The sequence below is a fragment of the Stomoxys calcitrans genome, chromosome 4, assembly GCF_963082655.1.
Source record: "Stomoxys calcitrans chromosome 4, idStoCalc2.1, whole genome shotgun sequence".
In the NCBI taxonomy this organism is placed as follows: Eukaryota; Metazoa; Arthropoda; class Insecta; order Diptera; family Muscidae; genus Stomoxys; species Stomoxys calcitrans.
In genome coordinates, this window is record NC_081555.1 from 113,921,338 (window position 1) to 113,993,426 (window position 72,089).

General features: G+C 39.7%; 2 protein-coding genes across 2 annotated transcripts; both read right to left on the minus strand.

The window, feature by feature from the left end:
- Positions 1–9,208: 9,208 nt before the first annotated feature.
- Positions 9,209–20,970, minus strand: LOC106086190 (enhancer of split mgamma protein). The gene is made up of 2 exons (XM_013250756.2): positions 20,576–20,970; positions 9,209–9,946 (listed from the first exon to the last, which is right to left on the minus strand). The coding sequence occupies exons 1-2, from the start codon at positions 20,759–20,761 to the stop codon at positions 9,452–9,454; spliced, it is 681 nt and encodes a 226-aa protein (XP_013106210.2). The 5' UTR covers positions 20,762–20,970; the 3' UTR covers positions 9,209–9,451.
- Positions 20,971–23,220: 2,250 nt separating this feature from the next.
- Positions 23,221–42,495, minus strand: LOC131997007 (uncharacterized). The gene is made up of 2 exons (XM_059367246.1): positions 42,321–42,495; positions 23,221–24,212 (listed from the first exon to the last, which is right to left on the minus strand). The coding sequence occupies exons 1-2, from the start codon at positions 42,493–42,495 to the stop codon at positions 23,221–23,223; spliced, it is 1,167 nt and encodes a 388-aa protein (XP_059223229.1).
- Between the last annotated feature and the right edge of the window lie 29,594 nt (positions 42,496–72,089).

Sequence of the window (72,089 nt, forward strand, 5' to 3'; positions counted from 1 at the left end):
ACTAAAATCGGACGCACATATTTATGCGAGATATATCTAAATCTAAACTGATTTTGACCAAGCTTCTCAGATATTGTGGTAGTCGCCGAGGAAAGCATTGTGACAAACTTTGGCAATATTGGTCAATAAACACGCTTCCAGTGAGCTCAATGATAAAAATCGGGAGATTTATGTAAATGAGAGCTATATCTAAATCTGGACCGATTTCTATAAAACTCCCCAGTTGTGTCGAGAATCATAAGGAAATCTTTCCCCTTGAATTTCTAAAGAATCGGTTAACAAATGACTATTTTATTGCATTATAACTGAAAATTGGAAAGACATATATAGGGGAGCTATATCTTAACCTGAACCGATTTTGAGCAAGCTTCGTAGATAATGTGGTAGTTGTCGAGGAAAGCGTTGAACAAAGTTTTGGAAAGATTTATCAATAAATGCGCTTGAAGTGGCTCTAAAAGTGAAAATCATGCGATAAACATATATGACAGCTATATCAAAGTCTGGACCGATTTCTATGAAATTCATCATTAATGTCAAGAGTTATAAAAAAATCCTTCCTGCCAAATTACCAGAGAATCGGTTAATAAATGAGCTCTTTATTGCAATTTTTCTCAAAATCAAACGAACATCTATATGTGAGAGTTAAATCTTAATCTGAACCGATTTTTTCCAACTTCATTAGGCTTTGTATCTAGGCAGAAAAACATGCCTCTATCAAATTTTAAAACAATCGGCAAAAATTGCGATCTGAACTTCGTACATAAATTAACATGGACAAACGGACAGACGGACAAAGCTAAATCGAATCAGAAAGTGATTCGGATTCGATCGGTATACTTGTCAATTGGACTATACTTCATCCTACTGGATGTTACAATCCAATGCACTGAGTTGTAATATCCTGTACCACAGTAGTGGTGTGTATACAAATTCAAAAAACCAATGTGAGTTTGCTACGCTCAGTTTTGCGAACTTTAAAATTTCTTCGACACCGTTGGATTCGTGAGGAAAATCGCTTGTCGTAGTGGTGCTGTACGAAGCAATACCCTAAAGTTTTGCGTAAAAAACATAGCAAAAACCAAAATTTTTTTTTGAGTGTAGAAATTCAAGGTAATTTTCAAGGCCAAAAACGCTGTAACTTCTTAATTTTTTTGAATTTCGGAAAATTTCCAGCATTCCGCAGTTCGAAATTCGAAGAAGATTCGTACAATAAACAGAATTACTTAAAAATTCACATTTTATTTTTTTGCATTTTTTTAGCATAGGCTAACCCCTTATGAAAATTTGCAATTTTTAACGCGAAAAAAATTTTCGAGTTGAGTATACAGTATCGAAGATTATGGCAAAAGATTCGGATTAGTGCAACTCCTATGATTTTTCTTCAAAAAACAAGCTCAAAATCGCATAATTAATATCCGAAAAATGCAAAAAAATCAAGGAGACTTTGAAATTGCTGTAACATCGGTTAACGAATGGGCATTTTGTTGCAATTTTTCTCAAACTCGAACAAACAAATATATGGGAGCTATATCTAAATCTAAATCGCCTTCGACCAAACACCTCAGATGTTATGATAGTCGTCGAAGAAGGCGTTGTGTAAAATTTTGTCACAATTGGTCAATAAATGCCCTTTCTATGACTCTAGAAGTTAAAATTGGGCGCTATATATATATGAGAGCTATATCTAAATCTGAACCGATTTCCATGAAATTCACTAGTAACATCGAGAGTCAAGAGACAACCCTTCTTGCCGAATTTTGAGAGAATCGGTTAACAAATGACCATTTTATTGCATTATTACTGAAAATCGGACGAACATATGTATGAGAGCTATATCTAAATCTGAACCGATTTTTTCCAATTTCAATAGGCTTCGCCTCTAGGCCGAAAAACATGCCTGTACTAAATTTTAGGACGATCGGATGAAAACTGCGATCTGTACTTTGTACACAATTTAATATGGACAGACGGACAGACAGAGAGACAGACAGATGAACATAGCCAAGCCGAATCAGAAAGTGATTCTGAGTCCATCGTTATTCTTATCAATGGTTCTATCTCTTTTCCTTCTGGGTGTTACAAACAAATGCACTAAATTATAATACCCTGTACCACAGCAGTGGTGAAGGATATAAAAAAATTGCGATGATATTGGAGCTATATCAAGTGAGAGTGCGATTTGGACCATAATCGAATTGAATGCTGAAAACCACAGTAGAAGTCATTGTGTAAAATGTAAGCCAATTCGAATGAGAATCGCGCCTATTAGGGGCTCAAGAAGTAAAATCGTGAAATCGGTTTATATGGGAGCTGTATCAGGCTATAAATACCATATTTGACACGAATGACGAAAGTCATGTGAGAAGACGTTGTCCAGCATTTCAGCCAAATCGGATAATAATGACGCCCTCCGGAGGCTCAAGAAGTCAAGATCCCAGATCGGTTTATATAACAGCTATATCAGGTTATGAACCGATTTGTACCTTATTTGGCACAGTTGTTGAAAGTCATAATAAAATACGTCGTGCATAATTTCATCTGAATCAGATAAGAATTGCGCCCTCTAGTGGCTCAAGAAATCAAGATCCCAGATCGGTGTATATGGCAGCTATATAGGGTTATGGACCGATTTGAACAATACTCAGCACAGTTGTTGGAAATCATAACAAAACTCGTCATGCAAAATTTCAGCCAAATCATAACAAAACACGTCATGTAAAATTTCAGCCAAATCGGATAAGAATTACACCCTCTAAAGGCCCTCGGATATTAATTATGCGATTTTGAGCATGTTTTTTGGAGAAAAAACCTGGGAGTTGCACTAATCCGAATTTTTTGCCATAATCTTCGATTCTGTATACTCAACTCGAAAACTTTTTTTCGCAACAAAAATTGCAAATTTTCATGCTAAAAAATGCGAAAAAAATTAAAATCTTGATTTTTAAGTAATTCTGTTTATTGTGCGAATCTTCTTCGAATTTCGAACTGCGGAATGCAAAAAATTTTTCGAAATTCGAAAAAATTAAAGATTTACAGCGTTTTTGGCCATGAAAACGGCTTTGAATTTTTACGCCTAAAAAAATTTGTTTTTGCTATGTGTCTCACAGAAAACTTTACAGTATCGCTTTTTCTGGCCTAATTGCGGAAAGCGATTTTCCTCACGAATCCAACGGTGTGGGAGAAATTCTAAAGTTTGCAAAACTAAGGAAGTTACAGCAATTGGAAATTCGCGTTGTGTTTTTTAAAATTTTTTGCCAAGAATTATGCGATTTTTAAGCAATACTCTAAAGTTTAAAAGGAAGCAGAAAAAGTATTGCTTCGTCCAGCACCATTACGGAAAGAGATTGTCTTTGAAAATAAAACGATGTCTTCAGAGTATTGAAACTCCCAAAACAAAAGATGTTACAGCAATTTCAAAGCCTCCATGATTTTTTTTTTTGCATTTACGGAGAGTAATTATGCAATTTTGAGCTTGTTTTTTAATGAAAAAACATAGGAGTTGTACTAATCCGAATTTTTCGACATAATCTTCGATACTGTATACTCAACTCGAAAAATTTTTTCGCCTCAAAAATTGCAAATTTTCATAAGGGGTTAGCCCATGCTAAAAAAATGCAAAAAAAATAAAATGTGAATTTTTAAGTAATTCTGTTTATTGTGCGAATCTTCTTCGAATTTTGAACTGCGGAATGCTGGAAAATTTTCGAAATTTGAAAAAATAAAAGAGTTACAGCGTTTTTGGCCTTGAAAACGACCTTGAAGTTTTACGCCCAAAAAAACATGGTTTTTGTTTTGTTTTTTACGGAATCTTAAAAATGCTGCTTCATCCAGCACCTCTACGGAAAGCGATTTTCCTCACGAATTCAACGGTGTCAGAGAAATTCTTAAGTTTGCAAAACAAAGGAAGTTACAGCAATTGAAAATTCACGTTGGTTTTTTTGAATTTTTTGGCTATGAATTATGCGATTTTTAAGCAATACTCTAAGTTTACTAAAATTTTACCATAACGGAGAGGGATTGTCTTTGAGAATAAAATGATGTCTTCAGAGTATTGAAACTCCCAAAACAAAAGATGTTACAGCAATTTCAAAGCCTCCATGATTTTTTTTTTTGCATTTTACGGAGAGTAATTATGCGATTTGGGGCATGTTTTTTAATGAAAAAACATAGGAGTTGTACTAATCCGAATTTTTCGACATAATCTTCATAACTGTATACTCAACTCGAAAAATTTTTTCGCATCAAATTTGCAAATTTTCATAAGGGGTTAGCCCACGCTAAAAAAATGCAAAAAAATAAAATGTGAATTTTTAAGTAATTTTGTTTATTGTACGAATCTTCTTCGAATTTCGAACTGCGGAATGCTGGAAAATTTTCGAAATTCGAAAAAATAAAAGAGTTACAGCGTTTTTGGCCTTGAAAACGACCTTGAAGTTTTACGCCCAAAAAAACATGGTTTTTGCTTTGTTTTTTACGGAAATCTTTGCAATGCTGCTTCATCCAGCACCATTACGGAAAGCGATTTTCCTTACGAATCCAACGGTCTCGGAGAAATTCTAAAGTTTGCAAAACTAAGGAAGTTACAGCAATTGCAAATTCACTTTGGTTTTTTTGAATTTCTTGGCTATGAACTATGCGATTTTGAAGCAATACTCAAAGTTTAAAAGGAAGCAGAAAAAGTATTGCTTCGTCCAGCACCATTACGGAAAGAGATTGTCTTTGGGAATAAAATGATGCTCTCAGAATTTTGAAATTCCCAAAACAAAAGATGTTACAGCAATTTCAAAGTCTCCATGATTTTTTTTTTTTGCATTTTATGGAGAGTAATTACGCGATTTGAGCTTATTTTTTGAAGAAAAAAACGTTGGAGTTTCACTAATTTGAATTTTTTGCCATGATCTTCAATACTGTGTACTCAACTCGAAAAATTTTTGGCATCAAAAATTGCAAATTTTCATAAGGAGTTAGCCCATGCTAAAAAAATGCTAAAAAAATAAAATGTGAATTTTTAAGTAATTTTGTTTATTGTTCGAATCTTCTTGGAATTTCGAACTGCGGAATGCTGGAAAATTTTCGAAATTCGAAAAAATGAGGGAGTTACAGCGATTTTGGCCTTACATACGACCTTGAATTTTTACGCCCAAAAAAACTTGGTTTTTGCGTTGTTTTTTTACAGAATATTTTACAGTATTGCTTCAACCAGCATAACTACGGAAAGAGATTTTCTTTGCGAATCCAACGGTGTAACGGAAGTTACAGCAATTGCGAACTCACATTGTTTTTTTTTTTATTTGTGTTAAATTTTTAAGCATTCCGCAGTTAGAAATTCGAAAAAGATTCGTACCATAAACAGAATTACTTAAAAATTCACATTTTTTTTACCATGGGCCAACCCCTTATGAAAATTAGCAATTTTTGATGCGAAAAAAATTTTTTGAGTTGAGTATACAGTATCGAAGATTATGGCAAAAGATTCGGATTCGTGCAACTCCTATGATTTTTCTTCAAAAAAACAAGCTCAAAATCGCATCATTAATATCCGAAAAATGCTAAAAAATATCAAGGTGAGTTTGAAATTGTTGTAACATATTTTGATTTGGGAATTTCAAAATTCGGAGGACATAGTTTTATTCCCAAAGACAACCTCTTTCCGTATTGGTGCTGGACGAAGCAATGCTCTTTTCTATTTTCTGAAAACTTTAGAGTATTGCTTCAAAATTGCATAATTTATATCCAAAAATTTAAAAAAAAAGACCAATGGGAGTTTGCAATTGCTGTAACTTTCTCAGTTTTGCAAACTTCACAAATTTTCACACCGTTTGATTCGTGAGGAAAATCGCTTGTCGTAGTGGTGCTGTACGAAGCAACACCCTAAAGTTTTGCGTAAAAAACATAGCAAAAACCAATTTTTTTTGGGTGTAAAATTTCAAGTTCGTTTTCAATGCCAAAAACGCTGTAACTCCTTAATTTTTTTGAATTTCGAAGATTTTCCAGCATTCCTCAGTTTGAAATTTTAAGAAGATTCATACAATAAACAAAATTACTTAAAAATTTACATTTTATTTTTTTTGCATTTTTTTAGCATGGGCTATGGGCTATTATGAAAATTTGCAATTTTTGATGTGAAAAAATTTTTGAGTTGAGTATACAGTATTGAAGATTATTGCAAAAGATTCGTTGTTTGTGCAACTCCTATGTTTTTTCTTCAAAAAACAAGCTCAAAATCGCATAGTTAATGTCCGAAAATGCTAAAAAAATCGAAGAGATTTTGAAATTGCTGTAACATCCGTTAACATAGAAGCACTTTATTGCATTATTAGTCCAAATCAGACGAACATATAAATGGGAGCGATATCTAAATCTGAACCGATTTCTAGTAAATTTCTTAGAAATTGTGGTAGCCGTAGGGGAAAGCGCTGTGCACAATTTTGGCAAGATTGGTCAATAAACGTGCTTGCAGTGACCATAGAAGATAAAATCGGGCGATTTATATACATGGCAGCCATAACTAAATCTGGACCGATTTCTATGAAATTCGCCAATAATGTCGAGAGTCATAAGAAAATCTTTTCTGCCGAATTTCTAGCGAATCGGTTAACAAATGAGCATTTAATTGCAATATTTCTCATAATCGGACGAACATATATTTGTGAGCTTTATCTAAATCTGAACCGATTTCTAGCAAATTGTGAAAGTCGACGAGGAAAGCGTTGTATAAATTTTTGGGAAGATTGGCCAATAAATGCCCTTTCATTGGCTCTAGGGGTGGAAATCAGGCGATATATACATATGAGAGCTATATCCAAATCTGAACCGATTTCTCTGAAATTCACCAGTAATGTCAAGAGTCATAAGAAACTTCTTCCTGTCAAATTACGAGAGAATCAGTTAACAAATGACCATTTTATTGCATTATTACTGCAAATCGGACGAACATATATATGGGAGCTATATCTAAATCTGAACCGATTTTTTCCAATTTCAATAGACTTTGTCTCTAGAGCGAATACCATGCCAGCACCAAATTGGAAGACGATCGGATGATAATTGCGACCTGTGGTTTGTACACAAATTAACACGGACAGACAGATAGATGGGCAGACAGACGGACAGACAGACGGCAGACAGATAGATAGACGGACATAGCCAAATCGAATCAGAAAGCGATTCTGAGCCGATCTGGCTGATTTTGCACATAGCGTTCCGTTATGACTTCCAACAACTGTGTCAAATACGGTTCAAATCGTTCTATAACCTGGTATAGTTATCATATAAACCGGTCTCTCAATTATCTTTGTTCAGTTCCTAGAAGCTTTAACTTTTGCTGGTTTGCCAAAGTTTGGTATGTAGAATAAAATTATACCCTTCAACAAAATTTATTTTGTATAAATTTTTAGCAGAATCTATGGAGACGGGTTCCCAAGATTTGTTTTTAAATAAATGTTCATAAAATAAGCTAAACAAGTAATAAATGCTCCTATTACGTTCTTAAGACCCTAAATCGGCATATCGGTCTACATGGCAGCTATATGTAAATACGATCCGATATACACCATATTCGTGTCAGATGTCGGAGCCCCTAGTACAACCCAACATTTCAAATTACCCAATGTAGGGTTTTAGGTCTATAATAGGTGAATTTGTTAACCGATTTTGTTTTAGGCACAATGAGTTGCGTTAGTGATCCAACATTCGTAGCGAGTATGGTCAAGATCGGGCTATATATGGATATAGCCGTCATGTGTACCGATCTCTCGACTTGAGTTCTTGGTACAATAAGACCACGTTTATTATTCGATTTCGCTGAAATTTGACACAGTGGGCTGTGTTAGGCTCCTCTACATTCGTGTTGTATATAATTCAGGTCTATATTTGGAAATGGCTGTCATATACATATACCAATTCCCGTTTTAAGTTCTTAGGCCCATTAAAGGTGCATTTTTGAAACGATGAATCTGGTACAATGAGTTGTGTTAGACCTTACATAGCCTTCTTGAATATGGTACGCATTGGACTATATGTAGATAGAGCTGCTAAATGCAAATTTTGCCCATGAACATTCCACTAAGGAACAGGAGCAAACTTCTCACATATCAATGAGTGCAGTCAGATTCAAGTATAAGTTCAATGATAAGGGGCCTCCTTTTTATAGCAGAGTCCGAACGGCGTGCCGCAGTGCGACACCTCTTTGAAGAGAAGTTTTACATGGCATATTACCTTACATACAGGGTGGCTGATGAATATTGCTACAATGATGAATATTGCTACATTTTTTTTTCGGTGTATGGAATACATTTTTCTTTTATTCATGTTAAATTAAATTATTAAATTAATTATTAAATTATTATTAAATAAATTAATTAATTAATTAATTAAATTAATTATTAAATTATTATTATTAAATAGAAAAAAAGTTATTACATTTTTTTTTGGTAGCGGCTTTCATCAGCCACCCTGTATGTTGCCAGCATTAGGAGGGGAAACCACCGCTAAAATTTTTTTCTGATAGTCCAGGATTCGAACCCAGGCGTTCTGCGTCATAGGCGGATATGCTAACCTCTGCGCTACGGTGGCCTCCAGAGCTGCTATGTGTTCATATATGATGCATTTTTTTCCTGAGGTGGTGGGTATCCAAAGTTCAGCCCAGCCCTTAAAGCCTTTTTGCTTGTTCGATTTCCGAACTGCACAGCTATTGACTGAATTATCGGATGTTGGTGCATACTATAGCAAAGTCATTGTAAATTTTGGCGCCTAATCATGCATCAACATGAAAAATCTGCGAAGAGGCGCCCGGACCACCTAGGGACTTGAAAATTTGCACATAATCTCGATAACACTTCAGCTCGAACGATTTTGAAATTCAAAGAGTTATTGCTATCCGTTCTTAAATGGCATATATTTTTTTTTGCTAGTTTTTTTTTTGATTCTATCCCACTGTGTGACGTGCCGCTTAGCGAAATCATTTGTTAGAGAAGTTTTAACATGACTGGATATCTTGCAAATGTTGGCAGTATTTGAACCAAGGCTTTCGGTGTAATAGGCGGACATGCTAACCTCTGCGCCACGGTGACCTTATCTTTTTTTTCCCACCCTATTTCTCGGTAACTATACTACATTCTGACTTGGAAATTAGTTTTTGTTTTTCAGGAAACCGAAAGCTTCCTACATGTAAAACTTCAAAGCGATTGCTTTAAAAGAAGTAGTAGTAGTCTAAAATGGGTTAAGCCATAAGCCTTTGATTTCCTTAGTAAAATACCACAGCAAACTCCTCAAAATATAAATTATGATTACTTTCATAAAATTTGGCATTTTTCTTAATGATTTTTTTTTGGCACCTATAGCTATGCATGTTATCTTAACACAGTTGCCTCTTATCTAATATCCTTTTCTTCCTTAGGAATAAACCAATATCTTAGACTCCTCTTTAGTTATGAAAAACAAAAACTCCTCATCACCAAGGTCTCCACACCGATCTATCATGATCATCCATAATTTCTCTTTTCACTCTTCGATCCACTTCATATTCGGAAATATCACCAATGTCATCTGACATTTCCTTTTCTGAATGTGTGGTTGGTAATGCTGCTGCTGTTGGCATTGCAGGTTTCTTAGCATAGGGTAATCTTTGATAATTCGCTGTCATTCTATTGGCCAAATAGGCAGATGGAGGCAAATGTGGCGCTGTGGGTGCCACCGGTGTTGCATTAACATTTGGCGCATAGTTGGCAATGTGTTGTATTAAGTCTCCACTTATTTGATGATCGAATTTATTAAGATATTGTGCCACCTCTGCTGCACAATGTTGGAAACCAGCCCAAAATTTTTCCATATTTAAAGTATCATTGTGTCGTACATATAGGGCATTCTTTTCTCTAAGGCGTTGCAGATGACGCACCGTGAGTTCTAGTATGTCTGCCTTCTCAAGTTTGGAGACATTTTCACCATCCTGAAAAAAGACAAACAACATAATCAAGTAAGTTTAGGGAGATATAATTGTAATATATGGGTGTGGCTAAAAGTCTGGCAAACTAGCATTTGGTGACACTACACCACAACTAATGTAATAGCAAATTCGTTTAAACTAATCAGGAAATAAATTTGGCAAAAATGTTACACAAGAACGAAAATATTTTTCACAGGGTTCTAGTTGGAAAATTCTTTAAATATCAAAAATTCAAAATTTTTCAGACTACAATGACGGTAGCCATTCCACAATAGATATATAAGCCCTAGAAGTTTATTCAGAAGATGGACTTATAACAAATAACGATCCATGCGAATCAAATCGGATAAAAATATGACAATTATATTGAAGGAATCCAATACAACTCATTGTAAAAAATTTCGGGGAATTCGGATAGAAAATGAACCTTTTTGGGGGCTTTATTAATCGGAATATGACATCTTTACGTATGGATCCAAATCAAAAACAAAATTGAAAATTTTGCCTCAGAAAAAATTTATTTTGGTGTGGGGAACCCTTCCCCCCCATGCCCCCTGGCTATGTCAGTGTTTGGAGATATCTAACTGCACCGATTTCAACAAAATTCAATTCACATGGTGAAAGTAGTAAAAGAAGACACTGGGTAAAATTTTGCCAAGATCTGTTAGGAAATGTGTTGACAAAAGCGTTGGTCAATACAAAATGTCTGTGCAAAATTTGAAGATGCTCGGATGAAAATTGCGAACTGTACTTTATACACAAATTAAGATGGTTAGATAGGCAGACAGGCAGACATGGCTTAAATGAACCCAAAGTAGATTCTGAATCCATTCGTATACTTATCAATCCGTTAAGCTCTCTTACTTTTGGCTGTTACAAACAATTGCACTAACTTATAATACCTTAAACTAGAGTAGTGGTGTAGGGTAAAATTATCAGTGCCTGTTTAAGCAAAATATATTCATTTTATACCCTACACCACTAGTGTGGTGGTATAACTTAGTGCGTTTGTTTGTAACACCCAGAAGCAAGAGAGATAGACCCGATCGACTCAGAATCACTTTTTGATTTGATTTAGCTGTGTCCGTCCGTCTGTCTGTACGCCAGTCTGTCTGTCCGTCCGTCTGTCTGTCTGTCCGTCTATCTATCTGTCAGTCTGTCTGTCCATCTGTCTGTCTGTCTGTCCGACTGTCTGCCTGTCCATCTTTCTGTCTGTCAGTCTGTCTGTCTGTCTGTCCGACTGTCTATCTATCCATCTATCTGTCTGTCCGCCTGTCTGTCTGTCCATCTGTCTGTCTGTCCGAGTGTCCATCTATTTATCTGTTAGTCTGTCTGTCCGTCTGTCTTTCCGTATGTCTGTCTGTCTGTCTATCAGTCTGTCTGTCCATCTGTCTGTCTGTCCATCAATCTGTCTGTCAGTCTGCCCGTCTGTCTGTCTGTCCATCTGTCTGTCCGTCTGTCTGTCTATCCGTCTGTATGTCTATCTGTCTCTCTGTCTATCTGTCTGTCTGTCAGTCTGCCAGTCTGCCTGTCTGTCCGTCTGTCTGTCTGTCCATCTGTCTGTCCGTCTGTCTGTCTATCCGTCTGTCTGTCTATCCGTCTGTCTGTCTATCCGTCTGTCTGTCTATCTGTCTGTCAGTCTGTCTGTCCATCTGTCTGTGCGACTGTCTATCTGTCCATCTGTCTGTCCGTCTGTCTGTCCGTCTATCTGTCTGTCCGCCTGTCTGTCTGTCCATCAATCTGTCTGTCAGTCTGCCCGTCTGCCTGTCTGTCCGTCTGTCCATCTGTCTGTCCGTCTGTCTGTCCGTCTGTCTGTCCGTCTGTCTGCCCGTCTGTCTGCCTGTCTGTCTGTCTGTCCGTCTGTCTGACCGTCTGTCTGTCCGTCTGTTTGTCCGACTATCTGTCTGTCTATCTGTCCTATTGTCTGTCCGTCTGTCTGTCTACCCGTCTGTATGTCCGTCGGTCTGTCCATGTTCATCTGAGTACAAACTATAGGTCGCAGTTTCCATCCGATCGTCTTCAAATTTGGTACAGGCATGCTTTTCGGCCCAGAGACGAAGCCTATTGAAACTGCAAAAAATCGGTTCAGATTTAGATATAGCTCCCATATATATGTTCGCCCGATTTGCAGTAATAATGCAAAAAAGTGATCATTTGTTAACCGCTGCTCTCGAAATTTGGCAGGAAGAATTTTCTTATGACATTTTCTCTCGACAGTACTGGTGAATTTCATAGAGATCGGTTCATATTTATATATAGCTCTCGTGTATATATATACCGCCCGATTTTCACTTCTAGAGCCACTACAAGCCCATTTACTGACCAATCTTGCCAAAAGTTTGAACAACGGTTTCCCCAATGACTACCACAATATCTATAAAGGTTGATCGAAATCGGTTCAGATTTAGATGTAGCTCTCGTATATGTTCGTCCAATTTTAAGAAACACTGCAATAAAGTGCTCATTTATTAACCAATTCTCTCGTAAGGAGGGATTTTCTTATGACTATCGACATTCCTGGTGAATTTCATAGAAATCAGTTCAGATGTAGATATACGTGCCATATATGAATATCGTTTAATTTTAACTTCTAGAGCCACTGCAAGCGCATTTATTAACCAATCTCCTCTTAATTTTGCACAACGCTTTCCCTGGCGACTACCTCAATATCTGAGATGTTTGCTCGAAATCGGTTCATATTTAGATTTAGCTCCCTTATATTGTATATCAGTTTTTGGGTACTTTGCAATAATATTGGAATTTGTCAGTTATTACAGTTTGAACATATTTGCTTGAAAGTTTAGAAGGATTGTTTAATAACCCATCTGAAAACAAGCACCGAGGTCAATCAAAATTGGTTCAGAATTGGATATAGCTCCCACATCTTACTTATAGGGTAGGCATAGGGTATTTTACAGTTGGCACCGCTAGACTTTTGCTCTTCCTTACTGTTTTTATACCCTCCACCATAGGAGGGGGGTATACTAATTTCGTCATTCTGCTTGTAACTCCTCGAAATATTCGTCAAAGACCCCATAAAGTATATATATTCTTGATCGACATGACATATTAAGTCGATCTAGCCATGTCCGTCCGACCGTCTGTCTGTCGAAAGCACGCTAACTTTCGAAGGAGTAATGGTAGACGCTTGAAATTTTGAACAAATACTTCTTATTAGTGTAGGTCGGTTGCGATTGTACATAGCCTATATCGGTCCACCTTTTGATAGATCTGACATATAAACCGATCTGGTATCTTGACTTCTTGAGCCGCTAGAGGGCACAATTCTTATCCAATTTGGCTGAAATTTAGCATGACGTGTTTTATTATGACTTCCAACAACTGTGCTGAGGATGGTTCAAATCGGTCCATAACCTGATAAATCTGCCATATAAACCAATCAAGGGTCTTGACTTCTTGAGCCACTAGAGGGTGCAATTATTATCCGATTTGGCTGAAATTTTGCATGAGGTGTTTTGTTATGACTTTCAGCTGATATGCTAAGTATGGTTCATATCGTTCCATATCCGATTTAGAAGCAATACTCTAAAGTTTTCAAGGAAACAGAAACGAATATTACGGAAAGAGATTTTCTTGGCGAATACAAAGGTGTTCTAAAAGTTTTAAAAATTTTCAATCCAAAAGATGTATCAGCACTTTTAAACTCTCCGGATTTTTTTCTTGCATTTTTCGGACATTAACTATTCGATTTTGGGCTTGTTTTTTGACGAAAAAAACATAGGAGTTGCACTAATCTGAATCTTTTGCCATAATCTTCAATACTGTATACTCAACTCGAAAAATTTTTTCGCGTCAGAAATTGCAAATTTTCATAAGGGGTTAGCCGATGCTAAAAAAATGCAAAAAAAATTAAATCTGAATTTTTAAGTAATTCTGTTTATCGTAGGAATCTTCTTCGAATTTCGATCTGCGGAATGCTGGAAAATTTTCGAAATTCGAACCATTGAAGGAGTTACAGCGTTTTTGGCCTTGAAAACGGCCTTAAATTTTAACGACCAAAAATATTGGTCTTTGCAATGTTTTTTACAGAAAAATTTAGAGTATTGCTTCATCCAGCACCAGCACGGAAAGGGATTTTCTTCACGAAGCCAATGGTGTCTGAAAAATTCTAAAGTTTGCAAAACTAAGGAAGTTACAGCAATTGCAAACTCACATTGGTTGTTTTGAATTTTTTGGATGTGATTTTGCGATTTTGAAGCAATACTTTAATGTTTTCAAGGAAACAAAAAATAGTTTTGCTACGTTCAGTACCATTACGGAAAGAGATTTTCTTCACGAATCCAACGGTGTCCTCAGAAATTCGCAAAACAAAAGATGTTACAGCAATTTCAAACTCACCTTGATATTTTTTAGAATTTTTCGGATATTAATGATGCGATTTTGAGCTTGTTTTTTGAAGAAAAAACATAGGAGTTGCACTATTCCGAATTTTTTGCCATAATCTTCAATACTGTATACTCAACTCGAAAAGTTTTTTCGCATCAAAAATTGCAAAATTTCATAAGGGGTTAGCCCATGCTAAAAAAATGCAAAAAAAAAAATAAAATGTGAATTTTTAAGTAATTCTGTATATTGTGCGAATCTTCTTCGAATTTCGAACTGCGGAATGCAAATAAATTTTCGTAATTCCAAAAAATGAGGGAGTTACAGCGATTTTGGCCTTAAAATTGACTTTGAATTTGTATGCCCCAAAAAAATTGGTTTTTACCATGTTATTTAGAAAACTTTACAGTATTGCTTCATCTAGCACCACTGCTGGAGAGATTTTCCAACGGTGTTTGAAAACTTGTGAAGTTTGCAAAACTAATGAATTTATAGGAATTGCAAACTACCGTTGTTTTTTTTTTTTGAATTTTTATATCCTACACCACAACTGTGGTACACATCTAGGAGTTAACCTCTTCCAATTGTGCTCACATCTTAGGAATCTTAAAATCTAACAACATAAAACCTTTAAGGAGTGTGCCGCCAATAAAAGATCGACATTGATTTTTTCCCTTTGAGATAAAATCACCCTAATGCACATGCATATTCAAATACAACTCGACTTATTTGCAGTTTTTCCAAATTAATGTCTATGCATCCACCTTCAACGAACATACTGAGGTTTTTACTTTGTCTACTTTCAAAATTATCCGTCGAAAAGATGCCCCTGTGTACAGGTCAAGAAACTGCCTTGCGATACAATTCTCAAGAATCTGTGGCGAGTAGAGCTGACAAAATATCAATATCAACAAATTATCAATATCTTATTTTTTGTCTGAATACCGATTGATATTTTTCCTATCGATAATATTGGCAAAGTAAAATTTTTTGCAAATTTTTAAAGAAATTTACATTGTGCCTAAAAAAAGGGAAAATTTTTCGTCTGACTGTGCAAAAATTTTGTACGATGATTTCTTTTACGACGTCCAACTGACGTACTTAAATTTAGCTTTATTCGGTCTGTGCATTGATATTGCCTCTATATGAATCGGTCTTCTGAATTTTACTTCTCATTTTCGTTTGAAATATAAAGGGTGATTTTTTAAGAGCTATAGGAAAGTTTTTCAACAAAGAACACATAAAATTCAGATAAATTTATGAAACCTTTATTTGAATCGATAGTATGGTCCATATGATTTAATGTTTGGAGATTATTTCATGCAAATGTTAACCGTAACTGCGCCTCAAATGGTCCATCTACTTAGTCCAATTTTGGCATACTCTTTCCAACATACCGACCGGTATCTCACGAAGAAATGCTTCAAAGTTGTCTTCCAGCGCGTCAATTGCAACGGGCTTGTCTGTATAGGCATGAGCTTTAAGATAGCCCCACAGATAGTCCCGAACGTGAAATAAAATGTTCACCGAACTCGCCTTTTAATAATTCCATTGTTACGTGTGCTGTGTGACATGTGGCATTGTCTTGTTTAAACCACTTGTCATGCAGGCAGGTCATTTTGGGCAAAAAAGCTGGATATCATCTCACCGAAGCGCTCACCAATAACATTTACGTTACGATTCGCATCATCTTTGAAGAAGTACGGTCCAATGATGCCACCAGCCCATAAACCGCACCAAATTCTGACTTTTTCTGGATGCATTGGTAGCTCTTGCAATGCTTCTGGCTGACCTTCACCCGACAAGATCGACAATTCTGCTTATTTACGAACCCATTGAGCCAAAAATTAGCTTCGTTGCTGAACCCAATTTGAACACGATGAACTTTCTCAACAGATCACGCATTTTGATAACAAAATTCAATAATTTGCAAGCGTTGTTCGTTGGTAAGACAATTCATGGTTAAATTATATACACGAAACGTTCGTGAGCTATTTAAACCATTGTCGCCAAAAAGACAATAGCCAAAAAGTCACCCTTTAGGTAATGAGGAATTAGCGATAGTCGATACTTTCGATAATTATTATTAGAACTAGCTGTGCAGGGCACGCTCCGCTGCGCTTTCTTTCACTATCGTATTTTATCCGAACCCTATACTGGCACGATCTGGAAAAAAAGTTCTGTTTGGGGGTACTGTTACGGCCTTTCAGATATTTCGCCCCAATGTGGATATCATATTGGTGCTCTACTCCCAAATTTCTTTTATTTGAGCCTTATATTTCTAGGAAGGTAAATATGTCCAGTATGGGGGTGTTTTTAGGGGTGAGGTGGACCCCCATGTATCAGATTCGTTCTCTAGCACCAAATACCTTTCATTTGAGACAAATATTGCTATAAATTTCCATTTGGCGGGCTTTGAGGGTGGGGCGGCCACCCTTGCCATCCCACCTTAAGTAAGTATACCAAATCTCTATTTTTGAAATATTATCAACAAACTAAATTTCGCTCAAATCGCCCCTCCCATCACCGAGATTTACCATTGTTGAAAATATAGTAAGGGGAAGGTGCGCCCATTAAAGTTTGGATCTACTTTATTCACATGGTGTTGGTAGTGGATTGGAGTAGCCAAACCCTTTTGCCCCGAAAGTGCATATCAGATTCATACTCTACTCCCAACAACCACATTTGGGCTATTTACTGTTATAGTCGGTATATATGTGTGTTCCATGAGATAATTCGTCCCTGAAATACTTGGCTTTAAAACGGATATCAGATTTATGCTCCCTTTTCGCCATAATCCACAAATATGTCCAGTTTGAGGGGTATGTAGGGTGGGGTAGTCACCCAAGCACTTAGCCCTGTAAAAATATCAGCATCGTGGTCTAATGTTAAATCCTTTTATTTGACCCGGAATTGCAATTGGTTTAGGGCGAGTTTATGGGTTGAGACTACCCCCAAACACTAAGCCTCAAAGTTGGATATCAAATTCGTTTTCTACCATCAAATACCTATTTTTTGGGTTTTAGGCCAATAAAAGCCACATTTATTATCCGATTTTGCTGAAATTTGGGACAGTGAGTTGTGTTAGGCCCTTCGACATCTTTCGTCAATTTGGCGCAGATCGGATCAGATTTGGATATAGCCACCATATAGAGCGATCTCTCGATTTAAGTTTTGGGCCCATAAAAGGCGCATTTATTGTTCGATGTCGCCCAAATTTGGGACAGTGTGTTAAATTAAGTCCCTTCACATACTTTTGCATTATGGGACAGATCGGTCCAGATTTGGATATAGCTGCCATATAGACCGATTTCTCGGTTTAAGGTTTTGGGGCCATAAAAGGCGCTTTTATTGTCCGATGTCGCCGCAATTTGGGACAGTGAGTTGTGCTAGGCCCTTCGACATCCTTCTTCAATTTGACTCAGATCGGTCCAGATTTGGATATAGCTGCCATATAGACCGATTTCTCGGTTTTAGGTTTTGGGGCCACAAAAAGCGCTTTTATTGTCCGATGTCGCCGCAATTTGGGACAGTGAGTTGTGCTAGGCCCTTCGACATCCTTCTTCAATTTGACTCAGATCGGTGCAAATTTGGATATAGCTGCCATATAGACCGATCTCTCGATTTAATGTTTTGGGTCCATAAAAGGCGGATTTATTGTCCGATGTTGCCGAAATTTGGGACAGAGAGTTAAGTTAAGCCGCTCCACATATTTCTGCAATTTGATCTAGATCGGTCGAGATTTGCATATAGTTGCCATATAGACGGATATCTGGATTTAAAGTCTTGGCCCCAAAAAAGGCGCATTTATAATCCGATTTAACTGAAATTTGACACAGTGACTTATGTTAGGCTTTTCGACATCCATGATGTATATGGTTCAGATCGGTTTATTTTTCGGTGTAGCTACCAAAAAGACCAATATTTTGTAATACACAATTGAACAATGACTTGTACTTATTAGTATTTGGTCCAAATCGGAACATATTTCGATATAACTGCTATGGGACATAAGGTATGCAATTTTCACCGGATTTTGCTGAAAGGTGATTTACGTATATAGCCGAGGTGGCGGGTATCCAAAATTCGGTCCGGCCGAACTTAACGCCTTTTTACTTGTTTTTGGGTAGGATGGGAGAGGGCTATTGCCCTCTGACACGTCCTATCATTTGAGTACAATATATTTTCGGTCGTCCTACATGACAATTTGGTATTGTTTTTATTGGGAGAAGAGGGTCGGTCCCCCCGATGCTAAGACCCAAAAGACAATTTATTTCAGCCCTTTAATATCGAGATCTGCATGTCCGGCTGATCAGCAGGACGCGACACAGATACTTTAATTCTTATATCAACACAGATTCGAACTCTACTGTATTTTTGTTTAATTCGATTCCTATATTATCCCGATAGAACTTCACGTCTTATTGAAGCGTATAAGGTGGGTTAGCCGGTCCCAGGCTCAGTCCCGAATGAATCAGATACCTGGTAAACTCTCAAAGACCTTTCATTTCATATCCATTTTGTGACGTTGGACACTCATGTCCGTTTTGGGGGTTTTTGGGGTTGTAAACTTTCAAACACCTTCATTTAACACCCATATGTCCCAATCGGTAAATATATCCTGTTTTGGGGAGTGGAGAGGTCCCTCAGACCAAGGAATACATTTTTATGTCAGATTTGTACTCTACTTTTAAATACCTTTCATTTGATACCCAATAGCTCAAAGTGGTTAAAGTGTCCTGTTGGGGTATGTTATTGGGGGTGAGAGACCCCCCGGTTTTGAGATGGGGCGTCCCCCTGCTTAGTTGACCCCAACATTTTATACCAATTTCGTGTTTGAGGGGTACCATTAGGTGGCATACAAAATTTCACTTAAATCGATGCACCTATCTCCGGGATCTGGCGTTTTTGATAATTTTGGTGAGGGGGAGGGTCCGTCCCCCTTCGCAGATGATGTAGAATCCTATTTTCACCGTAGTTTGGAACTCTACCATCTGTGAGAACTTCATGAAAATCGGTTCAGCCGTTTCTGAGTCGTTACGGAACAAACAAGCAAATAAACAAACAAAGCTCATCAATTTCATTTTTATGTAATAGAAAACCTAAAATATCAAATATTGTGTTTATCGATAGTATGCCAGCTCTGCTAGCCAAAAGAAAGAACCTCATTTGCCAATTTCCTTTTGAGGCTGGGAAAAAGTTCTAATTCGGCAGCTAAGTATAGATTCCCACCATGATCTCGCTTCCGTCCTTCCCATGCTATGTAGTCCTATACGATCCCCTAATTCTGGCGACCTTTTCAGACATTAATATTTGTATCAATATCCTTGACTTCTAAGACAATTGTAATTTACAGATGGGTGTCTAAATTCCGTCGCTATTTTTGTCTTTATGGTTATCATCCCCAACTCGGTGATTCTCGCTTAACTAGAAAGTCTTCTAAGTAACTTTTCCATGTTTTTTATACCCACCAGCATAGGACGGAGAGTTCGTTCATTTTATCATTGTTTTTCCAATCTATTGAAATATTGATATTCACATCTTTGACATATTGAGATAAAATCTCATGCCGCAATAGGTGCCCGACTCCGTTAAAATTTTGCACATAGTATTCCGTTACGACTTTCTACAATCCTGTCAGGTATAGTCTAAATCGGTGTGTAAGCTGATATAGCTCCCATATAAACCGATTTCCTCATTGGACATCTTGAGACCCCAGAAGCCGCAAATGTTATCCAATTGAGCTGAAATTTTCCAATTAGGGTTGCCCAAAAAGTAATTGCGGATTTTTCATATAGTCGGCGTTGACAAATTTTTTCACAGCTTGTGACTCTGTAATTGCATTCTTTCTTCTGTCAGTTATTAGCTGTTACTTTTAGCTTGCTTTAGAAAAAAGTGTAAAAAAAGTATATTTGATTAAACTTCATTCTTTTATTAAAAATGCATTTACTTTCTTTTAAAAAATCCGCAATTACTTTTTGGGCAACCAACAGTATTTTATAATGACTTCCAACATATATGAAAAATATTGTTCAAAACAATGTCTAACCTGATGTAGCTCCCATATAAACCAATCTCCCGATTAGTCTATGTGACCATAGTGGTGGGATCCCTAGATTCGGCCCGGCCGAATTTGATAAATTTTTACTTGTTTTATTCAAAACGGCAACTAAGTTGGCCAAAATCTTTGTGCACTTGTTAGCAAACTAATATTTGCAACTAACTGCACTCTTTTACAACTTTCCTGCAATAGAAAACTCCTTTTATTTGTTTTTATACTTCACCTACCGCTTGTAAAGTGCCAGTCATTAAATCCTTTAACTCGTCCAAACACTTGTTAATGCGAGCACGTCGTTTACGTTCCAACATTGGCTTCATAATCTTGCGATATTGATAAGTGCGCGACACCGGCTCCATGGGCAGAGAATTCAACATGAACTGATGATTGGGTGGCATTCTGGCGGCGAAATTCATTCACTTCAACTTAATCCTAAGCCACTGAAAATTGACACGCTTTTTTCGCACGCGCACTTTATGCGAAATTGGTGGGGGGCGAAAAAAATAAACAGCGACACGAAAATATGGGTGCAAACACTCTTTTCTTAAGCAGCTTAAATATGCCTCTTTGAAAGACAACAATCGTTTTGCTTGTTATGGGTTTATTTTATTTTATTTTCCGTTTTTTTTTTAAGTTGTGGCTATGAAACAAATTTATTGTTAAATTTTATTTTAACGCTTTGGTTCGATTTGCTTATTGTTTGAAACAAAGTTGTTTTTCTTTGGAATATTTGTTTTTCTCACTATTGTTCGTGAAGGATTGTCTGAACGATACAAAAGCACACGACGTACGTCTTTACTTCAACACGCTCTCTCAAGTAATGATTGTGGCTTTGTGAGACTACCATAATTTTATTTAGTGATGTACAAAATTCTCAGCACCTCCCCTCTAAAGCTAGTCCAGCACTTGGCCGGAGATCGGCCACTCGCTGCAAATGATTATCATGATAATGATGATGATGATGACGACAATGACGAAGCTGCGCTGTGAGAGAGTGTCTTGCCGCACACGAACATTGATTTACTTCACCATCCAATCGACGTATGGGGTTTGAGTGCGATCGCACAAGCAAGTCTTCGATTGCCACACATTGCTGGGATTTTAAGCTTCACTCAAGTTAGGCCACGCGTTCGGTGCCACTCGTATCTTAGGCGTGCATAATGATCGCGTGTGCATAGGGTTACCATGTGCTGGTGAATGTTAAAAATTACTGTAATACTTAAAGTGAAAACAGATTATGCGGGAAAATAACGTCAATGTGATGCATATGCTCATTACATGGTTTTAGATGGAGCAAAAGATTGTCCCATTGAGGGTAGCTGACACGTAGTGTTACCAAGTCAAACGATAAATTATTTGTGCAAAAACGTTTTTATACCCTCCGCCATAGGATGGGGTATACTAATTTCGTCATTCTGTTTGTAAATCGAAATATTCTTCTAAGACCCCAAAAAGTTCTTGATCGTCATTACATTTAAGTCAATCTAGTCATTTTCTGTCTGTCTGTCGAAAGCACGCTAACTATCAAAGCAGTAAAGCTAGTCGGTTGGGATTGCAAATGGGCCATATCGGTCCATATTTAGATATAGATGCTGAAATTTTGCATGTGATCTTTTATTATGATTTCCAACAACTGTGATAAGTATGGTCGAAATCGGTCCATAACCTGATATAGGTGTCATATAAACCGATCTGGGGTCTTGAATTCTTGAGCCTCTAAAGAGCGCAATTCTTATCCGATTTGGCTGAAATTTTGCACAAGGTGTTTTGTTATGACTTTCAACAACCCTGCTGAGTATGGCTGAAATCGGTCCATAACCTAATATAGCTGTCATATAAACCGATCTGGACTCATGACTTCTTGAGCCTCTAGAGGGCACAATTCATATCCGATTTGGCTGAAATTTTGCAAGATGTGCTTCGGTTTTGCTTCCAAAGACTGTGCTAGGTATGGTCGAACTCGGTTCATAAACTGATATAGGTGTCATATAAGCCGATCTGGGGTTTGCAATTCTTGAACCTCTAGAGGGCGCAATTCCTATCTGATTTGGCTGAAATTTTGCATAAGGTGTTTTGTTAGACTTTCAACAATTCTGCTACGTATGGTTTAAATCGATCCATAGCCTGATATAGCTGCCTTATAAACCGTTCTTGAATCTTGACTTCTTGAGTCACTAGAGGACGCAATTCTTATCCGATTTGGTTGAAATTTTGCATGAGGTGTTTTGTTATGGCTTCCAACAACTATGCGAAATATGGTTGAAATCGGTTCAAAACCTGATGTAGATGTCCTATAACTGATCTGGGGTCTTGACTTCTTTAGCCTCTAAAGGGCGCAATTGTTATCCGATTTGGAAGAAATTTCGTACCACGGCTTCTCCCATGACCTTCAACCTACGTGTCAAATATGGTCGCCCTATATACATAAGCCGATCTCCCCATATAACGTCCGAATCGGGCCATACTTTGACATATCGCCAATAGCATAGCAATTCTTTTCTTTTATCCGTTGTTTGCCTAAAATGAGATATCGGAAAAAAAACTCGACAAACGCGATCCATGGTGGAGGGTACATAAAATTCGGCAGCGAGCGAACTTAATACACCATTACTCGTTTTTTTAATGATTTAAAGGACAAAAATATGTGGAAATTTAAATTTCAGATTCCATTAACTTTTATATCGATATGACCACATTTTGTCTTGACTTTTGTTCTAATTAGTCAATAAAGGTGTTGCAAGCTTGCTACAGGTCCACTGAAACAGACCTTTATGTTCTGGTGGATTAAGGTGGGTATTAAGTTCAGTTTTCATTGGCAAACTCCATATAAAACAAATTGTGAAAATAATATTTAAAAACATTTTTATTTGCGGTACTAAGTTGGAATGGTGGAATGGTATGGCTGGTATGGTGGAATGCCGTAGGGGAATGCCGTAGGGGAATGCCGTAGGGGAATGCCGTAGGGGAATGCCGTAGGGGAATGCCGTAGGGGAATGCCGTAGGGGAATGCCGTAGGGGAATGCCGTAGGGGAATGCCGTAGGGGAATGCCGTAGGGGAATGCCGTAGGGGAATGCCGTAGGGGAATGCCGTAGGGGAATGCCGTAGGGGAATGCCGTAGGGGAATGCCGTAGGGGAATGCCGTAGGGGAATGCCATAGGGGAATGCCGTAGGGGAATGCCGTAGGGGAATGCCGTAGGGGAATGCCGTAGGGGAATGCCGTAGGGGAATGCCGTAGGGGAATGCCGTAGGGGAATGCCGTAGGGGAATGCCGTAGGGGAATGCCGTAGGGGAATGCCGTAGGGGAATGCCGTAGGGGAATGCCGTAGGGGAATGCCGTAGGGGAATGCCGTAGGGGAATGCCGTAGGGGAATGCCGTAGGGGAATGCCGTAGGGGAATGCCGTAGGGGAATGCCGTAGGGGAATGCCGTAGGGGAATGCCGTAGGGGAATGCCGTAGGGGAATGCCGTAGGGGAATGCCGTAGGGGAATGCCGTAGGGGAATGCCGTAGGGGAATGCCGTAGGGGAATGCCGTAGGGGAATGCCGTAGGGGAATGCCGTAGGGGAATGCCGTAGGGGAATGCCGTAGGGGAATGCCGTAGGGGAATGCCGTAGGGGAATGCCGTAGGGGAATGCCGTAGGGGAATGCCGTAGGGGAATTCCGTAGGGGAATGCCGTAGGGGAATGCCGTAGGAGAATGCCGTAGGGGAATGCCGTAGGGGAATGCCGTAGGGGAATGCCGTAGGGGAATGCCGTAGGGGAATGCCGTAGGGGAATGCCGTAGGGAAATGCCGTAGGGAAATGCCGTAGGGGAATGCCGTATGGAAGAGGACGCGTGCGAGAAAGTTCGAGAATGTCTAGAAACTGGCCTGCGTCGGGATCACAGGGGCACTAAGATCCGCACTAAAATGGGCACGCTGGATATACAGCCCATTTTGGCCTATATTTGGAACTGCGCCGCCAGGGTCGCGCTTAGGCTGAGGTAGCTCGACATGGTTGCGACCACAGTTCGATTCTGGGTGTTATGTGGATGCGTATGGTAGACTGAGGATGATTTCCGACTACCTGGCACCGGTAGATTTCCTGAGAGGGACGAATTGGAGGCGAATGGTTTACTTGAGGAGAATGAAACCTCGATATACACAGATGACCCCAAGATGGAGTCAGGGTCTGGATTGGGGGTCTACTCAGATACATTCAAAATCAGAGACTGCCGGACGAGTGTACGATCTTTCAGGCAGAGGTCTGTGCCATTGCAGTGGCCGCAAGAGAAACAATGTTAAGGGATTTGCCGCCCTCGAAACTTGAATTTATATGGACAGTATGGCGACGCTCAAGGAATTAGGGCCGAGGATGGTGAGGTCGAGATGCATGGCAGATTGTTTGGAGTCCCTGGATATGCTCCGGGCCCACGATGTTACGCTGACATGGGTTCCAGGAAATGAGAGGGCGGACGAGTACGCCAGGAAGGGTTCGTCAGCGCCGGGCGGACCAGTCATCGATCTTGCCTTCGTGACATTTGTCGTGATACTGAACACAGTAGAGGGGTTGGCCAGGGCGGCGTCGGTGGCGAGGTGGAGCACGGTGGATGGTTGCCGGACTGTAAAGGCGCTATGGTGGTCATCGACCAGAGGGGGACGAGGGAGTTGCTGGCGTTCGATAAGAGGTCGATGAGTACCTTGACAGGGGACATAACCGCACACTGTGCCATAGACCGCATGGCGGCGCACATGGGAATACCGCACAATGACTTCTGTAGGAGTTGCCCCGATGAGGATGAAGAGGATACTATTGAGCAGTTGCTGTGTTCATGTCCGGGTCTGTAGGGACGTAGGCTCTCCTTTCTGTGGAGGCGTTTCTTCTTTGATCTGGATAAACCTGCGAACGTACCTCAGGTAGGTCTCCCGAGATTTGTTGAAGCAACAGGAAGGTTCCGAGAGTGGGTGCCATTAGCTTCGGCTCAGGTACATCCGTGCATGCGTGGGAATGGGCGTTTCTTCACCCTCGCCTCTCAACAGGTCCATCGTTACGCGTGCGGTGTGGCATGTGGCACCGTCTTGTTGAAACCACATACCATGCCATTTAAGCTCTTGCATTTTAGGCAAAAAAAAAGTTTGATATCATCTCACATTAGTGCCCAACATTCACTGTTACGTTACGATTCGCATCATCTTTAAAGAAATACGGTCCAATGTTGCCACCAGCCTATAAACCGCACCAAACTGTGATATTTCTGTATGCATTGGTAGCTCTTGCAATGCTTCTGGCTGATATTCACTCCAAAAAGTACCCAGTGAGCCAAAAATGAGAAAGAAAAAACCAGTAAAGAAGGGCAAAAGTCGTGCAGTGCGGACTGTGTAATACCCTACACCTACCCTATAACTACAATGTGTGAGCTAAATCCAATATGAACCAATCTTGATGGACTTAGGGGAAAACTTTTAGATGGATTATTAAACAATCCGTACCAAATTTCGAGCAAATAATTTCAAACTGTAATAACTACGGTTGACATATGACAACTTTATTACAAATTAACCAAAACCCTTCAGGGTGTTACAAACAAATGCGTTAAGTTATAATACCTTGTACCATAGTAGTGGTGTAGGGTATAAAAATTCAAAAACACAAAAGTGAGTTTGCAATTTCTCTAACTTCATAAATTTTGCAAACATTAGAATTTCTCCAATACTGTTGGATTTTTGAAGAAAATCTCTTTTCCTCACTACGGATGTGGATGAAGAAATACTATAAAATTTTCTATAAGAAACATCGAAATTTTTTTTTGGCGTATAAATTCAAGGTCGTTTTCAATGCCAAATACGCTGTAACTCCGTCATTTTTCGGAATTTCGAAAATTTTCCAGGATTCCGCAGTTTGAAATTTTAAGAAGATTCGTACAAAAAACAGAATTACTTAAAAATTCACATTTTATTTTTTTGAATTTTTTTTAGCAAGGGCTAACCCCTTATGAATATTTGCAATTTTTGATGCGAAAAAATTTTTCGCGTTGAGCATACAGTATTGAAGGTTATGGCAAAAAATTCGGAATAGTGCACCTCCTGTGTTTTTTCTTCAAAAAGCAAGCGCAAAATCGCAAAATTAATATTCCAAAAAACTTAAAAAAATCAAGGAGAGTTTGAAATTTCTGTAACATATTTTGTTTTGCGAATTTCAAAATTTCAAAAAAAACTGAGGACGCCGTTGGATTCGTGAAGAAAATCTTTTTACGTAATGGTGCTGGACGAAACAATATTCTTTTCTGCTTCCTTGAAAACTTTAGAGTATTTCATCAAAACCGCAAATATATATTCAATAAATCCAAAAGAAAGAAAGTCAGTTTGCAATTGCTGTAACTTCCTTTGTTTTGCAAACTTTAGAATTATTCCGTAACCGTTGGATTCGTGTGGAAAATCGCTTTCCGTAATGGTGCCGGATGAAGCAGTACTCAAAATTTTTCTGTAAAAAACATTCGAAAAACCGATTTTTTTTGGTCGCAAAAATTTAGGGTCGTTTTCAAGGCAAAAAACGCTGTAACTCCTTCATTAGTTCGAGTTTCGAAAAATTTCAAGCATTGCGCAGTTCGAAATTCGAAATTCGAAGAAGATTCGTACAATAAACAGAATTGTTTGAAAATTCACATTTTATTTTTTTGCATTTTTTTTAGCATGGGCTAACCCCTTATGAAAATTTGCAATTTTTGAGGCGAAAAAATTTTTCGAGTTGAGTACACAGTATTGAAGATCATGGCAAAAAATTCGGATTTGTGCAACTCCTATGTTTTTACTTCAAAAAACAAGCTCAAAATTGCATAATTTATGTCCGAAAAATGCAAAAAAATCAAGGAGACTTTGAAATTGCTGTAACATATTTTGTTTTGCGAATTTCAAAATTCTGAGGACGCCGTTGGATACGTGAAGAAAATCTTTTTACGTATTGGTGCTGGACGAAACAATATTATTTTCTGTTTCCTTGAAAACCTTAGATTATTGCTTCAAAATCGCATAATTCATATTCAAACAAGCTAATGTATTCAAACGGTAATAAATACGGTTGACAATTGACACCATTATTGGAAATTAGCCAAAATCTGACGAACATATATATGGGAGCTTCATCTAAATCTGAACCAATTTTGGCCAAACTTCTTAAATATTGCTGTAGGCATCGAGGAAAGAGTTGTGCACAATGTTGGCAATATTGGTCAATAATGCGCTTACAGTGACTCTAGAAGTGAAAATCGGGCGAAATACATATGTGGCAGCTTTATATAAAACTGAACTGATTTCTATGAAAAATCATTAGTAACATTAAAAGACATACAGAAATCCTTCCTAACAAATTTTGAGAGAATCGGATAACAAATGACTATTTTAAAGCTTTAGTAGCCGGACCGGGACCGCTCCACTGCGCCTTCTTTAACTCTACCCTGAATGCGAATTCGATATTCGTGCCATTGTATCCTATGACGCTGAACGCGTTCGAACTCTGGCGAGAACATCGGTCAAAGCGGTGTTTATCCCCTCTTAATGTTGGCGACATTTGCGAGGTACAATGTCATGCATGGTCGCTGGGTACTTGGACGCACATTTTAATATCATATTCCTTCTCTGGTCTCCAATACCTTTAATTTGATACCCTTATTGTGGCCATCGGACCACTTTCGGTCATGGGTGGCGTTTTTGGGGTAAGAGGGAGGGCCCGCCACTAACCGATTACTAAAAAAAATTATATAGCCTATGTTTCTTTCCAGACAAACGTACACAATCTATGAAAATTTTAAGAAAATCGGTTCAGCCAAGTATCATATAGTCATAATGGGTCTAATGGCGTCTTTGAGGGGTGGCGTGACCCCCTATACTTCGATCTGATTTTATATGCAAGATTCGAAATCGAAAATACCTTTCATTTGAGCCTCATATTGAAATAAACGTCCAATATGTCTGTTTGGGGGAGTTTTGGGGTTGGGGCAGCACGATGAGTACTTAGACTCAAATTTTAATACCATATTCGTATTCTACTCTCCAATACCTTTCATTTAATACCAATTTTGTACCGATCGGTCCACTTTTGATTTTGGGTTGTGTTTTTGGCATAAGGGGGAGGGTCCGTCTCCCTTCCGATATCGAAAAATTACATAGCCTATGTTTACTTTTGGATAAAACTTCACAATATGCGAAAATTTCGAGAAAATCGGTTCTGCCGCTTTTCAGTCTATACGGAACAAACAAACCGAGTCCCATGTATCCGTGATTGGCTAATGTGCCCATTTTGGACGTTTTTGTGGGGGTGGAGTGACCCCCTATACTTCGACATGATATTGTATGCCAGATTCGTGATCTACTCCCGCATTCTTTTAATTTGATACCCATATTGTCTTTATCGGTCCATTTTTTATTTTGGGTGGTGTTTTTGGGGTAACGGTCCCCTTCCGATATCAAAAAATTCCTTTCATTTGAATCCCATATTGTCCCGATCGGTCCAATTTTATTTTTGGGTAGTACTTTTGGGGTAAGGGGGATGTGTCTGCCCCCTCCCGATATCAAAAAAATATACAGCCTATGTTTCCTTCCTGACCAACCTACACAATCTGTGAAAATTTCAAGGTAATCGGTTCAACCGTTTTTGAGACTATAGGAACAAACAAACATACCGACAAACAAACAAACACAAATTGAATTTTATATAAAGATTACTCGAATCGGACGAACATATATATGTGAGCTATAGTTAAATATGAGCTGATTTCGAAAAAACTTTATAGATATTGTAAAAGTCGTCGAGGAAAGCGTTGTACAAAGTTTTGGGAAGATTGTTTAATAAATGCGCTTGCAGTTACTCCGGGAGGGAAATCGGGCGATATATATGAGAGCTATATCTAAATCTGAACCGATTTCTATGAAATTCACCATCAATGTCGACAGTCATAAGAAAATCGTTTCTGCCAAATTTCGCGAGAATCGAAACACGAGGAACCAAACTGATCACGTTGTGATAGATGGAAGGCAGCGTGTTAGATGTACGATCAACCCGAGAGGCAAACATCGATTCGGATTATTACCTCGTTTCAGCAAATTCTATCAAAGAATTAACAGAATTTGTTTCTGCACATCCTTTTGCAGAAACAAATTAGGAAATCTGGTAACTGACACAGATAGCATGCTAAGGATATGGAAAGAAAATTTTGCCCAACTGCTAGTGTCCGACGATGGTAGTGAAGAGGTTACCCCAGAACCCTGATGATTGTATAGAATGTTTACGTCCTAGCCAGAATGAAGTCCAAGTAGCAGTGACCCGATTGAACAACAAGGCAGCAGGAGCCGACGGGTTATCCGCTGAAATTTTTAAGAAACCCATGGTACGACCAACAGTGTCGAGATGCTACTGAACCCAAGAATGCAGCACATAGAGCATATCTGCAATCAGCAGCAACTCGCCATATGAAGGAGGGGTATCGGGAGAAAAGAAGAGAGGAGAAACGTCTATTCTGCAGAAAGAAAAAGGAAATGGAAAGACATGAGTGTGAGCAAATTGAGATGTACAGGAGTCATAATGAAGTCCGGAAATTCTACCAAAGAATTATACATCAAACCGATAGCTTTAGTGCAGGCACATCCTCCTGCAGAGACAAAGTAGGTAATCAGGTTAGTGACACAGATAGCATGCTAAGAATATGAAAAGAACATTTTAAACCTATTTAATGTCCGACGATGGCGGCGAAGAGGATACCGCAGACCCACAATGTTTTCCTCCTAGTCAGAATGTGGTCCAAGTATCCGTGACCCAACTAAAGAACAACAAGGCAGCAGGAGCCGACGTGTTACCCGCTGAACTATTTAAAACCGGAAACGACACGTTGATTAAGCATATGCATCAGTTGGTCTGCGCAATCTGGCTAGAAGAACGCATACCCAATGATTGGAACCTCAGCATACTATGTCCCGTACACAAGAAAGGAGACAAGACGGAATGTGCCAACTACAGAGGAATTAGTCTCCTCCCCATCGCACACAAGATACTCTCGAGCATACTGTGTGAAAGATTAAAACCTAAAGTCAATGAGATAATTGGGTCCTATCAATGTGGCTTTAGACCTGGTAAATCCAACCTAGACCAGATATTCACACTTCGTCAAATCCTGGAAAAGACCCGAGAAGGACAAATCAACACACCACCTACCTACCTCTTTATTGACTACAAAGCCGCCTTCGATACTCCTTTACATTCAAAGGTATTTCAAGCCATGTCTGAGTTTGGTATCCCTGCAAAATTAATAACACTCTGCAGGATGACACTTGCTGCAACGCGTTCCTCAGTAAGAATGGAAAGAATCTCTCCGGACCATTCAATGCCAGATTTCAGACAAATCTCTTTAATATCCTGCTGGAAAAGATTATACGAGATGCAAATGTGAATAGATATGGCACACTCACCACAAGAGAACACATGCTTCTTGCCAAAGCCTTTGAAATAATCGAAAGAGAGTCAGTGAAAATGGGACTGCCAGTAAATGGTGAAAAGACAAAATGGATGGTTTCAACTCCCAAAACGCCTTGTGCAACCAAGCAGATGAAGAACATGGAGAAAGTTGGGAAACACATCTTTGAGTCAGTAACTTTAACTACCTCGGCACCGCCATAACCGAAACGAATAACACCAGTTTTAAAATAAAGTGGAGAATAATACTGGCAAACAATCGCGGGCGAAGATTACACTATGCAAAACACAGACACTACCCGTCTTGTTATATGGTTCTGAGGCATGGGTACTTTTGAAAGCAGACGAGGCAGTGCTTGGAGTGCTTGAGAGAAAGATTCTTCGTAAAATATATGGACCAGTTTGCGTTAATAGAGAATATAGGCGACGTATGAACCACGAGCTGTTTGACGACGATAGCATAGTTACACGCATCAAAATACAACGGCTGCGTTGACTAGGTCATGTTGTCAGAATGGATGAAGAAGCTCCAGTAAAGAAGTCTTTTGAAGGCAAACACGGTGGTACACGCAAACCGAGACGTCCAAAAGCCAGATGGAAAGATCAATTGGTGGGAGACACTTCCAAACTTGGTGTCAGAGATTATAGAATGAGCGCAAAAAATCGAGGTGCTTGGAACGCTATTCTACGTTCGGCTGGTGGAACAAATGTTTTGTTATAGCCAATTAAGTTAAACACGAATGTCGAGTTTTACGCAGATACCTGCCATCACGGCCCAAACCTGCGAGGCCCAAGGGTGAATACAACGCGTCTAACAACGCCCCCACATGTGGTAACCCACACATGAGTACCAATTTGATCCCACGTATTTGGACGTGTTCACCTCCTTGGTTAGGAGCGGAGCACTACCTAAAACTCCTTCCGATCTATGGGTCACGGCACGCGGTTGAAAACGCAACTCCACGCCGAGCTTATGCTCTACCCGGGTACAAACCACAGCCACCACGTTGCTCCCCCCTGGGGCCTCACCATTGTCAGGCTGGAACCAAAGTTCCAGGGGCTCCTGACACCCCTGTTACCAGATTAAAGTCTCCGGTCAGACTTCGTAGCCTTAAAAGACTACTACCAGTTGAACCCCAAACAGTTCCGGACTGGTCACCTGAATTAAAAAAAAATCGCCCTAAGCCGACCTCAAGCCAGCATACAAAAGTATATCATCAAACATGCAACAGGACGATATACACAAACACAAACAGGACACGGCAGCCCTCGCGGGCTACGCCACATATATCAGCATCAACATGGGACTTTACAATCAACGCGGCCCCCCTCACGGGTGACCGAACACAACCACAACAGCTAAGGGAACCAACAATGGGCAAACACCGTTGCATCAACATGGACAAGGCAGGTGCCAGGCCATGTCATGCGCAGCACCAAATCACACAGTCGCGCCAGTACAGCAACACCTCGTTATGGATAACTAGCGTATATTCATGCCTCCACAAAGTCTAGTCCGCCTCCTAAAAAATACTTCCCGGGAAAAGATGGCCAGCCTTGAAACAGTCGCCTCGTCCTCAAGGGCCCTACTGAAATCCCACACCGCCTCGCTAATCCCCATCGCGCCTAAATGTCTAAAGTCTGAATAGTACGGGCATTCTGTCAGTACATGCCTCCAGTGCTCAGGTCTCTCACAGTCGCACAAATCAGTCGCGGACAAGTTCCTCTGATGCAAAAATGCATTCAAGGAACCATGTCCCGTCAGTATGAAGCCCAGACTTAGGCCGAAGCCAAAGTCCGGGCGGTCTCGTACGGACGTCGCGCCACGAATAAATTCGTAAGTAACCCGGCCATTGTCACTGTTCGTCCATCTAGTCCTCCACCTATCATCAAGACGCTCCAAAAGGTGTGTCTTGAGCCGCCTAATATTCCCATCTGCAAGCTCCAAAACGGTGAGCCAATTCTCACGCACTAATGGAATTCCCTTTTTCACACTATACAGAACGGCCATGTAACTCACGAGTAAGTCAAGCGGGGGCGCGCCAAGCAATACCTGTAGTGCATCTGTCGAAACAGTCCTGCACACCGGCAAGCAAGCCAGCATTGCCACCCTCTGACAAGAGAGGATCTTCTTCCGTCCTAAGACAGTCGCAGCAATTCCGTGCCATACAGGCGCTCCATAAGTTGCGCAAGCAACAAATAGACCACCATATATGGACCGAACAGCGCGACGACTAAGACCCCAATCGCTTCTCAGAACACGTTTAACCATACCGGCTACTTCAATAAACTATACCGGCTAAAATGTCACCAGTAAATGCGTTTTTTTTTCTTATTTTCTGCTTTGTTGGCAACTCTTCAATGACATATTATTGTTAGCTACTGCTGGTTCATGTAATTCAAGCGGCACGATCTTGTCAGCCAATAAGAAATCGTGGTATGAATGTGGCAAAAAACTCAACGAAGCCGAATCAAAGTGACCACAAGAACCGGTTACTCATTCATGGTGTCTCCCCATTAGCAAGAGAATGAAAACACAATCTCCAATGAAGGCAATAACAGACTGACTGTTTTTATTGTTGTTCTTACTGCCTCTGTCGCTGCCATCCGTTACTGTTACTATAAAATGAGTAGTAAGGCATAAAATTTTATGAATGAAATTCTTTAAGCTCTGGGCGGCCTGAGACCATTGAGTCTGCATTCTGACAACATTGACAACGATGATGATGATGATGAATGGAGAGCGTGTGATCGTGCGAACATTGCGCTGAGTAGCAAAAATCCCAGCCCAATAACAAACAAACAAACAGAAAAAGCGTAAATAAACAACAACAAACGACAGAAAAAATCTCATAAAACTTAACGATGCGCGGAAGGAAAGCATCAAGTGACAAAGTATGCCTAATGATTTGTCATAATGATGTTTTCAACATTATGATGAGGAGAACGATGATGATGGTGAATGCGAAATATGTGTGTGTTTTTTTTTTTCCCTGCCCGTGGCAAATGATGGGAATGGTGCGATCGTTGATTATTTATGGGACATTGCAATGTTCCAGAACAAGCAAAAATTATGCGTGATTCCGATTAATAACAGGAGCTCTAATATAATAAAAAATCAAAAAACCCTAAAGAAAATAAGATATGATTTTTTGAAAGGATTTAATGTTTGACTTGCTGGACCGGGCCCGCTCCGCTGCGCCTTCTTTTACTTTATATGGAACAAAATTTTCCTTGGAATATTTATTTTCGACAATTAAAGAGCTTGTAGTGAAATACCATGCTACGAAAATAGTATTTTGCTTGATCCCATATGATCTTTATTGATTTACGAATTTCAGTTTGGATGTAAGGTGTACTCCATTCTAAAAATACTTTATTTCAGCCCGATATTCTCACGATGTCTGATTTAGGGGTGTTTTCTGGGGTGAGGCGGGACCCCAAACACTTGGCCCTGAAAAAATATCAGCATCGTGCTCTTCTCTTAAATACCATTTATTTAAACCCCATATTGCCATTGGCTTTGAGGGGGAGTTTACAGGATGAGGCGTCCCCCAAATAGATAGTCCCAAAATTGGTTATCAAATTCGTTTTCTAATCTCAAAAACCTTTCATTTGAGCCACATATTGGCATGTTCGAAAAATTTTTTACCTTTGGGGGTGTTTTGGGTAAGGGTTGATGCCCTAACTACATGGTCCTACATTTGGATATCAAATTCGTATCCTACTCCCAAATACCTTTATTTGAACCCCATATTGCGATGGTCAGTAAAAAATAGCTGTTTGTGGGGTATTTTAGGAAAGGGGTGAACCCCCAAAAATTGGTTCCAAAAGTAGGTATCAATTCTTGCTCTGCCCCCAATTCCTTTCATTTAAGATCCACATTGACATGGTAGGTAAATATGCCCGATTTGGGGGTGTTTTGGGGAGTGGGATGGTCCCCCAATCACTAAGCCCTGAAAATATATCAGCAACGTGCTCTATTCTCATATATTTGAACCCCATATTGCCATTGGCTTCAGAATTGGATATAAAATTCGTTTTCTAATCTCAAATACCATTCACTTAAACCCTTTATTGAAAAAGCCAGCAAATATGTCCGGTTTGGGGTATGGGCCCTAAAAACTATGAATATCGAGCTCCACAGTCTTGAATGAGCCTATACGTCTTGTTGAGCCTATACGTCCACTTGGGGGTTGCTATGGTGGTGGGAAGTCCCCTAGACAGTTGGTCCCGAATGTTGATGTCAGAATCATGTCTACTCCCAAATACCCTTCATTTGAGCTCCATTTTTCCATAGTCGGCCAACATGACCGGTTTGGGGGGTGTTTTGGGGGATGGGGTGGCCACCCAGTGATTTGGCTTTGAAAATATATATCAGATTCGTGTTCTACTCTAAAATACCTCTTATTTAAGTTTCTTAATCCAATGGTCAGCAAATAATTCCTATTTGGGTGGTGTTATGGGGATGGGGTGACCCCGTAGACATTCTTCCCGAACATAGATATCAGATTCGAACATTGATATCAGATTTACTTCCAAAGACCTTTCATTTGAACCCCATATTGCTATGGTCGTAAATTTGTCTTCTTTGGGGGATGTTCCTTGGGATGGGCGGCCACCCAACATCCCACATCTGGATATCAGATTCGTGTTCTACACTCAACTACCTTTTATTTAAGCCCCACATTGCCACGGTCAGTAAATAAGTCCTGTTTGAGGGGTGTTTTGGGGAAGGGGTGGACCCCCAGAAACTTTGACCCAAGTTTGGATATCAGATTCGTATTTTACTCGAAAATACCTTTCAATTGAGTCCCATATTGACTTGGTCGGTAAATATGTGCGATTTAGGGGTGTTTTGGGGGTTGGGGTGGTCCCCCAAGCACTTGGCCCGACAATTGGATATCAGATATGTTTTCTAATCTTAAATATTTTGGGTTTTGGGGTGGGGCGCCAGCTCCCCCCCCCCCTTGGTATCCCATCCGAAATTTGGATACCAAATTTTAGCTTCTAGTATATATATTCTTGATCGTCATGTCGTTTTAAGTCGATCCTGCCATGTTCGTCCGTCTGTACGTCCGTTCGTCTGTCTGTGAAAAGCACGCTAACTTTCGAAGGAGCAAAGCTAAGCGCTTGAAATTTTGCACAAATGCCTCTCTTTAATGTAGGTCGGATTGTAAATGAGCCAAATCGTTCCATTTTTTGATATAGCTGCCATATAAACCGATCTGGGGTCTTGACTTCTTGAGCCTCTAGAGGACGCAATTCTCGTCCGATTTGAATGAAATTATGCACCTGGTGTTTTGGTATCACTTCCAAAACTGTGCAAAGTTTGGTTCAAATCGCTTCATAAGCTGATATAGCTGCCATATAAACCGATCTGGGGTCTTGACTTCTTCAGCTTTTAGAAGGCGCAATTCTTATCCGATTTAGCTGTGATTTTGTATGTGGTGTTTTGGTATCACTTCCAACGACTATGCTAAGTATGATGCAGATCGATACATAACCTGGTATAGCTGCCACATAAACCGATCTTGAATCTTGACTTCTTGAGCCCATAGAGCGCGCAATTCTCATCCGATTTGGCTGAAATTTTGCATTTTTGCGTTTTGTTATGACTTTCAATAACTGTGCTAAGTATGACCCAAATCGGTACATAACCTGATATAGCTGCCATATAAACCGATCTGGTATCTTGACTTCTTAAGCCTCTAGAGGGCAAAATTCTCATCCAATTTGGCTGGAATTTTGTACAACGGCTTCTCCATGACCTTCAATATACGTGTTCAATATGGTCTGAATCGATCTATATCTTGATACAGCTCCCATATTAACCGATCTCCCGATTATGCTTCTTCAGTCCCTACAAGGCCCAATTCTTATCCGATTGAGCTGAAATATTACCCAATGACTTCTACAACAGTCTCTAACATTCAATTCATTAATGGTCCGAATCAGACTATGACTTGATAAATAGCATAACAATTCTTATCCATTAATCTTCGTTTGCCTTAAAAGAAACACCGCGCAAAGAACTCGACAAATGCGATCCTTGGTGGAGGGTATACAACATTCGGCCCGGCCGAACTTAGCACGCTCTTACTTGTTTGTACTTCTATGCTCCTAATTTATTTCAAACCACTTTTAAGGGATCCCATGAAATATGATTCATTATTATGACTTTTTGCAACCTGAACCAGAAAATCTCTTCACGTTACAAATCCGTTCATATTTATTAACCTAATCTGTGTAAACCCTTTTATGCTTAAAAATTATAGAGGAAAATAATTTCGTATAATTTAATACTCGTAAATTTTATTAGCCATCTTTCTAAACAATAAACAAAAGCTTTTGGTAAATGTCCTGCCGTAAACCCACCACTTCAAAAGTGCCCGCATTATGTTCAGCTGAACGAGATTGCTCAGTTTGCTTGCTTCAAGTTTTCCTTTGATTTATTTCTCTACTTTCTTTTTATTGTTTTACGCCTCCTTATTTTTGTTGCTGTCGGCGTTGCTACCCGTTAAAGCAATTGTTGTTATTGTTATTTGAAAGTGTTGCAAATAAAACAAGAGACCAATAAACAAATTCATCAACCATCACACTGATTGCCATGGACAATCTGCAACAAATTGTGAAGGAAATTTCGAGGAAACTTTAAGCATTAACAAGTAAAAGCGTGCTAAGTTCGGCCGGGCCGAATATCGGGTACCCATCACCATGGCTTCAGCTAAAAATTTACCCTTATTAATTGAGTTTGCATTTGAGTTTTTTTGGCCTTAATAAGTCATATCGGGTTATCGGTACTTACTGCGGCCTATATCATCATATTGACCGATTCGTATAAAACTTGGCACTGATGTTGTGAGTCATAAGATAGGGGTTTGGGTCAAATTTCTGCCGAATCGGATGAGGCTTCTAAGGGCTTAAGAAGCCAAATTCATACTTAACATGTCTTTACGTGTCCATTTTCCATATTTCAGCCAAATCGTATAAAAATTACAGCTTTTAAGGGCTCAATAAGACAAATCCAGGGATCGATGGATATAGGAGCTGTACCCTTTTTATAGACCAATTCGGATAGTACTTGGCATGTATATTGGAAGTCATAAATTAAGATTATGGGCTTCTAGGGGCTCAAGTAGTCGAACCACGGGATCGGTTTATATGGGGGCTACCTCCGAATCTGAACCGATATGGCCCAGTTTCAATCCCCAACGACCTACATCAATAGAAGTATCTGCGCAAAATTTCAAGTGCCTAGCTTTTCGCGTTCGACCGCATTCGTTATTTCGACAGACGGACGGACGGACAAGGCTAGTTAGACTCAGAATGTCGAGACGATTCAGAATATATATAATACTTCGAGGTGTTACAAACGGAGTGACTAGATTAGTATTACCCCATCCATAAAAACGACAGTGGAACTTAGGTCGGAAAAGAAATCGAGAGATTTGTATACCCTCCACCATACGATGGAGGGTATAAAATAAGCAACTTGTTCTAGGAGACTTTAATGGACTTCGTGGCATTCTCCTTCAGATAACAACCAGCATAGCTTCGTCAGGAAGATTGAAAGCTCGACGATTTGTACAGTGGATGAAGTTGCCATCACTAGAATTACGAGAAAGTGCAGCAGCTCGCCAGATATTTTCCATTGCATCCCCTAATCTCCTGAGTAAGGTATCCTGGCAAGCCGTTATTTGTTTGGGATCAGACCACCTCTCCACAATACTCACCATCTACCGACCACTCGACTTCAAAACCTCTGAGCGATGGACATTTATCAATTAGAAGATCCCCCGATGTTGCTTCTTGAGCCCCTACAGAGAGCCATTCTTATCAAACTAAACTGAAATTTTGTACAACAGCTTCTCCCATGAGCTTCAATATACGTGCCAAGTAGGGTCTAAATTGGTCTTTAGCCAGATATAGTTCCCGTATATGCCGATCTAACGATCTTAGTTCTTGAGCCAATAATGAGCGTAAATCTTATTCGAATCGCCTGAAATATTATACAATGACTTCTACTATGGTCTCCAACATTTAAGTAAAGTAAGATCCGGATTGGACCACAACTTGATATAGCTCCCATGGCTTAGCAATTCTTATCCATTATCCTTTGTTTGCCTAAAAAGAGATACCGAAAGAACTTGACAAATGCGATCCGTGGTTGAGGTTATACAATATTAACACGCTTTTACTTGCCAATTTCTTTTTAATGTCAACCTCCACACCAGGATTCCTAAAGAGTCATTGTATCAAGCATAAAACAGTGGCAGAAGTCAAAGAGCAACTTGGTTTAAATTCATGGCATTAGTCGAGTGTGGTTGAGTGCATGAAATGGTCTTCGGTGTGTATATGATGTACATTTTTATACCCACCACCATAGGATAGGGGGTATAATCATTTAGTCATTCCGTTTACAAGACATCAAAATATCTATTTTCGACCCAACAATGTATATATATATTGGGTTGCCCAAAAAGTAATTGCGGATTTTTCATATAGTCGGCGTTGACAATTTTTTTCACAGCTTGTGACTCTGTAATTGCATTCTTTCTTCTATCAGTTATCAGCTGTTACTTTTAGCTTTCTTTTGAAAAAAAGTAAAAAAAATCCGCAATTACTTTTTGGGCAACACAATATTTCGGATCGTAGTAAAATTCGAACACGATTTAACGATGCCCGTGTGTCTGTCCGTCTGTTGTAATAACTCTACAGCCTTCAAAAATTAAGATATCAAACTGAAATTTGGCACGGATACGTTTTTTGATGCCATCTGGTAAAGTTCTTGACTTTTCGACATCCGTTTCCTTTATGGTTCAGATCGGTTTATATTTGGATACAGCTGCCAAAAAGACCAATATTTTGTTCTACTAAATTGAACAGTGATTTATATTTATTAGATGACCAAATATCCGAGGCGAATTTAAGTGAACAAGTTATCCAGTTTTCACCGGATTGTGACGAATGGAGGTTTACATATATACCAAAGTTCGGCACGGCCGAAATTAATAAAAATTAACATAAAATAAAAAATGAGCAAAACGAATTTATAAAGGTGGCTAAAAAAGTTTACAAACATGTTTAGTGTTGCTTTTGTAATGTTTGTTTTAATTTTTGTTTTTAATAGTACGCAATTACGGCCTACAGCTTGTCACCATATTTCTGTGTTGTGATAACAACTTTCCATCTTCATCCAGAGTAGTCTGGTGGAAAGATAAATAAACTAATTGTGTCGTGTCGTTGTTGTTGAAGCCATATTTTCATGTGGATGTGACGATTCACGTCAAGTTCCTGTAGGTGAGCAAGCTCCTTCCGGTCCAAAGGACTAATCGCCGCGGGAACAGGTTGGCCATTGGTTAGTTAAAGGCGCCATTAACTCGCCTTGTCATAGGCACTCAGCATTTGTGCAATAGACCATGCCGTCCTATCTCTCACTGAGGCTGTCCGCTCGATACCGGTGATTGTCCGCGACTGCCGTTGCAACAACTCCGTATGGAGTATTCCACTATGCGCAACCTGTGGATGGACCCGGTAGCTCGTATCTAAACTTCTCTCGAGAGCAATGAACACTACTTAAATCGGAGCTCAAAGTTCCGGACTGAATGGTGCTCACAGCTATCCCGTGCCGGAAATTGGGCACTCATTCTGCATGTTGGCGTTTTCCCTTGCCAAAAGGAATTAAGGTGGCTTAATCCACCGGATCGTTCTTGGGCAGAATACTTTAGTGTGTAGTACAGAGTTTTGTTTCTCCTTCGTCGTCATAAATGCTGTGATGGTCAGCATGATACGCCGCTTTATCTAAAATCCTACTTTTATGAAGCTAGAACTTGAAGATTTAATCGAAATTTCAGGGCAGCGGCCGCTTTTCTTTGTGGTTGGGACGGCTGCTGGACATAGTGCTGCTGAAAAGCGACCAAATGAGGCGCCAAGTATTTTTGAAAAATTGCCCACGAATATTCCATTAAGGAACAGGCAGAAGACTTCATGCATGTCATTGAGTGCCCCTCGATTCTACTTTAAGCTAAATGATCCGACTCCGACGGAGTGCCACTAAGCGACAACGCCCTATATATATGGCTCTAAGAATATTAAAATATGAACCACATATTTTGAAACCTATGTATATTCATATACCAATTCTAGAATGGTCGTATTTTATCAATAAAGTCGAAAAACTAATGCAAACCTTCTATGGTGGGTACATGACATTTTTAAACCGGGAGAACCTAAGAAAAATGTCTGCTTAATTTTGATAAAAAAAATGAAAAATAATTTCCGTACATTTTAAATTGTTCGTAAATAGTAACAAGTAAGAGCGTACTAAGTTCGGCCGCGCCGAATTTTATATATCCTCCACCATGGTCGCATCTGTCGAGTTCTTTGCGCAGTATCTCTTTTTAGGTAAACAAAGAATAATGAATAAGGACGGAGGAGGAGCTATATCAAGTTCTAGTCCGATTCGGGGCTCAAGAAGCAAAATCGGGAAATCGGTTTATATGGGAGCTGTATCAAGCAATATATCGTTTCTGGCCATATTGCAAACGTATGTTCAATGGCATGAGAGGAGCCGTTGTAGAAAATTTGTGCCAAATCGGATGAGAATTGCGCTCTCTAGAGGCTCAAGAAGTCAAGATCCCAGATCGGTTTATATGGCAGCTATTGTATATCAGGTTATGGACCGATTTCGTCATTACTTCGCACAGTTGTTGAAATTAATATCAAAACACTATATGAAAAATGTCAATCAAATCCGATAAGAATTGCGCCTTGTAAAATCTCAAGAAGTCAAGACCCAAGATCGGTTTATTTGGCAGTAAATTGTTATTCAGAATAGGAGAAAAGGTAATAGGGAATAAGCTCCCTGGGAATTGTTATTCAGAATAGGGCTGCATAAAAAGGAATTCCGATATGTTCCAAGTTTCAGCTTGATTGCTCGATTTTTTAATAAATGACTATACATTACCCAGGAGCAAAGGTGAGCATGCCTGACTAGGGCGCTGAACGTCTGAATTCGAATCCTGGCTTAGACTTTAGCAAGTTTTTTAAAGATAGTTCTGGCCTTCTCTCAGATCTCCTTTAGAGGTGTCGCCCTGTGGCAAGCCGGTCGTACTTGGCTTTATAAAATGGAGGTGCCTTATCATTGAGTTTTAAGTTTGAATGGGACAGTACTCATTGATAAGTGAGAAGTTTGCCCCTGATCCTTATTGGAATATTTCATTTTACTTCATGGCAACAGACAATGGTAAGGCCGGAAATAATTTTTTCGACGAGTTGAAAAAATGACATACTGTGGTTACATCGTCTTAAAAACACTTTTGTCCTTTAGCTTCATGAACTTAGCACTTTGTAGCTACTGTGTTAAGATTATGAGAATACCCCAATCTTGTTATGACAGACTTGGTATTCTCTTTTTGTTGCTTGCTCTTTCCAGTTTGGTTTGGGGCACAACAAAAAAAAGAACTAAATTCTGTTTTATTTTCCTTGCAGGCCAAAAAATAACTGCCTCTATTGTTCCAACTTTACAGACTAAATGCCGGTGATGTTGTTATCGTGCCGCCACTCTTCTGGCCACGGTCTTCGGTTGTCTGCGGCTCCTACGGCTATGGATGGAGCTGCTGTTGAAGTGTTGTTGTTGATGGTGTTTTTATTGTTGATGCGCGCCGATGGTGTTGCCCACTGCCTTTTGTCGCTCAGTGGTGCTTGCCTCATGTCGTCGTTGTTCTTGTTACATGTGAAGACCTACGTTAAAGTTCTTTTTAAGGTTTTCCAAAGCGACAATGACTCCCGTGGGATAATGTGTTATTGCAAACAAAAAAAGGCGCAATGATCATCATAAAACTTCAACAGCAGCCTCGTAATGCGGATATGACAGCGCAGCAAAAAAAAAAACACAAATCGCAAGGAATTTTTCCAAGCATCAACAAATGAACTGCAATATGATGTCCCCTTATTGTTCTTTTTTTGCAACAAATCAGTGAAAAAAAAGAAGGTACACCCTGCTAATGGGCTTGTCGTGATTTTGGGACAAGCCGTTGAATTACTCGATCGGAAATTATTACATAATTTCGGTCACAAAGTGTTAATTTTTGCTGCAATCTTTAAGGTTGACCCTTACTAGAAGGCGAGATTTAGATTTTGGGCAACAAAAGGGAACACTGCTTAGGGCCATCATGCTTTTGACACACTAATTTATATGGGCGCTAGGTTAACGTTTTTTTTATTTCAGTTGAGTCGTGCGCTTGTTGGCCATAAATATTTTTTGTGAATTTACTGTCCCATTTTTAATCGAATGCAACACATTACAAAACATGTTTTATGTTAACTGGGGAATGTTGCAAGTGTGGCCTAATGATGATGGTAAACAAAATAAAAGGTTGAGTATAAGGAATTTGAGAAGACAATCGATTTATATATGAAAATAGCTGAAACTAGCTGAACCGGGCCCGCTCCGCTGCGCCTTCTTATATTTTATACGGAAAAAAAAGAAGGCGGTGAGGGTGACGTGGTCCCCAGACACTTGGCCCTAAAAAAGATGTCAGCATTGTGCTCTTCTCTAAATTACCATTTATTTAAACCCCATATTGCCATTGGTTTAAGGGGAGTTTAGAGGATGAGGCGTCCCATAAACACATGGCCCACAAATTGGTTATCAAATTCGTTTCTAATCTCAAATACCATTCATTTGAACCACATATTGGCATGGTCGGTAAATTTTTACTCTTTAGGGGGGAAGGGGCGTTGCCCAAATACATGGTCCCACATTTGGATATCAGATTAGTTTTCTACTCCCATATACCTTTATTTGAGTCCCACATTGCGATGGTCAGTCAATAATTGCTGTATGTGGGGTGTTTTGGGGAAAAGGTAAACCATAGAAAATTGGTCCCGAAAAGATATCAATTTCGTACTCTTCTCCCTAATTAGGAGATGTTATTGTCTCCCCGTAGAGTTGAGGTTAACATATCCGCCTATGACGCTGAACGCCTACGTTCGAATCCTGGTGAGACCATCAGAAAAAATTTTCTGTGGTGGTTTTCCCATCCCCAGAAAATTGGTCCCGAAAATGGGTATCAATTTCGTACTCTTCTCGCCAATTAGAAGATGTTATTGTCTCCCCCGTAGAGCAGAGGTTAGCGTATCCGCCAATGACGCTGAACGCCTACGTTCGAATCCTGGTGAGACCCGAAAGTGGGTATCAATTTCGTCATCTTCTCCCCAATTAGGAGAGGCTATTGTAAGGTTAGCATGTCCGCCTATGACACTGAACGCCTGGGTTTGAATCCTGACGAGACCATCAGAAAAAATTTTCAGCGGTGGTTTTCCCCTCCTAATGCTGGCAACATTTGTGAGGTACTATGCCATGTAAAACTTCTCTCAAAAAGAGTTGTCGCACTGCGGCACGCCGTTCCGACTCGCCTATAAAAGGGCACCATAGAAACATTTTCCCAAAAATTGATATCAGATTCGTGCTTTACTCCCAAAAATTTTCATTTGAGCTCCATATTGCTATGGTCGTAAATTTGTCTTCTTTGGGGGGTGTTCCTGGGGAGGGACGGCCCCCACTTGGTACCACATTTGGATATCAGATTCGGATTCTTCACTTAAATACCTTTTAGTTAAGATTCTTATTGCCATGGTCAGTAAATAAGTCCGGTTTGGGGGTGTTTTGAAGAAGGGGTGAACCCCCGGATATTTTTAGCAGAATTCATGGTGGTGGGTTCCCAAGATTCGGCTCAGCCGAACTTAGCACGCTTTTACTTGTTGTGTCAAACAAACAGAAATTGATATTTACACCCACCACCATAGGATGGAGTTATACTAATCTAGTCATTCCGTTTGTAACACCACGAAATATTGATCTGGGACCTCATAAAGTATATAAATTCTTGATGTATAGATAGAAGATACCGGAGTTCAGACTCCCGTCCTTGGAGGCGGTCACCCTGCGGCTATCGAAGGAGGCGAAGTATTAAGGCATAGTCCTCGATTCGAAACTGTCCTATAAGCAGAACATCGATGAAAGTAGCCGTAAGACACTGTGCGCTTTTTAGTCCTGCAGGATGATGTTCGGTAGGAAGTGGGGGTTAACTCCCAAGATGATTTATTGGATGTTTACGGTCATCATGAGACCAGTACTGACCTATGGAGCACTGGCATGGTGGAATGCCGTAGAGAAGAGGATGTGTGCGAGGGAGTTCGAGAATGTCCAGAGTCTGGCCTGCGTCGGGGTCACAGGGGCACTGAGATCCGCATCGCATGCTGGCCTGGAGGCGACGCTGGATATGCAGGCCATTGCGGCCTATATTCGGAACTGCGCCGCCAGGGTCGAGCTTAGGCTGAGGGAGCTCGGTATGCTGAAGGAGGATAGTTGCGGTCACAGTTCGATTCTGGGTATTATGGATGCGGAAGGTAGACTGAGGAGGATCTCCGCCTACCTGGCACCAGTGCCGACTGGAGTAAGGGCATTCGCAATTCGATTTCCTGAAAGGGATGAATGGATGGCGAATGTTGTACTCGAGGAGGATGAGACCTCGATCTACACATATGGCTCCAAGATGGAGTCAGGGGGGGGATTGGGTGTCTACTCTAATGCACTCAATACTCATGAGACTGACGGACGAGTGTCCGCTCTTTCAGGTAGAGGTCTGTGCCATTGCAATGGCCGCAAGAGAAATTCTGGTAAGGGATTTACCGCCCTCGAAACTCAGAATTTATGTGGACAGTATGGCGGCTCTCAAGGCCTTAGGGTCGAGGATGCTGAGGTCGAGATCCGTGGCGGGTTGTTTGGAGTCCATGGATAGGCTCCGGGCCCACGATGTGTCGCTGACATGAGGGGATTCCAGCGAATGAGAGGGCGAACGAGGGCGCCAGGAGGGGTTCGTCTGCACAGAACGGACCAGTCATCGATATTCCCTACGTGCCAATTGTCGAGCACAGTAGAGGGGATGGCCAGGGCGGCGTCGGTGGCGAGGTGGGACTCGGTGGATAGTTGCCGGACTGCAAAGGCGCTATGGTCGGTCATCGACCGGAGGAGGACGAGGGAGTTGCTGGCATTCGATAAGAGGTCGATGAGTACCTTCACAGGGGTCATAACCGGATACTGTGCCATAGGCCGCATGACGGCGCACATGGGAATATGGCACAGTGTCTTCTGTATGAGGTATCTGTATAAGGATGAAGAGGAAACTATTGAGCACATGTCTATGAGGAAGACGAAAATAAGGCGATTCAAGGGGCCACGTTTCATCAACAGAACGATTATGGTATCCGATAAGAATAAATAAGGTTACGGGGAAGACGAAGATTAGGCGATTCGAGGGGCTACGTCAACAATAGAACGACTACGGTATCCGATGAGCTCAAATACTTGAGAGTGATCTTGGTGGGGAAAACTGAACTGGAAGTTTCACAACCAGGAGAATACTGAATAGGTTCCCAGATGATGGCCACTACGTAAGCGGGCCGGAAGATTGACTACGAACATAGTCTACCCCTAATTTACGCCTCAGTGCACTGTATTGCCATATTGAAAAATCTTGGACATTTAATTTAGAACTTTTGAACGGATAGAGATATGTACACGAAACTCAACATAGTCAGTATCGAGGTGTTTTCCTATAAGTATGCTCACATATAACCTGGAGGCAATCGTAGCCCAGAGGTTAGCATGTCCGCCTATGACGCTGAACGCCTGAGTTCGAATCCTGGCGAGACCATCCGAAAAAAATTTCGGATGTGGTTTCCCCTCCCAATGCTGGCAACATTTGTAAGGTACTATTTATAGTAGTATGGGATGACAAATAGATCCAAGGTGCAGTATACCCAATCTTTAATTCTACACTTTCACTCCCCCATTATTGTTCACCAACATTTTTGTTTGAACCTCTTATATATCAGCAGTTCGCTGTTACAACACGCGCTCTATTAGAGATAGCCGCTTTTTTTCTTTCGGTGCTTTTTTTTGTTTTTGAGATTCATGCTTGCGATATGATCACATTTATTTTGCTACTATGTTTTCTTTTATTGTTGTTGTTATTGTTTTTATATCTTCTCATTTCTGTTTGGTGCTGTATTTCTTCAGTTTTTAGTTCCCACGTTCAAAAACAGCAGTAGCACAAGTACCAAGCACCAAACATCAGCGGCAACAATAACAACAATTCCACGCTGTACTGTGTAATGTGATCGTGTTAATTTAAGCATCTCTGATAGTTGGTTCGGCTGGCTGGCTGACTGGTTGGCTTGCTCGATCTGATACAATCACACTTCACGGCATTAAAGTTGGAGTTGGAACCGGAGGCAGAGTCAAGTCAGCAAAGTCACCACAAGACACAGCAGTAGAACTCAAATACAAACAGACACACACACAGCATTCATCATCGTCATCGTCTACATCAACATCACCGTCACCATCACCATCGCCATTGAGGATCACTTTAAGCGGTAGCATTAACAACAACAACAACAATGGTAGTAGCAGCAGTGTGCGGCATTCACAGCAGCCACTGCTACTTAACACCCACATTTTTGCTGATCATGCTTTTCCATCTGTTGACTGCTTGGCTAGCAGGGTGGCTGTGTGCTCGCTGTACTAGGCACTTACTCGGTTGGCGATGCTTGTTGGTATTCCCTGTCCCACGAGCTGTGTCTTTTTTCAATTTTTTGGTTTTTTGTGTTGCCCCCCAAACCGAAATGCCTTCTTTTTTTCACAAGACTTGTGGCACAAATAAATCACAGACAGATTGTAATTCATTTCAAATTGTAATTGCTTAATTGTTAGCTTGCCGATACTCAACTCAACGAGACTAAGCTTTGGGGTCATTCCGCATCGTTATTTGGTGAGATATTCGTATGTGGAAACAGACATGATACGCTTGTAAGTATGTATGCATGTATGTGTGGTCGCAGCCTAAAGTGAATTTTAATCGCATTGCATTACATAGTCGATACATTTAATGATCTAGGCCTGCACCTTATGGGAACATGAGGCCTGAAACAAGTAACCCAGTTCTCAAGATATTTTCAGACAAAATCAATTTGAGAAATGATAAATTTTAAACTAAATTCATGAAGTCAACATGTCAAATGTAATCCATTTAGAATAATTAAAAGTATTACGCCCATATTTTTTGGTGGACCAAACTTGGGAGATACATCATAGGAACCTGATTAAGGGAAAGTGTAAGCTGAAGACATTTAGTAACACAACACTCACTTAGTTCGACCGGGAGGATACTTAGAAACCAAACACCAAAGATTCGATCGAAATTAGTATTAGAAGGCTAGTATTTTTAACCTCTCTTCTGGGGGTTAAGGCTTTCAAATAAATGGCCGAAATAGGGTGCGCTACATCAAACTTGACTGGATCATGTTTGGTGTAGCGCACCCTATACGAGTTCTGATTAAAATATAACCGTTAATTTATTTTTATACCCACCACCGAAGGATGGTGGGTATATTCATTTTGCCATTCCGTTTGCAACACATCGAAATATCCATTTCCGACCCTATAAAGTAAATATATTCTTGATCAGCGTAAAAATCTAAGACGATCTAGCCATGTCCGTCCGTCTGTCTGTTGAAATCACGCTGCTGTCTTTAAAAATAGAGATATTAAGCTGAAACTTTGCACAGATTCTTCTTTTGTCAAAAAGCAAATTAATTTTGAAGATGGGTTATATCGGACTATATCTTGATATAGCTCCCATATAGAACGATCCGTCGATTTAGTGTCTTAAGCCCATAAAAGCCACATTTATTATCCGATTTTGTTGAAATTTGGGACAGTGAGTTGTCTTAGGCGCTTCTACATTTTTCTTGAATTTGGCCCTGATCGGTTCAGATTTGGATAAAGCTGCCATATAAACCGATCCACCGATTTAGGGCCTCAGACCCATAAAAGCCACATTTATTATCCGATATTGCTGTCATTTGGGCCAAGGAGTTGTCTTAGATCCTTCGACATCATTCTTCAATTTGGGCCTAATCCCTCCAGATTTGGATATAGCTGTCATATAGACCGATTTCTCGATTTAAGGTTTTGGGCCCATAAAAGGCGCATTTATTGTCCGATGTCGCCGAAATTTGGGACAGAGAGTTAAGTTAAGCCCCTTGACATACTTCTGCAATATCGCACAGATCAGTCCAGATTTGGATATAGCTGCCATATAGACCGATAACTCGGTTTTAGGTTTTGGGGCCATAAAAGGCGCATTTATTGTCCGATGTCGCTGATATGTGAGACAGGGAGTTTAGTTAGGCTCTGCGAGGTTCTTCATTAATTTGGCCCAGATCGGTCTAGATTTGAATATAGCTGCCATGTAGACTGATCTCTTGATTTAAGGTTTTGGGGCCATGAAAGGCTCATTTATTGTCCGATGTCGCTAAAATTTGAGACAGTGAGTTTGGTTAGGCTCTGCGAGGTCCTTCATTAATTTGGCCCAGATCGGTCTAGATTTGGATATAGCTGCCATGTAAAATGATCTCTCGGTTTAAGGTTTTGGGCCCATAAAGGCGCATTTAATACCCCATTTCGCCGAAATTTGGGACAGTCAGTTGCGTTAGGCCCTTACACATCCCTCTTTAATATGGCCCTGATCGGTCCCAATTTGGCCCAATAAAAGACGACATCGGTGAAATTTGACACATCCGTGTCGTATATGGTTCAGATCGGTATATATTTGGATATAGCTACCAAAAAGACCAATATTTTGTTCTACAAAATTGAACAATGACTTGTACTTATTAGACCACTCAATGTCCGTGTCTAAGTTGGTTCAAATTGGACCATTTTTCGGTATAGCTACAATGGGGGCATAAATTATACATTTTGCACCGGATTATGACGAGAGATAGTCTACATACATACCCGAAGTGGTGGGTATCCAAAGTTCGGCCCGGCCGAACTTAACGCTTTTTTACTTGTGGTTTTGGTTTTGATTCTTTTTTTAATTGAAAATGCAATATTACAGTTTTTTCTTTATGCAGTCTTGAAAATCGAACATCGACGAACATCGCGTATACACAGATTAAGTCGATTTTTAAAATTTGAGCTCACTCTTTGCAGCACATGAATCTATTTTTTCTTGAAGTGTGCTTTGGTCCGTGGTCGAACATCAGATGGCGTAGCCCTCAGTACTGCTGTGTTGCACAAACTGACCATCCTTTCGATCTTTCTGAGTATTGAACAGTAGGTGGACTTTTGAAGCGCCGTTCACTTGTCCACAACACCATATAGCATTATACGTTTGACAACTGCAATATATATCCAGTGCACGATACGCGGTTTAAACCCCCATAGTTTGGCCAGCGCAAGAGTGGCCTTTCTAGCCCTGTCCAAAATGTTTGATTTGAAGTTAAATTCTTGTCCAGCAAAATACCCAGTTATTTTACACTTTCAGAAAATTGTAGCATTCTCTCCTCCCAAGGAGATAGAAGTTTCTCCTGCTGGAAAGAACAATTTCTGTCTGGCACGGATTTACAACTAGACCATTTTCGGTAGCTCACTTCGCCGTCGCATGTAAATCTTCCTAAAGTATACCTCTAAGAGTGCTGGGAAATTTTCCTCCAACCGCAAAAGCCACGTCGTCAGCATACACCTTCGCGAGCCAATAATATATTGTTAATGGCTATATTCTAGAGCAGAGTAGACAGTACACTTCCTTGAGGTGTTCCTCTGTTGACCCATCTTTTTAGATCTGCAGATAATTCATCTTTTAATAAATCCGTTTTTAATTAACTTTCTAACGATAATGTTGATGCCAAGAAACTCCAGCTCCTACATGATTTATGTCGGTTTTACGTTACGTTACCTTCAATGTCATGAAATGCAAATTTTGCCCATGAACATTCCACTATGGAACAGGGACAAACTAGCAATAGTAGCATTTCTTGACAGTTTGCCCCAGTCAAGAAATGCTAATATTGTATATTCCTTGACGGCGAGAGCACCCTGTATGTAGGCGATTAAAAAGTGGAGGGATGTTCCAGTGGACTTGCCCTTACTATATGTACACTGTTGCCGAGATATGCGATCTTCATGGATCTTTACCCTAAGATATGTTTCTATCAACCTCTCTGGAGTCTTAAGCATAAAGGATGTCAGCTCAGTACTCGGAAAATCGTTCGCCTTCGTGTGGTAAGGGTGTTTTGATTTTGGAATGAAAATTACCTATGTATCCCTCCATCCACAGGCATGTACGACATGCTGATACAAGTAGAATTTATCTCCCTGAGCCATGGAGCCAGTCCATCGGACAAGGTTTGTAATTCAACATGTGATACATCATCAGTGCTTAGAGACTTAAAGAAGTCTGAAACTTTTTATCGTCCAAAGGATTCTCGACTCAGACCTTCAATGAATGCATATCAGTGACAAACTCTTCTGGTGCCAGTGGGTCCACCATGCCGGTCGCTGTTTACCCCTTGGTTTGACTCTGGGACATGCTGACATAAGCGAATTATTCAGGGCCTTCATTATCCGCTTGACCATCATGTCAATGTCCTCCGCAATCTCAAGAATAGTATATTCTTAAGACTTATTTCATAAACCTACAAAATCTTTTTTCCAAGTTGACTTCATAATCGTTTGTAGTTATTCAACCCCAAAAACCCATATCAATTCCTGAACGTTATTTAAATAGCTCCCTCTGGTTATAAAGTGTAAATAATCGTTTGCAAAAGATAGTTGACATAGAAGGAAGGCAATGAAATAACATCAAAAACATCAAACATGCGTGACAACTCGTGCGGCATTCGTGAGCAATAAACACTTTGCATGTAAAGTTGCAATTCCACAGAGAGGAGCCACCAGCAATATGACTAAAAAACCCCAAAATGTATATTGCAAGCCTTTCCCAATCCCCAAATGTGGGCAATGTCTGCTTTAGTGTTTGTTTGTGTGAGCATAAGCAACAAACGTGCGCAACATCGCAACGTACGTACACACAGAGACGTCAGCTACAACATTGCAACGTCATGATTTTGTCTGTGGCATGATGAATATAAAGTAGGGGCCGTTAAATATGCAACAAATACAGACAGGCAACACTTTAAATACAAACAAACGGGATAGTGCACAGTGGACCGTGGAATCATGAATGGGGTATGCAACGGAGTAGAAAACAAACGAATTTTCGATGAAAATAAAGTTTTAACAAACAAAATATTAATAGAAACAATTTTTACAGATTTTTTAGTAAAAGCATTTCATGCCTATAGTAAAAATTTGAGCGAAAACTGTTGTAGACAAAATTTTAACATTTTTTATAGAAACTATTATTACAGATCTTTTTGAGGAAGGAATTTGACAATGTTTTCTATGGTAACAAGTTAATACGTGCTAACTTCGGCCGCCCGAATCTTTGGAACCCACCAACGTGGATTCCGCTCAAAATGTACCCTTTGTATTTGTATTACTCTGTAGTAATCAAATCAGGAATCGATTTAGGACTCAATGGTCTCAAGAAGTCATAACGGGATATCGGTAATTAGGGGCCTATATAACCACATTAACCGATTCGGATAAAACTTAGCACTGACGTTGTAAGGCTTTTGAGTCATATTTCAATCAATTCAGGTGAAAATCTAGGCTTCTATTGGCTCAAGAAGTCAAAACCGGGGAACGGTTTATACGGGTGCTATATCTGTTTATAGAGCGATTCGAATCATACTTGGCATTGATGTTGGAAGTCATAACACAAGTATCTGTTCCAAATTTCAGCCAAATCAGATGAAAATTGAGGCTTCTAGGAGCTCAAGAAGTCAAAACGGGGGTCGGTTTATATGGGGGCTATATCAGTTTATAGACCGACTAGATACGTACTTGGCATGGATGCTGAAAGTCTTAACACAAGTGTTTGTTCCAAATTTCAGCCAAATCGAATGAAAATTATGGCTTCTAGAGGTTCAAGACGTCCAATCCGGTTATATGGGGGCTATATCTGTTTATAGACCATTTATAAACCGACTGACTCAAGATTGGTTTATATGGGAGCTATATCCAAATCTGAACCGATATGACCCATTTGCTATCATCAACAAGAAGTATCTGTGGATAATTTCAAGCGGCTAGCTTTACGCGTTCGATCGCTATCTTGATTTCGAACGGACGGACGGACATGGCAAGATCGACTCAGAATGCCGATACGATCCAGAATATATATACTTTATAGGATCGTAGATCAATATTTCGAGGTGTTACAAATGGAATGACTAGATTAGTATACCTCCATGCTATGGTGGTGGGTATAAAAATGATGACATTTGTTATAAAAATAAAATTTTGACAAAATGTTTAAAATAAAGGGTGCTTTTTTAAGCAATTATCTTTTTGGCAACACTGGTTTAAAAAGCTCTCACACGTTTCATGTTTTGGGCGACGAAGCTTATGTTTGGCTCAATGGGTATGTAAATAACAAAATTGTCGATTTTAGAGTGAAGATCAGCCAGGACCATTGCAAGACCTAACAATTTATCCAGAACAAGTAAAAAGGCGTTAAGTTCGGCCGGGCCGAACTTTGGATACCCACCACCTCGGGTATATATGTACACCACCTTTTGTCAAAATCCGGTGCAAAACTGACACCTTACGCCCCATAGCAGCTATATCAACATTTGTTCCGATTTCGACAAAATACTAATAAGTAAAAGTCATTGTTCAATTGTATATAACAAAATATTGGTCCTTTTAGTAGTTATATCTAAAAATAAACCGATCTGAACTATATACGACACGGATGTCGAAAAGCATAACATAAGTCAGTGTGTCAAATTTCAGTGCAATCGGATTAAAAATGCGCCTTTTATTGGGCCAAGACTTTAAATCGAAAGATTGGTCTATAAGGCACTATATGCAAATCTTGATCGATTTAGACCAAATTGCAGAAATATGTGGAGGGGCTTAACTTAACTCTTTGTCCCAAATTTTGACAACATCGGACAATAAATGCAGTTTTTATGGCCCCAAAACCTAAAACCGAGAGATCGGTCTATATAGCAGCTATATGGAAATCTGGACCGATCTGTGCGATACTGCAGAAATATGTCAAGGGGCTTAACTTAACTCACAGTCCCAAATTTCGGCGACATCGGACAATAAATGCGCCTTCTATGGCCCTAAGACCCTTAATCGGAGGATCGGTCTTTATGGCAGCTATATCCAAATCTGGACCGATCTGAACGAAATTGACGAAGGATGTCGAAGGGCCTAACACAACTCACTGTCCCAAATTTCAGCAAAATCGGATAATAAATGTGGATTTTATGGGACTAAGACCCTAAATCGGAGGGTCCGTCTATATGGCAGCTATATCCAAATCTGGACCGATCTGGGCAAAATTGACGAAGGATGCTGAAGGGCCTAACACAACTTACCGCCCCAAATTTCAGCTAAATCGGATAACAAATGTGGCTTTTATGGGCCTAAAACCCTAAATCGGAGGATCGGTCTACATGGCAGCTATATCCAAATCTCGACCGATCTGAGCCAAATTGACAAAGCATGTCGAAGGGCATAAGACAACTCACTGTCCCAAATTTCAGCAAATTCGGATAATAAATTATGGGCCTGAGACCCTGAATCGGAGGATCGGTCTATATGGCAGCTATATCCAAATCTGAACCGATCTGAGCCAAATTGACAAAGCATGTCGAAGGACCTAAGACAACTCACTGTCCCAAATTTCAGCAAATTCGGTTAATAAATGTGGCTCTTATGGGCCTGAGACCCTGAATCAGAGGATCGGTCTATATGGCAGCTATATCCAAATCTGAACCGATCTGAGCCAAATTGACGGAGGATGTCGAAGGGCCTAACACAACTCACTGTCCCAAATTTCAGCAAAATCGGATAATAAATGTGGCTTTTATGGGCCAAAGACCTTAAATCGGCGGATCGGTCTATTTGGGGGCTATATCAAGATATAGTCCGATATAGCCCATCTTCGAGCTTAACCTGCTTATAGACAATAAAAGATTCTGTGCAATGTTTCAGCTCAATATCTCTATTTTTGAAGACTGTAGCGTGATTTCAACAGACGGACGGACATGTCTAGATCGTCTTAGATTTTTACGCTGATCAAGAATATATATACTTTATAGGGTCGGAAATGGATATTTCGATGTGTTGCAAACGGAATCACAAAATGAAAATACCTCCATCCGTCGGTGGTGGGTATAAAAATCACAGTTTGGTGCGGTTTATGCGGGTCGTACTTCTTCAAATATGATGCGAATCGTAAAATAACTGTGAAAGGTGAGCGCTACCGTGAGATGATATCCAATTTTTTCTTTGCCCAAAATGCAAAAGCTTGACTTGCATGACATGTGGTTTCAACAAGAAGGTGGCACATGCCACACCACACGCGTAACAATGGACTTATTGAGAGGCGAGTTCATTTCACATTCCGGACCGGTCAATTGGCCACTTGGATCGTGCGATTTAATACCTTTAGACTATTTTTTGGTGGGCTATGTTAAAGCTCATGTCTATACAGACAAGCACGCTTCAATCAACGCATTGGAAGACAACATAGAAGCATTTATTCGTGAGATACCAACCGAAATATTGGAAAGAGTATACCAAAATTGGACGAGGGTGAACCATTTGAGGCGTAGTCACGGTTAACATTTCTATGAAATAATCTTCAAACATTAAATTTTATGGACCGTACTATCGATTCAAATAAAGATTTCATGAATTTTTCTGAATTTGATGTGCTTTTATACCCTTCACCATAGGATGGGGGTATACTAATTTCGTCATTCTGTTTGTAACACTTCGAAATATGCGTCTAAGATCCCATAAAGTATATATATTCTTGATCGTCGTGATATTCTAAGTCAAACTAGCCATGTCCGTCCGTCTATCCATCCGCCCGTCCGTCTGTCCATCCGTCCGTCCGTCTGTCTGTCGAAAGCGCACTAACTTCCGAAGGAGTAAAGCTAGCCGCTTGAAATTTTGCACAAATACTTCTTATTAGTGTAGGTGCATTGGGATTGTAAATGTTTTGATGTAGCTGCCATATAAACCGATCTTGGGTCTTGACTTCTTGAGCCTCTAGAAGGCGCAATTCTCGTCCGATTTGACTGAAATTTAGCACGTGGTGTATTGATATCACTTCCAACAACTATGCTATGTATGGTTCAAATCGGTTAATAACCTAATATATCTGCCATATAAACCGATCTTGGGTCTTGACTTCTTGAGCCTCTAGAGGGCGCAATTCCCATCCGATTTGACACGATTTTGCACGCGGTCTTTTGATATCATTTCCAACAACTGTGCTAATTATGGTCCAAATCGGTCCATAACCTGGTATAGGTGACATATAAACCGATCTTGGATCTTAAGTTATTAAGCCGCTAGAGGGCGCAATTCTCATCCGATTTGGCAAAAATTTTGTACAACGGCTTCTTCCATGGCCTTCAACATACGTGTGCAATATGGTCTGATACAGCTCCCATATATACCGATCTCCCTATTTTGCTTCTTGAGCCCCAAATCAAACTATAACTTGATATAGCCCCTCCTCCTTTTCCTTCTCCTCCGTCCTTATTCATTATTCTTTGTTTGGCTAAAAAGATATGCTGCGCAAAGAACTCAACAGATGCGATCCATGGTGGAGGGTATATAAGATTCGGCCCGGCCGAACTTAGCACGCTTTAACTTGTTTGTTTGAAAAACTTTCCTATAGCTCTCACAAAATCACCCTTTACATACATTTTAACGGCAGTAAAATTTCCACAAAATTCAATATTAAATTTTTTTTTTAAAAAAATTAAATTTTTCTCTAGAATTTTAAATTTGACCATATTTCTTATTCTAAATAATATTTAAATTCTATATTCTATCCATTGTGCAATAAATCGTTTTTATAATAATACAAAAAGAAAAATCCATTCAAATGGTCGCATGTGCATTTGACTCTTGCCACGATATGTTAGTAAACATGATTACGTTGTTTCAAAAGTAGATGTATGGGACTGCCTGAGAGAGTGGACCTGCCATCGCATCGCATTGGGCTGTGTATGTGGCATGGTAAGCGGAACTTTTATAATACGGGCTAAATACTAAGAAAAAAGTAAAACACGAATAACTTACACAAAACACATACACACACATACATGCACACATCGTCTACAAAGCAAAGTTACCCATGCTGGTACCAACGGTCATGTTGGGCTATATGGGGTATCCACCTTTGAATGATGTTTTGAAAAGTCTTTTGCGATCGTGGGAATTTTCGATGGCAACAGGTGCAACAAGCAGCCATCATTAAGAGCTGCTCGAATGAACGCTTTAAATATTCGAGCGACAAAAGAACGCCAACTAAGTCACGAAAGTATACAGCAACTGAATGACTGAGTGACTGACGTGTACTATGTGTTCAAGTGATACACTTGCTCACGTTTCAGCTACCAGTGCCAGCAGGTTAAGACGATGTATGTGTCATTGCTACATAAGCCAAACAGTGGTCCAAAGGTCGTTGTAGTTATATTTGTTGTACAAATGTTCACTGTGAGGGACCATTGAACGCAATGGGAGGGCTGCCAAAAATATCAAAAAACAAAAACAGCATGAGCAAAATATTGGAAAAAAACTAAGGCGACTGGCAGATAAATTAACTGAATTATTTTGCGACGCTAAGAAGGAGAAGATAAGATCGATCAACATAACAAACAAACAAACATTCAATGCCTTCACAACAGCATGAGCAAAATATTGGAAAAAAACTAAGGCGACTGGCAGATAAATTAACTGAATTATTTTGCGACGCTAAGAAGGAGAAGATAAGATCGATCAACATAGCGATCTGATTAGAATTACTTTCTAATTAGATAATGGTGTGTTTGTCTACCTATATGATCTAAAAACAAGTAAAATGGCGTTAAGTTCGGCCGGGCCGAATTTTGGATACCCACCACCTCGGGTATATATGTAAACCATCTTTCGTCAAAATCCGGTGTAAAACTCATACCTTATGTCCCATAGCAGAAATATGTGGAGGGGCTTAACTTAACTCTTTGTCCCAAATTTCGACAAAATCGGACAATAAATAGGCTTTTTATGGCCCCAAAACCTAAAACCGAGATATCGGTCCATATGGCAGCTATATCCAAATCTGGACCGATCTGTGCGATTACGCAGAAGTATGTCAAGGGGCTTACCTTAACTCACTGTCCCAAATTTCGGCGGCAACGGATAATAAATGCGTGTTTTATGGGCCTAAGACCCCTAATCGGAGGATCGGTCTATATGGCAGCTATATCCAAATCTGGACCGATCTCAGTCAAATTGTTGCAGGACGTCGGAGGGTCTAAGGCAACGCACTGTTCCAAATTTGAGCAAAATCGGATTATAAATGCAGCTTTTATGGGTCTATGACCTAAATCGGAGGATCGGTCTATATGGCAGCTATATCCAAATGTGAACCGATCTGAGCCAAATTGGCGAAGGACGTTAAAGAGCCTAACACAACCCACTGTCCCAAATTATAGCAAAATTGGATAATAAATGTGGCTTTTATGGGCCTAAGACCCTAAATTTGAGGATCGGTCTATATGGAAGCTATATCCAAATCTGAACCGATCTAGGCTAAATTGACGGAGGATGTCGAAGGGCCTAACACAACTCACTGTCCAAAATTTCAGCAAAATCGGATAATAAATGTGGCTTTTATGGGCCTAAGACCCTAAATCGGAAGATCGGTCTATATGGGGGCTATATCAAGATATAGTCCGATATAGCACATTTTCGAACTTAACCTGCTTATGGACAAAAAAATATACTGTGCAAAGTTTAAGCTCAATATCTCTATTTTTGAAGACTGTAGCGTGATTTAAACAGACAGACGGACAGAGGGACAGACGGACATGTCTAGATCGTCTTAGATTTTTACTCTGATCAAGAATATATATACTTTATAGGGTCGGAAATGGATATTTCGATGTGTTGCAAACGGAATGACAAAATGAATATACCCCCATCCGTCGGTGGTGGGTATAACAATGGTAGACGTCGCTTTTGTTGTCCGATTACCATAAATTTTGCACTATTTTAGGCCGAAATCCGATGAAAAGCTCACCATTTATGAAACCAAAGCGCTTATTTAAGAGAAAGGTCTATATAAAGCTATATCACATTGTGGTACGATCTGGCCCATATTCGGCATATATTTTTGAGAGTCCAATAACACTACAATCAGTATCAAAATTTGGCCAAATCGGATAAAAAGTGCGCCTAATACCATAAATGGGGAGACTAGCAGCTACGTCCAGATATCAATCGATCTTGACCACGCTCAGATATTAAAGAGTTTACCTTTAACAACTGTTCAGCGAAATGCGGAAAATAACCATTTTAAGGGGCCCAAGACTGAAAATATAAAGATCTGTCTATATGGTAGCTAGTTCCAAATCTGGACCGATCTGAGATCGCATTGAACAATGATGCCGAAATGCTTAATGCAACTCACTGTTCCAAATTTCAGCGAAGTCGGCTAATTAATGTGGCTTTAATTGGCCTAGGACCTTAAATCGGTATATCGGTCTATATCTGCATATCGGTCTATATGGGGCTATATTAAGATATGGTTCGATATACTTCATCTTCGAACTTAACCTACCTTTGAAAAAAGAACCTTTGCAATGTTTCAGCTAAATATCTCCATTTTTATATCCTACTTCATAGGATGACGGTATACTAATTTCGTCATTCTATTTGTAACACCTCGAAATTTTCGTCTAAGATCCCATAAAGTATATATATTTTTGAATGTCAAGACATTTTAGTTCGATTTAGCCTGACCGTACGTCTGTTTGTCGGAGGTACTCAAACTTTTAAAGAAGTAAAGCTAGCCGCTTGAAATTTTGCACAAATACTTCTTATTGGTGTAGGTCAGTTGGGATTATAAATGGGCTATATCGGTCCATGTTTTGATATAGCTGCCATATAAACCGATCTTGGGTCTTGATTTCTTGAGCCTCTAGAGGGCGCAATTTTTATCCGATTGGAATGAAATTTTGCACGACGCGTTTTGCTATGACTTCCAACAACTGTGCTATATACGGTTCAAAGCGGTCTATAACCTGATATAGCTGCCATATAAACCGATCTTGGGTCTTGACTTCTTGAGCCTCTAGAAGGCGCAATTCTTATCCGATTGGAATGAAAGTTTGCACGAAGTATTTTGTTATGATATCTAAAAACTGTGCCAAGTATGGTTTAAATCGGTCCATAACCTGATATAGTTGTCATATAAACCGATCTGGGGACTTGACTTCTTGACTTTCTAGAGGGCGCATTTTCCTATCCGATTTGGCTGAAATTTTGCATGACGTATTTTATTACATTTTATATTTTATTTATGACTTTCAACAACTGTTCAAAATATGGTTCAAATCGGTCCATAACCTGACATAGCTGCCATTTGAAGCGATTTTGAATCTGGACTTCTTTACCCACTAGAGGGCGTAATTCCTATTCGATTTCGCTGAAGTTTTGGATGAGAGGTGTTTTGTTATAACTTCCAACAACTGTGACAAATATGGTTCAAATCGGTCTATAACCTGATATAGCTCCCATATAAGGCGATCTCAAATCATACCTTCTTGAGCGTCAAGAGGGCGCAATTATTATCCGATTTGGCTGGAATTATGTCCAACGGCTTCTCCAATGACCTTCAATATACGTGTCAAACATTGTCTGAATAGGTCTATAAATTGATACAGCTCCAACATGAACCGATCACCCTATTTTACTTCTTGAGCCTCCAAAGGGCGGAATTCTTATTCGATTTGGCTGAAATTTTATACAATGACTTCTACGAAGGTCCCCAACATTCACTTCAATTATGGTCCAAATCGGACTATAATTTGATATAGCTTTCATAATAGCAATTATTTTCTTTTAACCTTAGTTTACCTAAAAAGAGATATCGGGAAAAGAACTCGACAAATGCGATCCATGGTGGATGGTATATAAGATTCGGCCCGGCCGAACTTAGCACGCTTTTACTTGTAAAAGTTTGTAGCGTAATTTAAACAGACAGACGGACGGACGGACAGACATGGCTAGATCGCCTTAGCTTTTTACTACGATCAAGAATATATATAGTACTTTAAAGGGTCTGAAATGGATATTTTGTGTTGCAAACGGAATGGCAAAATGAAAACACCCCATCCTTTGATGGTGAGTATAAAAAGAAACCGAGAGGAACCAGGCGGACCAGTGAAGAGCTCTCATAGGCGAGAGCATCACTAGTTAGCTGCTTCAGCTTGGACTTGACTGGACCTCAGATTTTCCGTCCTGTTCCGTAAAACACAGTTTATTTGATGGATTTTGGTAGAAAGCGTCCACCCTAACATGAAACTCACCTAAAAGAAGATTCACTGTAATCTGTAGAAAGATAGCCTGATATCAGCCATTTTTGGGTAACTCATCGGCTACCTCATTCTTTGCTACACCTTGACGAGCCAGATCTTAGCAGAGTCTGATAGCCTCACCTATGATTTGATGACACTCTTTGCATTCCCTAACCAGTTCACTTCACATGCTTCGATGTCAGAGCCCTCAGGACCGCTTGAATGTCAACGCATATCGTGACATGGCTAAAAGTCGTTGTAAATGTCATGGCGATCAAGAATATAATTTCCTTATAAGGTCTAAGATTAATAGTTCGATACGTTGCAAACGGAATGACGAAGTAAGTATACCCCATCATATGGTTGTGCGTATAAAAGTAAATAAAAATGCATCAAGTTTTCCCATGCCGAACTTTGGATACACACCACCATGAATATATTAATTATCCTATATTTATACCCTATTATCCTATATTTACACCACTACTGTGGTACAGGGTATTCTAACTTAGTGAAGGAAGAGAGCTACACCCGTTGATAAGTATGCCGATCGACTCAGAATCATTTTCTGATTCGATTCAGCTATGTCCGTCTGTCTGTCCGTCTGTCCATGTTAATTTGTGTTCAAAGTATAGTTCGCAATTTTCATCCGGTCATCCTCAAATTTGGCATACAAGTCACATTTGCAAATTTCAGCGAAATCGGGTAATAAAAGAGACTTTTATAGGCTAAAGACCTAAAATCAGAATAACGGCCTATATGGTAGCTATATCCAAATATGTTGCGATCTAGACCGTATCCACTTCGGATATCGGGGGGCTTAGTTCAACTCACTGCTATACATTTTAGATAAATGCGCCTTTAACGTGCCTAAGACCCCAAACGGTAAACCAGTCTATATGAGAGCTATATCTAAGTAAAATCGGATGTGGACCATACACAGTTCGAATATCGAGGTGTGTTATATAATTTTCTATTCCAAATTTCAGCGAAAACGGAAAAAAGCGAGGCTTTTATGGGTTAAAGACCAAAAATCGCCAGATCGGTCTGTATGGTGACTATGTTTATCCGAGTATGTTCCGATGTGGACCATATTCGGTTCGTATGTCGACGAGCCTTATAAAAGTAGCTGTTCTACATTTCAGCGAAACGAGCATAATATACGACTTTTATGGGCTTAAGACCCCCAAACGGCTAATTGGTCTTTGTGGCAGCTGTATCCATATAAATTTCGGCGAAACGAGCATTAAATACGGCTTTTATGGGCTTAAGATCCCCCATCGGCTGATCGGTCTTTATGGCAACTGTATTCATATAAAATCGGATTTGACCTATTCAAGAACTTAACCTGTGTAAGGAGGAAATACGAGTCTGTGCCATGTTTCAACTCAATATCTCAATTTTTAAGGAGGCCACCTTAGGGCAGAGGTTAGCATGTCCGCATGTACGCCGTTCGGACTAGGCTATAAAAAGGAGGCCCCTTATCATTGAGCTTAAACTTGAATCGGACTGCACTCATCGATAAGTTTGCTCCTGTTCCTTAGTGAAATGTTCATGGGCAAAATTTGCATCTCAATTCTTAAAGGCTGTAGCGTGATTACAATTGACGGACACGCAGACGGACGGATAGGAAGACACGTCTTAGAATTTTACGGCGATCTGAAATATACATTCTTTATTGGGTCGAAAATGGATAATTTGACGTATTGACTAGATGAATATACCCCCTTTCGGTCTTACCACTTCTGAAAGATATAGTGTAGTGTCCTTGATCCAAGCCTCCAACTTCTTGTGATTTAGTTGGGACAGGAATAAAACCCAATGTGACACGCTTCTCGACGTTTCTGTGTGGACCCAAAACAAGTACCAATTGAATGAAGTAACCTACCCCAAAGTAACTACCCCAAAAAACCTCCAAGCTGACTTGTGACACTATCAGAAGAATATGGGAGTCAAATGAAAGATATTAAGGGGTTGAATAAGAATATGATATCCAAAGACAGTTGGCCGCCTCACCCGCAAATAACTTGCCAGACGGATAATATGCCATTAGGGATAATATGGGATTCAAATGAAAATTCTTCGGATGTAGAGTACGAATCTGCTATCCAAAGTTGGGAACAAGATGGTAGAGGGCCGTGCACCTCCAAAAACTTCCCCCAGTAGGACATTTAGGTCGATTGCGGCAATAAGGAATTCAAGTGAAAGGTGTAGGGAAGTTTAGTAGTTGGAGGGTCAGCCACCAACCACCGATTTAAATATAAACTCATCAGACATAGAAACCTTTGCTGGTCGTTCTCAGGAAAAGGAGGAAACTCTTTTACAAAACATCTTACTTCTCACTGCACGAAATGAAAAGCAACATCATTTTCTACAGACTTCCAACTGAAGAAAACCTAACTGTCCTACATTAACTGTTATAATATTTGGACTTTTGTTCGATAGTGCTTTCCTTATCAACAAATTCCGTTTTACAGTAATGATGTCGACAGCGCTAATGATGTATTCAGGTAATATGAGATTGTGAGACAAATCCGACGAAGTCCGAAGTGTAAATCCATTAATTTTTATATAACGCATATAAATGAGGTGGTAAGGGGACAGACTGAAAAAAAAACACACATAAAAAACTCTTCAAATTGAGGATGTGCTTTATAAGCATTTCAAGATTGCAAATAAAGTGCTAAAATCATTAACATTCACACACACAAAAAAAAAACTCAACATATCAATTCCAACGTTGAAGCTGCTTGAAAAGATTGCGGACACATGGCTCTGTCACCATACAAAGAAATTCGTAATGTAATGGCGCTGACAGCGTTGTTAAGGAGTATGACGATGATGATGATGATGATGAATGGAGTTTGATGGTGACAACAAATAAAAATTATAATTAATCTCACGCTTTTGTGTATCTCACGCATATCAGTAATACAACGAAGCAACCTACCTACAGATTCCAATGAGCCACCAAGTCAGCTGCCAAGCAGTAAACCAAGCCTGAAAGGCAGATAACCACCTAGCATTGGCTCATTCATTCATTCATACGTTTTGCTGAAACTTAGACTGATTCATGGCATGTAGGTATGCTAAACATCCATTCATAAATTCCCATCAACAAAATTGTCATAGTCAGTGGCTGACATACAATAAGCGAACGAATGAACGAACCACAATAATATCCTAGAAATTCTCTGCTAATCTCCCGCACAGAATCTTTAATGTTTACAACAACTGCAACATTGCAAGTCAACGATTGAGATCGATAGGCAGTTGGTTAGCCAGATCCAAGACCATTCCCACTCAACCGGACACATGGACTCAGGGAACGCGTTCAAGTCACTCAAGGGGGACTCTACATCAGAATGGGGAAATGTCATGGCTTGAAGAGTAGAAGAAGGCAAGCAACAGAGAAAACAAACTATTGATCGATCCTATGAATAAGAATATGCCCCATAAATTATTCATTATTTGTCGAATCATCGCATCGAAGTAAAGACAGACGGAGAACGACATAGTGCTGTCAGTAGACAGAGAACTTTGAAAAGATACTTCACGACAAAATTTAAAAAAAAAAACGAAGAAAAACACGCTAAATGTTGTTGTATATCAATCGATTAGCAGAAGAAAAACAACCTGGTACACAGGTTGAAGAACGAACATGAATTGTCATTTCCAGATTTTATGCACTTCACTTGTTGTACGATTCAATCGCTTTATTGCCAAGACGAGGTGGGCATAATCGCACAGGAAAACTTGGATTTGTAAGTAAGACAAAAAATTATAAAAAAAATTATCTTAAACTAAAGACTAAATTATACCATGGAAGTTTGAAGTTTTCAACAGATTTTAACTCTGCCAATGTTCGGTGGCGAAGGGAAAGAACTTTTAAAGTTCTTTTTCTAGATGGAAGATTGGGGAAAGGTGACTTTCTTTTGGGACATTCTGGTCAACCCTGATGGCTCCAAAATGGAAACGGTCTCATTGTTTTACAAAGTATCCACCAGCATAATTTATTCACTTTTGTATGCATTCAAACCATTTGTCGATGGAATTTTTCCACTCCGATTGAGACATCTCCTAACCATGTATTGAACGCATTTTTGGCGACGAAAATATATTTATTAGATTATTATTTACATTGTAATGTACAGGAATAACAAGTTAAAGCGTGCTAAATTCGGCTGGGGCGAATCTTATATACCCTCCACCAAGGATCACATTTGTCGAGTTCTTTTCCCGGTATCTCTTTTTAGGCAAATATATGATAACAGGAAAGAATTGCTATGATATTGGAGCTACAATATAATATCGTCATCGGACCATAATTGAACTAAATGTTGGAGACCATATTAGAAGTCGTTGTGTAAAATTTCAGCCAATTCGAATAAAAACTATGCGCAAAGTTTCAGCCAAATCGGATAAAAATTGAGTCTTCCAGTGGCTCAAAGTGTCAAATCGGGAGATTGGTTTATATGGAAGCTAAATCAGGTTATAGACCGATTTGAACACTATTTACCAAATCGAAAAAAACTGCGGCTTGTAAAGGCTCAAGAAGTCAAATCAAGAGATCGGATTATATGGGAGGTATATCAGGTTCTTGACCGATTTGCATGGTACTTGACACAGTTGTTGGAAGTTATAATAGAACATTATATGCAAAACTTCTGCCAAATCGAATGAAAATTGAGGGATCCAGGGGCTCAAGAAATTGAATCGGGAGATCGGTTTATATGGGATCTATATCAGGTTCTTGACCAATTTGGACGGTACTTGACATAGTTGTTGCAAGTCATAATAGAACATTATGTGCAAAGTTTCAGCCAAATCAAACAAAAAGTCAAATCGAGAGATCGGTTTATATTGAAGCTATTATATCCAAATCTAAACTGAGCTAGCTTAACTCAGAATGTCAAGATGATCAAGAATATATGTACTTTAAGAGGTTTTAAATCAATATTTCCAGGTGTTACAAACGTAACGACTACATTAATATACTTTCATCCTATGGTGGTGGATATAAAAAATGGTTTTAAACATTAGTTTAAGTTAGGTTTAAGTAGCAGTCTGCCATAATGGGTATGCTAGAGGCATACCCAGTATCCCTGGAATGTGTAGGGAAGTTCCTAGTCTCACAAGCTCGTCCACTACAATTCCCTGGAATATATATGTGGCCCGGCACAAAGAACAGGTGAATTTTGAGCTTTGTTCAGCCATCTGGTTGAGAGATCTGCGAAAGTCGAGGGCGGTTTTATTGTTCAGAAATACGTTCTTCAGGCATTTAATGGCTGCCTGGCTGTCTGAAAAGATATTTATGCCAATCGTTGATATGAAATTATGTCTTAGTCATTCCACCACTTCCTTAGTTGCAAGGATCTCCGCTTGATACACACTGCAGTGGTTGGGTAACCTTTATGATATGATCAGTTCTAGATTTTTAGAGTACACCCCAAAGCCCACCTGGTCGTTTAGTTTGGAACCATCCGTTTAGAAGTCAATGTAACTTAACTTAAAACATAAATTTAATGAAATTTATCTAAAAACAAAATTTAAATAAAATTTTTTCTGTCAAGAAAATTTCAATATAAATATTTTTAGAAACAAATTTTCAATGACGTAGTTGATCTTAACAAAACAATAAAATGGGAAGATACACAGGGAACTGAATCGCAAAATTGAGAGAGAAGGGAGTTGTCAAACAAAAAAGTGGGGAGGCTATAAAGTTTACCACGACACCAGTTAAAGGATCATGCCAAGGTCGTTATAATCAGTGTCACTATGCACTATCATAGCAGACGTTTTTCAATATATCATTAAAATGGGCAGTTAATAGAAACTTTGGACACCAATAAATCATATTGAGTTGTAGACTTTTATTTCCCGAAAGAGGAGTTGGTTTATTACAATACACAATTTATTCTCCCACCGATTATTCTTCACCCTTTTGGCTTTTTACATCTGTACCACATCCTTAAGGCGAACAAGAATACAGAAAAAAACAAACCCCATCGAAGACAGTCATGTGTTCATTAAGTCAATGCGCGACCACCGTTGTAGTTGTTGGTGTATTGTTGTTGTTAGTGTTGCTGGTGTTATTTGTTGGGCTTGTGACTCTTTTTGTATGTGAGAACATTCAGAAATCCAGTTCTCATGTGTCTCGAAAACCACAGCAATGCGATCACAAACAGTACTTAGGCAATGCAACAATAACAACAAAACCAACTGTGGCCGCGCATGAGCAGATGTAGTTGTAGATTTATAGGAACAACAGCAAGCCATTAAAGTTTGTTCATTCATAAGATCACAGACGTCTGACACGCGCATGCGTATGCGCTCCAACTGTGCGACCATGCGACCAGCAAACATTCACCAAAGTCTTTGCATTGTCTGTCCGGTAAACCAGCAACGGCGCTGGTACGTTTGTATGATGCTATGACTACTAATCGTGTTGCGGTTAAATATATTTCTATTTGTTGCCATTGTTGTTGTAGGTTTTTTTATCATTGCAGTTTTTGTCTCTTTGGCAATGTTTATTAGTTTTCAAGCTCTCTGACAATGATTTAGTAAGTGTTAGTTGTTTGTTAACCTGTTGCATCGAAATGGTTGTATTTTTTTTTTCTGTTGCTGGAATACATATACCCTACACCAAAAGTAGTAGTAGAGGGTGTAAGAGGTTTGAGCATTTGCTTATAATGCTCTGAGAGGATACGCAATGCAAATGAACATTGAGTGCAGTCCGATTCAAGTTTAAGCTCAATGATAAGGGGCCTCCTTTTTATAGCCGAGTCCGAAAGGCGCGCCACAGTGCGACACCTCTTTGGAGAGAAGTTTTACATGGCATACTACCTCGCAAATGCTGCCAGCACTAGGAGGGGAAAGCCACCGTTGAATATTTTTTCTGATGGTCTCGCCAGGATTCGAACCCAGGCGTTCAGCGTCATAGGCAGACATGCTAACCTCTGCGGTAAGGTGGCCTCCGTTCTAAGAGCATATATATAAGATTTACTCAGCAGATTTGATTTCGAAATGGGCTCCCGCATGGGTGTTAGAAATCAATCAAAAACTTACCAATTTCAATCGAGTGCCACCTGCTCTCCTGGTTATAAAAATCGTTGGTTATGTTGCACCGCAAAGCAAGCTCTCTTCTAAATATGACCAACAGGACGATGAATTTGTTTTATTCTTCTCATCTGTTATGGCAGGTAATGATCCATCAGACAATTTTCAAACTAAAAAAAAAGCATAACATTATTTGTAATTATTTCAGCTAAAGTTAAGAGAGAAGTTATTGATGAGAATCTATAAAACACCAAATGAATATCTATCTGCATTGGAAAACTGAAGAGGATCTTCCAAATCATACCATTTTTATACAGACATTCTGGTAGTGTAGTGTATTCTGAATTCGTTTGTCTCGACAAGTCTTTTGTTTACCTTTGCTTAACCCATATCAGGTGGCGTTGGTTGTACGTGTAATCATTTCAAATGCGGATCCTTTTGAAGGTGTTGATCATGTGACACATCAGCAGTTAGTACAGAAAGCGCACTTAAACTTAAACTTTATAAACTTGTCACACATTCAAGAGGATAAATTATGTTTTGACAGGTGTGATATAGGAATGTGGATTATTAAAAAAAATCTTTCAACGATTTAACAGGAAATTTTTTCAGAGAAGACTACTTATAAAAGCATATTTGAAATGAAAGCTGACCACAATCTGAGACATGACATGATAGTTGATGTCAAAAGAATTGTTGAATAGAAAACATTTTGAAAGCTATATTGACGGCTTTTTGAAAATTCAGGAAGACATATAGTTAGATCGTAACTATGGGTTGCCCAAAAAGTAATTGCGGATTTTTTAAAAGAAAGTAAATGCATTTTTAATAAAACTTGAAATGAACTTTAATCAAATATACTTTTTTTGCACTTTTTTTCCAAAGCAAGCTAAAAGTAACAGCTGATAACTGACAGAAGAAAGAATGCAATTACAGAGTCACAAGCTGTGAAAAAATTTGTCAACGCCGACTATATGAAAAATCCGCAATTACTTTTTGGGCAACCCAATAGAATTTATATAAGAACAAGTAAAAGATCGGCCGGGCCGAATCTTTGGAACCCAACACCATGGATTCTGCTAAAAATTTATACAAACTCAATTTATCTGAAGGGCATAATTTTATTCTACATACCAAACTTCTGTCAAACAAGCAACAATTAAAGCTTCCAGGAGCCAAATAAGGATAATCGAGAGACCGGTTTATATGAAAGCTGTATGAGATTATGGACTAATAAGGACCGTACCGGACACAGTTGTTGGAAGTCGTAACAGAACACCGCATGCAAAATTTCAGCCAAATCGGACAAAAATTGCTGCTAGTAAGGTCTCAAGAAGTCAAATCGAGAGATCGGTTTATATAAGACCTATATCAGGTTATAAACCAATTTGAACCGTACTTGGCACAGTTGTTGGAAGTCATGACAAAACACTATGTGCAAAATTGTAGCTAAATTGGACAACAAATGCGGCTCCCAGGGGATCAAGAAGTCAAATCGAGAGATCGGTTTATATGGGAGCTATATCAGGTTATATACCGATTTTGAGCGTACTTGGCATAATTGTTGGAAGTTATGAGGGAACATTACATATAAAATTTCAGCCAAATCGGACGAAAATTGCGTCTTCCAGGGGCTAAAGAAATCAAATCGGGAGATCGGTTAATATGGGAGCTATATCCAAATCTGAACCGATATGGCCCATCTGCAATCCCCAATAACCTGGATCAATATAAAGTATCTGTGCAAAATTTTAGGCAGATAGCTATACGCCTTCGACATCTATCATGATTTTGAGAGACGGGCGGACGGACATGGCTAGATCGAATCAGAATGTCGAAACTATCCAGAATGTAGATTATTTATGGAGTCGCAGATCATTATTTCGAGGTGTTACAAACGGAATGGCTAGGTTAGTATACCCCCATCCTAAGGTAGTTGGTATAATGATGAACAAATTAGGTAAGGTAAGCTTTTATAGCACGTTTGCATTGAAATTTTTATGATCTGTATTTAGCTAAATCCGAAAACAAATACAGTCGGTTTACACAGCGTTTTGGTAATTTAAGTGACTTACGTTTATATCTGTCGCTCCACTGTGGAACAGACGCAGGTCACTAACCTCATAGGGGATATGTAGATGGTACAACCATGACAGCCATATCTAAATATGGTCCGATCTTAACAATATTTGAATCAGACGGCGGGAGGCTTACTTACAGCTCACTGACTCACATTAAAGCGAAGTGGGGGTAATAATCAAAGCTTTTATGGGCTTCAGACCCTTAATCGGCATATCGGTCTATACGATAGATGGTGTTTATTAAAATTACCCAGACAAGTAAAACCACGCTTTGCTCGGCTGGACCCTACCTTGTACACCATCGTTTATGCTGGGGGTGCATTATGACGGGAGTGTACTAATATAATCATTCCCTTTGTTACACCTCGAAATATTCATCTGCGATCCCACAACGTACACGCATATATATTCTTGATCACCTCGACATTATGAAGCGATCAATGCATATCCGTCCCTCCGTTATTTAAGTCGTTGGGTATTGAAAATGGGCCATATCGGTTCACATTTGGACATAACTTCTATATAAAGTGGACAATTGACTCTACTTTTTTATACCATGTTCAGACCAATGCTGTTTTGAGCAAACGACTCGTTTTCCCTTTATAATGTTCTGAAAACGACTCGTTTTTCCTTTACAATTCATAAGGGCAAAACGACTCGTTTGCCACAAAAGCGAAAAAAAAACTTTAAAACTTCTCTAGCAAGTGGTCTTGCAATGCGGCTCGCCATGCGCACTCTGCTTATAAAAGGAAGCCCCTTATCATTGAGCTTAAAAGTTAATCGGACTACACTCATTGATGTGAGAGAAGTATCCGCTGTTACTTAATGGATGGAAATTTAGAAATTTAGTTGTAGTGGGTTACACATTGCCTGAGCCGCTTTTTGATAAAAAAAATACTGTATCATTGTACCTGATAGACTAAAATATTCCTGGTAATAGAAGTTGCATAGACTTCTATACAGATGGAAGTGGTGGAATGTAATGACATAACGACGACTGGCATAAATATATTCTACAGCCAGGCAGCCTTTATGGCTGCTTGCGAGACTAGGAACTACCATAGACATTCCAGATGAACTGGAATCTGCGAGTATGCCTCTAGCGATGTGTGGGCTAAGTCTTCAGGATCAGTCGCGAATGATAGATGGTCACAAAGGGGTGGGGTTATGAGCATTGCAAAATAATGTGGCCTTATGAGACTTGATGAGGTCTACTTGGTGTCACTGGCTGAAACATAGGTGTCAGTCATTGCGTCCCTTATGACAGGTCACTGTGTGATCGCAAAACATGCTGACAGACTGAAAGTTGCCAATAACGACTTTTGCCGAACCTATGAGGACGTCGACGAAGAAGAGATTATAGAACATCTGCTGTGTGTGTGTTCCGCACGGGCAGTCAGGAGTTCCACTCTTGTTTGTCACTTCTTTGAGAATTTCTCCGAACATTCGCAAGCTGTTGGGCTTTTTAAAGCGATCTGGATGGTTCAACGGTAGGTACAAAAAGGCATCTTCCTTCTACTGTTACTGTGGTATCACAACGGACGAAAACATCTATGGGAGCCTGATGGCAGACTGCCACTTAATTCTAACCTAAATAGTTACGATTGTTGGAATTGATAGCAGAACATTATGTGGATAAAATCAGTTGAACCAGGCCATAATTGCACCTTCTAGAGGATCAGTTTATATGACAGCTATATCAGGTGATGTACCTATTTGAACCATACATGGCACAGTTGTTGGAAGTCATAGCAAACCACCATAAGTGCAATTTCAGTGAAATCGAATAAGAATTGGAGGGCT

Excerpts from the sequence above, each read along its gene's own strand:
- LOC106086190 (XM_013250756.2), bottom strand. The coding sequence starts at position 20,761 with ATGAATTTCGCCGCCAGAATGCCACCCAATCATCAGTTCATGTTGAAT. Across the intron at positions 9,947-20,575 it reads TGACTGGCACTTTACAAGCG|GATGGTGAAAATGTCTCCAA; the intron begins GTAGGTGAAGTA and ends GTCTTTTTTCAG.
- LOC131997007 (XM_059367246.1), bottom strand. The coding sequence starts at position 42,495 with ATGAGGCAAGCACCACTGAGCGACAAAAGGCAGTGGGCAACACCATCG. Across the intron at positions 24,213-42,320 it reads GCACGATAACAACATCACCG|GCCAGTTTCTAGACATTCTC; the intron begins GCATTTAGTCTG and ends ATCCCGACGCAG.